The sequence below is a fragment of the Periophthalmus magnuspinnatus genome, chromosome 10 (genome assembly GCF_009829125.3).
Source record: "Periophthalmus magnuspinnatus isolate fPerMag1 chromosome 10, fPerMag1.2.pri, whole genome shotgun sequence".
Lineage (NCBI taxonomy): Eukaryota > Metazoa > Chordata > Actinopteri > Gobiiformes > Gobiidae > Periophthalmus > Periophthalmus magnuspinnatus.
The window spans coordinates 19,008,554-19,080,642 of record NC_047135.1 but is presented as its reverse complement, the minus strand read 5'-3'; the positions used below and the strand labels follow the sequence as shown (position 1 = coordinate 19,080,642).

The 72,089-nt window shown below is 40.5% G+C and overlaps 2 protein-coding genes across 4 annotated transcripts; one reads left to right on the top strand and one right to left on the bottom strand.

Annotated features, from left to right (window-relative positions):
* Positions 1–17,428: 17,428 nt before the first annotated feature.
* Positions 17,429–44,115, bottom strand: LOC117378121 (polycomb group RING finger protein 3). 2 transcript variants are annotated; one of them, XM_033974661.2, is made up of 10 exons: positions 43,987–44,115; positions 37,770–37,902; positions 32,793–32,910; positions 31,454–31,550; positions 29,975–30,030; positions 26,677–26,784; positions 25,486–25,574; positions 22,958–23,095; positions 21,767–21,847; positions 17,429–20,489 (listed from the first exon to the last, which is right to left on the bottom strand). In XM_033974661.2, exons 2-10 carry the CDS (start codon positions 37,782–37,784, stop codon positions 20,442–20,444), a joined length of 750 nt encoding a protein of 249 aa, XP_033830552.1. In that variant the 5' UTR covers positions 37,785–37,902; positions 43,987–44,115; the 3' UTR covers positions 17,429–20,441. The 2 variants fall into 2 exon arrangements, with proteins under 2 accessions (XP_033830552.1, XP_055080633.1); XM_055224658.1 differs by having other exon boundaries at positions 19,708–20,489; positions 37,770–37,897; positions 43,983–44,109.
* Positions 44,116–46,614: 2,499 nt separating this feature from the next.
* Positions 46,615–71,398, top strand: slc49a3 (solute carrier family 49 member 3). 2 transcript variants are annotated; one of them, XM_033974684.2, is made up of 10 exons: positions 46,615–46,969; positions 50,730–50,888; positions 55,639–55,858; positions 59,424–59,497; positions 60,014–60,148; positions 60,686–60,802; positions 61,085–61,237; positions 62,449–62,606; positions 67,036–67,139; positions 68,109–71,398. In XM_033974684.2, exons 1-10 carry the CDS (start codon positions 46,808–46,810, stop codon positions 68,360–68,362), a joined length of 1,536 nt encoding a protein of 511 aa, XP_033830575.1. In that variant the 5' UTR covers positions 46,615–46,807; the 3' UTR covers positions 68,363–71,398. The 2 variants fall into 2 exon arrangements, with proteins under 2 accessions (XP_033830575.1, XP_055080562.1); XM_055224587.1 differs by lacking the exon at positions 67,036–67,139 and having other exon boundaries at positions 46,621–46,969; positions 68,109–71,392.
* The last annotated feature ends 691 nt before the right edge of the window (positions 71,399–72,089 follow it).

Sequence of the window (72,089 nt, the reverse complement as noted above, 5' to 3'; positions counted from 1 at the left end):
AGTTTCAAATGAGAGATGGTGAATGTGAGAATGAAATATCTGACGTTGGTAGGTCCTCTGATAGGCTTATTCCTGCTTTTTTCTCCCATAGTGCCTTAACCTTCCTAATTGAGTTGGACTTATGATTTGTGTCATGATCCCTGTCGGTCCTGCCCTTTTTTGCGCTTTCCCCCCTCCCTCCTGTGTCTGAGCCTGGAGCTGGGCGGAGATTTTGGCTCCTCCTGCACACCTGGGGCTAATCGACAATTAGCTGCAACTGGGGAGGATAAGAGGAGCTAGGACCTGACACCCAGCGCCAGATTGTCCGTGTATCTCTGTGGTACTCCTTGCTTGGTGCCGTTCATGTGTTTTCGCTTTTTGACTTCACTAAACTGGATATTTTGCTCCTCACCAGATTCCGCTCCCTGGATCCGCTCAGCTCTCCCGCCTCCGATCCTGCTCTTCTCTACCGGTACTAGTGATGGTGAGATGAAGCCTCATGAAGCATCGATACTTTCAGTCAACTGTGCCGACACATGTACCAACACTTCATAAGGATTCATTTACTCTATGGTGCCATCAAGAGGCCAATAAAATGTACTGCAATCTAGTTTCCACAGCGCCATCAATTGAACAAATGCACTACAAAACCAGTGATACCACACTGAAACACATTATTAGAAATAGGAATGCACTTGTGTTACTTGTAGTGCTTCTAATTAAATAAAGAGAATTAAACCACAATATTTTTCATTGTAAAAAAGCAGGACTAAGGCGGTTCCGCATTTTTGTGAGGATTTCTCCTGCTTTAGAAGAAATCCTCTCACAGGGCACAGGTGAAGCTGGAGTGCAAAGGTACATGGTGGCCAGTGTGAATAAATGTAGACATTTATTTATTTGCCTTCTCCAGTACTGCAGAGGGTCCTCCTGTCTGTCTATGTTTGGTTCTGCCAGGTATTTCTGTACTTCGATTGTTGCATTTACTGTCGATGATGTAGATGTGGGAGTTTTACTTTGCTGAAAGGACGCATCTACTGGACTCAAAAATATCAGTTTGCATGAATTTGCAGAAAGTCTGTGAATAAAACCGTCAGCAGAATAAATAAGTATGTAAAGCATGTATACTGTAGTGATATACTCTGTGTGTGTGTGTGTGTGTGTGTGTGTGTGTGTGTGTATATATATATATATATATACACACACACACACTGTGTGTATGTGTGCGGAAAACAGCCGCTCACAGGGCACAGATGAGGCAGGTATACACAAGAATGCCACTGCTAACTTATATAAATACACACACATAAATGAGCTCTAGATACACATTTTTCTGTTTCTCCCAGTATTGAAGGGAGTCCTCCAGCCTTGCCGTATTTGGCTCCATCATGTAGCGTTGGACCTCAATATTTGCGTCAGCTTTTTTATGTTTGTGTCATCCAGGCGACGCTACAGGTTGTTACTCGAACCACTGGCTCGAATCCGAACCACTTTCTAAACCAGTCACGTGGTACGGCTGCTTTGCGAGGCTTCGAACGTCACCACACGTGACCAATACAAGAGTCGATACGTGCTTCACCTTTAGTCTTCCTGGATTACTCGACACACACTTCAAAGCCTCGACACGGAGGACACATCACTACATCTCAGACTCTGCTACTCATGTTCTACCCTTGGACCACGGCACACATGCAGCTCCCGACTCACTGTTTGATCTACCGTCATTCTTTGCACTTTTTGTATTTTAAACAGTTAAACCTTCCGAGTTCTGTCTTTTTGGTCCCTCCTGCCTGATGTTACGACAATTTGTCATAAATTTATATAGAAATAAGTTTCTTCATGCTTTGCGTAAAACTTCCTCTTTGGTTGTGAAGCGTGCAAATCTTATTATTGAGCGGGGATTATCTTCGCCGTTCCTATTTGGATTGGGGGGGTCCAGCCCGGTGGGCTCTTTCAATGTCCAGGGTGATGGACTGGGGAATGTCCAAACTGCCCCTTAGTACTTTTTCCACAAAACTCACCATAGATGAACCCTCCGCTCTTTCTGGGATGTTATACACTCTTAGATTCTCTCTTCGGGACCGGCTCTCTTGGTCAGTTTGATTTCTTGCTCACTCATAACTTTTATCATTTTAGCCAGCACTTGCTCTGCATTTTGGACCCGGTCCTCAACGTGGTGAATTCAAGTCTCTGCTTCTGTTATTTTTTGGTTCACACTGGTCAACTCGGATTTGAAGTCTTGAAATTTCTTACAAAAGTCAAGTATTTCTCCTAGCACCATTGCCAAATTGGTGGAACTTAAATCATCATTAGCATGTGTATTAGCTTTGTTGTTACACTCCCAAGATGGCGTGGCGTCCCCAGCATTTTCTTCACTTAACAAGTCTTTGGTCGAAGTTTTATGCCTTGCCTCCTTCTTCCCCATGTTCACCCCATTTTTACCTTGACTGCGATCTAAACTATGTTAAATCCTGATACTTTTATGGAGTGAAATGAACAAAATCCGGGAGAGCTATCGCTCTAAGCTGCCAGTCGGTAGGATGATGTCACCGGAATCTAAGGTATTGATTTCAGTAAATAAATTGTGTTATGTTACTGTATTGTGGAGTTATGTGTTGGTTAGGATGGGCTTACATAAGCACATGGCTTCAGCCCAATCCTTTTTTGGTTGTAATTACTGAAGGAAATGTTTTGTTTTGTCTTTTTTTCAAAAAAGAAAAAATGTAAACAACCAAGATAAAATTGATTCAGTCATTCACATTGTAGATTCTCACTGAAGGCATCAAAACTATGACACATATGGAATGTTGTAAACTAAAAATAACTCAAAGCTTGTTTTAGATTAAAACATTTTAAAAAATAGTCACCTTTTAGTTTGATCCTTGGTTTGCACTTTTGGCATTTCTTGACTTTGACAAGGCACATCTGTTAAGTGAAAACAATTTCAGGAAACTTCATCAAGAAGCTCACCGAGAGAAGGCCAGGGGTTTGCAATGCACAACATGGCTATTTTGAGGATTTATTTATGTTTTTTAATGGTTTTAGTTATTTAACTTTTGTTTCTTTGCTACATAATTCCATATATCTTTTGTGATATATTTGATGTCTTTCATATATATATATATAAATTGTAAAAAGTAGTAAGCATAAAGAAAAAAAAATAGTGCTTTGTGGTTTTAAGATGGAGGTGGATGGCAGAAATAATGCCCCTGAATTTTGCAAAAACAGTGTGTAGAGACTGTTGAAACCTTTTCTTTGAATGACTCCTGGATGAATGAGGGATTACACCATCTCTATCTGTGTGGAGTTTGCTTGTTCCTTCTGTTTTCTTTGTTTATTTGGATCCCCATTAGCCATTACCTTGACAATGACTATTCTTCCTGGGGTCCAGAGCTTGAAAATATACTACATTAAATCTCAATATGACAATTCACAATGTAAAATGCATAAAAGCTTAAATAGATTAAAAAAAAAAATAAAACATCATATAAATTCATAGCAATCTTATATGAGGAAGTAGTGGTTAGTCAGGCCAACAAGATGTTGAGAGACCCATGTCATGTTCTGTTTTCAGAATATAAACTATTGTGCCACTATTGAGTCACCAGTTGTATGTGTAATCGTGCTGTCCTTCATTCCCACTTCAATCTCCTTGCTCAAAAGCAAACAAACCGGTTCAGTCCTGCCCTCGTCTGTGGATCCACTACCCTAGAGGGGGTTTGTGTGCTGTGATTCCCTTGACTGTTCAGCCCCTTCAGACCAACACTCTCCCAATAATATGCTCCATTTCCTGGCTCCGCTCTCACATGTAGACCTAACATCTAGGCTACTAGTGCACATGCCACTTGTTTTTTATTTTTATTCTGTACTGAATGAATTATTATGATGATGATGATGATGATGATATTTTTTAAGTGCACTGATTGTACAAGTGACTGCAATGCATTCATTTATATATTTATTCTGTTATCTGTACTGTATCTGTCTACCTGTATAAAAACCCATTTTATGAGCTTGACCCATGATGTATTTTGATTGATTCATGCAAGTTTGAGTAATGTAACATTGTCCTACATTCAAGACTTTAGTGCTCTGAATTTGCAATTTTTCAAAAAGGTCTAATTCTGTCACACATTAGATTAAATTAGATAATGCTTTATTGTCAGATCATAGATCCAAAAAATGTTGAAATATTGAAATGCATTAGGGAAGTGACAAATTAGTGTGGACCACTACTAACAGAAATCGAATAGTTTTGTCTTGCACTGTTTCAAAAATGCCATAGGAGCCAGCAGAAGGAGCCGAGGACACATACCCCCTAGATGATGCACTGTGATTGCACAGTTCTTAAATTTGCAGGATTACTTTCCATGGAATTAGTATACGCCCACCTGCACCATCTGGATGATAATCCAAAAACCTCTGTGGAGCTAAGTAAACAGTTCACTCCAAATTTTGAGTGAGTGGCACCTGGGCCCAGTGAAGAAGAGACTGCATGACTCAACAGGTCCATCTGTGCCCAACGGTGGCAGCTCAAGTGGAACCTCATAATGAGACTCGGGGGGGCAGAGCAAACTCAATATTAAGGGCAAAGACAGACTGGGCATTCACACATTTGTGTAAAACTAGGGTGTGAAGACAAACACCATGTTTAACACACAAACACAGCATATTTAGGATGATGTCTTCTCGCTAACAGAAAACACCTGCAATGTTGTAATACAGGAACTAGAACTGTGTCTTTAAACTTTATTACCAAATTCACTTAAAACATTTGAATCTTTTCAGCCCTGGAATTGCTAATCTCTTGCGAACAAAAGATACAAGGTAGCTGTTAACTTGAACACTACTATGACATGACAAGGTGGAGCAGAGCATTTTGAGCTTTGGAGATGTATAGCAAAAGACAAAGCTTAAATCTGTCAACTGGACAAATCGTTGTAGAAGTGAAGTTGTTTGCTGCTCATCTAACCTGTTTCTTCAGTTCTGGTCATATTTGGAGATGTAGACAGACTAATAAATGGTTTGTCATAATGACCAAAGAGACAGAACTCGGGGAAAGGTTTAACAGTGTTTATTTACAGATTTTCAAAGTGCAATATGATGGTAGGTCGATCGGTGAGTTGAGAGCGGAGTGTTTGTCATGGTCCAGGGGTAGAACAGGAGTAGCAGAGTCTGAGACGAGATGAACAGTACCACTAAAGAAGAGCAGGGTCGGAGACTGAAGAGCTGAGCGGGTCCAGGGAGTGGGATCTGGTGAGGAGCAAATGTATCCAATTCAACAGGAGTCAAGAAGTGAAGGTCACTGGTATGGACGGGCTTGACTTGGGACATGTGGAATGTAGGATGGATACTGAGAGAAGGAGGAAGCTGAAGCTGTGTTGCAGATGGGTTAATGATTTTTGTGATTTTGAAGGGGTCCAAGAAGCGAGGAGAGAGTTTCCGGGAGTCAGTTTTAAGAGGGATATTTTCGGATGATAGCCAAACGGACTGTTGATATTTAGGAGTGGGGGTGCAGTGCCGGTCTGCAGGTGCCTTGGTCCTTGGTCCTTGGTCCTTGGTCCGAGCGGTTGGAGCAGACCGGAAGGTGGCGGGTGGGAGGCCTTACCCCTTGCACACACCTGGCATGCTGAGGCATAGGCCCTGGTGTCTCTATCGACAGTGTGCCACCAGAAATGACAACTCAAGAGGGAAAGTGTGCAGTTGACCCCTGGATGGCAGGCAAACCGAGAGCAGTGGACCCATTCCAGAACCTTGGAGCAGACAGAATCTGAAACAAAGAGTATCATGTAGGCCATTACCTGGATCAGGGTGGGTGCATTGGGCCTCCCCTGCCAGGTCTTCAATTTCCCAGTAGATAGCCGCGACCATACAGGTAGGGGGTATGATGGTGTTAGGAAAAATAACTGTCCTTAGCTATTCTGCATAACCACTGCCATAGTTTATTATTGTATTGCTATAGTTCATTATTGTACCAGTGCTCATGTGAAGATAATGACTTGATTACAGCTGTGTGATGCAGATATATGTTAAAGACATGTACACCATATTCTACATCTATCTATAAATCTAATCAAATCACTAAGCAGTGCCATGACATATTGATGGACATGTACTGACTCATGACACCCCGGTCAAGCCAGCAATACATGTAACAGCAATCGGAGCAAGAGACAACAAGGATGCTCGTCACAGTCTAGTAAGACTGTGCAACATGCCAAGACGCCTGCCTGGCCTGCACACCAACATAGAGGCACTAAGTCTAAACCATGGTTGCCTCCCACTATAGTATGCGTATAAAAACGCATTATATAGGCGTAAACATTTAGTCTCTGCCTGGGAATGTCAGTTGCACAGACTCCGTGTACAAGTATTGCTCTTTACTAGCTGATTGAGTAAATTATTTTCTGAACTTTATCTCTGTTCCAAGGTTATTCTTTGTCTTATCAGAAACTAACAAACACAAGAGGAAAAGGTTAAATTCCTTAACACTGGGCTCTGGAGAGGTAGTGGTGTCCTCCTGAGAGAACTGGCATGAGAGAGCATCTGGTTTGACAATACAGGACCTCGGGCGATAGAGTATAAAGTTGAATCTGCTAAAGAATAATGACCAATGGGCTTGACGGGAATTAAGGCGTTTGGCAGATTGAATGTAGGATAGGTTTTTGTGGTCTATCCCAGGGGTCGGCAACCTGTAACACACAAAGAGCCATTTGGACCCACTTTCCACGTAAAATAAAACACTGGGAGCCGCAAATACTTTTTGACATCTAAAATGAAGATAACACTGTGTATAATAATAATAATAATGTTTTAGGTTTTATTTTCATGGACAAGCCTTCTACACGTGGCAGATAAATATGGCAAAAAACAACTTAAGTGCATAAAAAATTCAACTCACCAAACCGCTGCATCAGTGTGAGCTCTGCGCTGATTATGTGATTATGTCTACTCTGCTCCGCAGTTTCTTTCAAACAAAAACTCCAAAGGCGTATCGTTTAATCCCAGGTGCTTATTCTCCATGTGCCAAAGCAGTTTTGAAGGTTTCATTGCCTCATTTGCTTTTCCCGCATGTTATGCAGAGCGGACTCTGCGCGTGAGAGTCACCTGTAGCGACAAACCCAGATTTTAAGTAGGTATTGTCTGTTAAATTTATCTTTCTTTTTCTTGGAGGTCGTAGTCTCCTCTTCTGGCTCCTCAGTTGTCCTTTTCCCCTTTGTTAAAAAGCTCTCCAAAGACTTTTGTTTTGGCTCATTTTCACTCGCTTGTGGCTCTACTTTTGTGCGTCGTGTCTGATGTGTTATACGTGATACGTCATCGCGGAGACAAGAGCAGATAATATACTTGCTACTACATCAAATAGATTTCTGTGGCGATTTCCAACAGGATTTTCATGATACATCTACGGACGAGCTTATTAGTGTGTCATTAGGGACGGGCGAAAGTTGCTCCTGACCCCTGTGCGCACAGCGTCTAAAAATCAGGGCTCTTTACGAAGGACTGTGAGCTGTGTCAGTGTATGTGTCTGTGTCTGTGTCTGTGTCTGTGAGACGTGAGACGTGAGCGGTGTTTGTTTTTAACATTGTTCCGCGAGTGTGACGCTTATTTTGAGCAACGAAAAATAAGAAAATATTATTTTATTTTAAGATCATAATAATCTTCCAATTTAAACTACAATAAAAAAGAGCTAACACAAATAAAATACACTTCAATTAAATACTTAAAATGTATTTTCCCAAGCCACGCAGAGCCGCAGTATAAGGCTGAAAGAGCCGCATGCGGCTCCGGAGCCGCGGGTTGCCGACCCCTGACTTAGTCCTTTCGTGAAGACGGCTTTTAGCGCGCTGTCAGTCCAGTCTACCTCCACAGCCAATGTCCACAACTCAATGGTATAATGCACCATGGACCTGAATCCCTGGACAAGGCTTAACAGGCGGAAAGCGGCGTCAGCCTGATAGTGCGGGTGATCAAATACCATTCTGATCCCTCCCACAAAATTATCAAAAGTCATCAGGTCTAAAACAGTGTTCGCAAATTTTGCCTCTGCTCATTGCTCTCCCCCTCAACAATCCACAAACATAACGTATTTTAGCCAGATCAGATGTAAAGCTGGCAGGTCAGCCTAGCCTAACAGAGCCCGGTGGACCTGGAGACGGCAGCGGCGGCAGGAGCTGAGGGCGGGAGAGTGAGCAGAGCACAGACCTGGTTGGAGAGCTGGGGAACTTTCTGGGTCAGATTGTGGTTACAGTTGAGCAGGGTCCGGATGGTTTGTTCATGTTGTCCAATAATTATCCGGTGATGCAAAAACGCCCGGTGTAGCGTTCAGTCTGACCTCGAGTCTGATTGGTCCATTGTGGACAGATCGTTCTGTTGTAACGACTGACAGGAGGGACCAAAGAGACAGAACTCGAAAGGTTTAACCGTGTTTATTTAAAGATTTTCAAAGTGCAATATGATGGTAGGTCAGTTGGTGAGTTGAGAGCAGAGTGTTTGCCGTGGTCCAGGGGTAGAACGGGAGTGGCGGAGTCTGAGACGAGATACCAGTAGAGAAGAGCAGGGTCGGAGACTGAAGAGCTGAATGGATCCAGAGAGCGAGATCGGAGGAGGTGAGCAGGATCAGAAGAGACTGAAAAGCTGAGTGGGTCCAGGGAGCGGGATCTGGTGAGGACCAAATGTATCCAATTCAACAGGAGTCAGAAAGTGAAAAAAACATGAACTTAGCCAAGCAAAGTGTACCACACAGATCCCCGGATGATCCGGCGTTAAGTGTCAGGTCCTGGCTCCTCTTATCCTCTGAGAGCGGATTAGGTCCGGAGGACCCCAAATCTCTGCCCAGCTCCAGGCTCAGACACAGAAGGAAGGGGAGAAAAAAATGGCAGGACTGACAGGGATCATGACAGGGTTACACAAATATGTGTGAATGAAACAAAACACAACTCCAGGCATGTTTAAATGAGGTAACAATGTTCTAATGTGGCTAAAAGCTCACAATATTTACCTATAGAACCTATAAAGACATTCAAAAAATCCAATTACGTCATAAATGTTCCTTCACTTCTGCATATATTTAAAGTATCCTCAAATATTGGCTCTACAGGAGCCAGGTCTGTGATCACTAATGTGTTTTTAACCATAATGGTGACATTTGTATAGGCCTATTGTTAGTTTGTTATTGAGTATTATTGTGTTCAGTATTATGTTGTTTCTAGTCCTGATGGATTTCCTAATGGGCAGTTTCAGTGTTGCCAGAAATGGGCAGCTTTTTGAGACCTGTTGTACATGAAAAATATTGTCCGAGGGTCTGAATCCTGGCAACCCTGGATAGTTTTCCCTTTTGTACACTCATAACAAATATCTGAAAGGTAAACTCACAAATGTTAAACCTGATTTCAAGTAGATTCTATTAATTCCATTGAAATACTGTGATGTTGGTCTATATAATTTTGTGATGTCATCTGAAACCCAGGATACATAAATGCCACTGTATAGAATTTACAGTATTCATGTATTGACCAAATAAATATATACTTTTTTGTTTTGGTGAACTAGCTTCAACTTTTCCATTCCGGTTTGTGCGGTGCTCTCAACCTGATGGCACATGGTTGATCAGTGGTATGCTATAGTATACAGCTTACATATTTGTCACAAACCCATTTGATTTCTATCTCTGTTTCAGTGTCTTTCTATGGGCCTGCCATGTACTACATGGGTTAAATCAGAGCTATTTTGCAAAATCGACTTTTCAGGGTTTTTAACCATGTTTTAGTTGTTTCCCCTTCTTATTTACTTTCTGAAGTTGTATTTGGAGTGACTCGTGCATGTTTGAGCAACCCCTGTTTCAGTACCACTGACATAGGCCCACTGCTCTGTACTTACTTTTTTCTCCAATTTTATTTTCTTAATTAGTGATATGCATAGGATTTCACAGTATCGCATTGTAATTTTGGTAAAAATGAAAAATAAAACTATTACTTGCTAGTGCAACTATCCATTGGTAGCTGCACGGCTCTTTGTTGTGATGACATTTACAGCAGTACGGTATAATTCTGTGGACTTTGTTTCTTTTATTAAGCTGTTTTACATGAATATTGCCATTTAAAATGTCCAAATTATAACAATGATCCACAGGGGTTGTAGATTATTACTATACAACAGACATAAGCACAATATGTCATCAATATGTCTTCTTTAAGTTAACTTGTGGAGACACACAGCTGAAAGGGCATTGCCTTTACACAGACAGAGTTAAAAGCCTTTGCTGTGCTGGACTGATCCTGGTGCTGGCGTAGACTCACAGGCCCTCTCCGCCCACAGACCCACATAAATAGCTCCATTTCAGGGGGAGACAAACAAACAGCCCTGCTTCATATGAGAGAAACTGGAACGCTTCACATTTAAAAATTAGGAGACAATGACAATATACCATCAGTGGTGAAGGAAAGAAACAAATTACACACATCAAGTCCAACTCCAATGTTAATTTCCCCCCCCAAAAAGTGATTTAAGGCGAAACACTGCATGCTTGGTTTTTTGGTGGGTTTGCTTTTTTTTTAATTTAATTTCAACATGTTTTCTCTAAACGCATTTTTCTTCCATAGGGACATAAGGGTCAGCCATTAAAGTAGCACGTACAGACCTATCCACAAAATGTGGCTTTTTTACACAAATATTCAGTAAGATCTAATTTCTTTCCATCTCACATTGTATCTCTAAATTATTTATTTTCTACCAAGTTATAATGTTCCCTCATTAAAAACATGACAGATTTTAGATGTCATCCATGCATGTTTGAGTAATCTTGTGATTTCTTTTGGACCCTAGTCAAACCCTCAGTGCAAGCCTATACAATACACCTGAAAAGCTTACATCACTCATGCTCCTGTGATAGAAATTTAAGTATATTCATGTTGTGTCTTTAAAAGCATTTGATCTGTGTCAGTCTGTCAGACCCAGACCAGACATTAACATGTTCCTATGAAATAATCACACACTAACAACTAACCAATAACCAATTCACAAAATGTTTCTTTCAGAACAGCAATGTAAGTGTTCTCTTGCAGCAGAAGACAACTAAGCCAAAACTGACACATGTATATACACATATATAAATGTGTCAAAGGGGGGATATAACAAATTTTGTTTATTTTTCAAAACTGAATTGTGTGAAACACATGTTATCATTTACAGACTGTTTTCCATTAACTACAAGACCTGCAACCTGACAACATCTGAAGCCAGAGATAAGTTTCCACCTGAACCTGAACCAAAAACACCTCCTGAACAGGAGGACACATGGTCTTCTCTTGAGCAGAACCAGGCCTGCATCATTAAGTCCATCTTTCTGAAACTCTTTGTTGTTCTACCTGTGTAAGAGTAAAAAGTTCATTATCTTATGGGTGTGAAACAAAAGTCACTCTTCTTTGAAATGTATGTAGCTTTGTCACTCTGGCATAAATAGTCAGAGCTCAGATGCTCGGGGATGCAGATGCCGAAAGGCTGCCAGTCTGTGGCCAGGGCAGGTCTGGGCCCTGTCCTGTCTGTATCTGTTGTAACAAAGAATAAATCTTTTTTCTGTATTTCAAAACTCACCAAGCTTCGCAAATGGAGTTTGATATACAGTATTACTGTATATTACTCTTACATCATTCAACAAAACCAACACTGACACATGTACATGAATTTGATTTTATTTTATTACATAGACATCAATACAATGAATACAGTACATAAAATACAAATTCATAATTTAAGTCATTTTCAATAGAAATTGTCCAGAATTTCTATGGGAGATTCAGTTACCAGAGGAATACTGCGCATGTGTCCTGAAGAAAGTAGAGTGGGTGGAGGCAGCACTCTTTCAAATGGCTCTGTAGAATGCCTCCCTCCCCCCTCTTTGTATCCTATACCCTCCACCCAATCTCCCCAGTCCCATATGACACCCAATCTGTCCGATCTCCCTTTGGTCTGTCAGCACCGGTTCTGCTCAAAAAGCTCCAGCCTCTCGCAACTTATTTGTCACTGTTGGTGTCCTGCCCTCTAGGGGTGGTAGTTAGCGTTCACCTCACAGCAAGGGTCCTTTAGCTATGACATGCATGTATAATTTTGACATTTCCAAAGTAGTTGTAAAATAAAATGATACATTTTATGTTTATGAGTTAACTTAACCTAGGTGATTAGCCTCACATATATTTGTAAGTCTACTGAAAAGCTTAAAGGCCTGTACCCATTTTTTCCATATATTAGAACAAAATGTGTCTTGCCCCAGTACAGACATATTATATAATCAGCTCTTGTGGTCAAAATAAGTTTGTTGTGTGCTGTCTGCATCTAATTAGAACACATTTTAGGCCTATTGTGCGTTAATCAGGAAGTATATGTTAGCATGCTGGTTGTTGTTAACTTTCCTGTGAGGGCACTGGCCTCTGAGAGTTGTAAAAAGTGCTTGTAAACTCATGGCGGTGAATAATTAGGATGCTCGGAATGCATAAGGTATAGCACCTTTAATGGAGCTCTACAACTTGTATTCCTTTTAGCTCCAAAGCTGTAAAACCAACAATATGTAAATAAAATAAACGTCAACTGTGTGCTGTCTTCATTGTATTACTAACCAGAAACTCTCCCCGTGGTTTGTAATACTCACCACATTACAACATTACTATATAATGTGGTAGATCAGATAGAATGACTTGGAAGTGGAAATGTGAACATGGCTTCAGGACTGGCTAGCTAACATAGCAAAAGCAGCAGCAGTGAGTAGGTTACAGAGTACCGGTAAATCCCTCATATTTTTCCATAAACATAAAATAAATAAATAAATAAACATATAGTCTCATTGTTGTCAAGAATGATTGAAGCCAATCAGCTATAGGGTAACTAAAGACCATTATTATTAAATTATTAAATAATAATAATAATAATAATAATAATAATAATAATAATTACCAGAATGTTGTTCCATGTATCTGATCAAATGTATCTTACATTGAATAAGCAATTTTTGAGGTCAAAATAAGTCTGCATCGAATCCTAAAGTGTTTAGCCCTATTGTCTGAGAATCAAGAAATGCAAGTTAGCATGCTAGTTGTTGTTGACTTTCCCATGATTGTTGACTTTCTCAGTGAATCATGAGACTGCTCTGATTTCTGAGAGTTGTGAAAAGCGCTCATAAACTCATGGTGGTGAATAATTAGGATACTTGGAATACATAAGGTAAATGAGGAATAACTTTGGACCAATGCAAACTGTTTAAAATGAATTATATCTGTTTTGTTTTTTTTCACATTTTCAGACAGTAAAAATCAGGTACAGCGCCTTTAAACAATTTTACTCCTGGGATCACCATATGATATTTCACAGCGAACACTTGGGTTAGGTGTCTGGAACACTCTGCTGAAAACAATGGGAGGACAAAAAGAATTTTGAAATGACGAACCAAATGCATGGTTTCTTACACAAAATTTGGGGAAATTTTGTATATTAGCAGGACAGTCTGTCACACTTTACATTACAGCACAGTAACAGCATGTGTGAGGATAGAAATAGTCTAATAACTGGAATAATGCATTTTTCAGCCTTGTTTACATATTAAAGGTCCTATATTACACAATCTTTGATTCTTATGAGCTTTAAGCCATATTATCATGCTGTTACCTCATCAAAAACATACCTGGAGTGTTGTTTCATTTGAGTAACCCTTAATTATTAGATTGTCTACATCACCATAGCTCAGAATGCTCTGTTCCACCTTATGATGTCATGTAGTGTTAGTTTTCAAGTTAACTGCTACCTTTTAACTTTTGCTCAGTAGAGACTGGAAATTTCAGGGCTGAAATCATCCAAATGATTCTAGTGAAGGTACATGGAGTTTAAAAACACAGTAGAGCACTTCCTGTATTACCACATCACATCACAAAGTAGTGTTTTCTGTTTGAAAGAAGAACTCAGCCTAAATATGCAAGGTTTGTGTGTTAAACATGTGAGAAAGAAAACTCAGTTCCAGGTATGTTTTTGATGAGGAAACAACATTATAACAGAGATCAGAATATAACGTAATATGGTCCCTTTAATAGGAGCCAAATGCCATGTTTCCTGGTCAGTTCTTCATATTGGGTTAGCATTTAGAACATTATTATGAAATAAAGGATTGATGCATCCTGTAATTACCATAGTCATCCTTTGTTACCATGCAACATCCATCCTCTGACCGTTCCATTACTGTGCTGTTAAAGGGTCAACATTGTGCAAAATTGATTTTGAGTTTTTAACCATGTTATAATGTTGCAAGGTGAGAATCAGCGTAGGAAATGCACCTATAGCACGGTTTGATGTAGCAAATTTCAGATAGCATAAGCAGGTTTAGCACCAACTGCTAGCGCCATTTATAACGACATTTAATTATTAAAGCGACACCATGTCCCCACCCTTACCCATCCCTGTTCAGGCTCACGTGCATTCTCTGGTCTTCTGTCAGGACAAAGCTGGCACACTTTCAGAAAGCAGTAACATAGACAGCATGTACTGGTGACATGTGAGAATACAACAGGGCCTGGTTGGCTAATCCAATTACAGATGGTAGCTTTAAATAAAAAGCATTTTCTCTCTCTTTCACTTTTAATGAAAATGCCATGCTGTTTTTTCACTGAATGTAGGCTTTTGAAAACATCATGGTTAGAATCTTTAAAAAGTCCATTTTGTAGAATATGAGATGTTTAAATGTAACCAGAGTTGTACAGGATCCAACATCTACCCGAAGCATTACAGTCATCATAAACAGTTAGTCTATTACATTTCTTGACCAATAATAATTATTTGTTGTTCACACTATTACTTTAGTTTCCCCAAACTACCAGCATACTCCTTGGAACTCCAGGGAAAGCCATGACATAACTGCAGAGAAGACCATTCAAATGTCCAATACCCACCAAAATATTGATTCATTTAGCTGAAAATGAATTAAAATAAAACTAAAACAATTACCAAATGTCTCTGTCTCCATGGGCTCTTATTGTTTCTAAAATTGTTAACCCTGTAGTTTAGACCTCTACAAACATGTTCTGAAATGCATGTGATACCTGTATTAGTTTATCTGTTCACATTCCAGTCTTGGGAAACACAATGGCAATACTAATGCTGGGCATGTGTGAATTGTGCACCATGAACTCTATCTTAAAGGAACAGTATGTAGCCTGCAGAGTTTTAAAACAATGAAACTACAACCACTACTGAACCTGGGTTGCCAGTGCCTTAATCTCCAGATAGAATTTTTGCAGAGGCTGCATTAGCACTGATTAATGATTGGCTGCAGGTGCTGGGGTTTCAGTAGTGATGATTCAGATTTGAGAGCGTCCTTTTAGGTTTAAACCAAGTGGATCACAGCACTGAAACTGGCAACCCAAATGTGAGGCTGCTTTTTAATTTAATAACTGTGAAGCAAAACATCAAATTACAACATAAACAACTTGGCCATTATGTCCAATGTTTTTGTAATTAAGAATAAATCCACATTACAATTGTGATCATTAATGGCTCTATCTTGGGACACAGTTAGGTCACGTTTATGTAATTTAATTTTTAAAGATATTTTTCAAAGCCTCGAACAATAATTTTCACCACCCACCCAAATAGTTCAGCTTTAGAGACCATTGGGTGAAAGAGGACACACAAAGGACACGACGTGAGAAAGAACAGTGTCTCCTGAGATCGTCCTCAGAAGACATCGAAGCACCAATGAGCAGTCGTCAGTGTAGTCCAAAGGTTATGAGTGTTAAGTGCGGATACCTGAATGTTCTGATGGAGGAGTTCCCAAAGCACCAGACAGTAGCTTGTGTTTGAAATGCAGTGTTAGCTAGCACCTCTTGTTCTGTGGCACTGTCACCTGGCTAGCCATACCACATTCTCACTGAACTGCATTTTTCACAGTTGCTAAAAACAGATTGAGATCACATCACAAAACATTATGGGATACTACCTAAGACAAACAAACACTAAAGCAAAGCTGGTACGCCTCTGTGAGAACAACCTCCTCATTTGCAGTTCTAACATTCTGTAACATTAGCTTCTTTTAGCTACACAATTTCTAGTTTTACAGTGTCTGTGCAATGCCTTTTGTCCACTTGGCAGAACTGCTTTTTTCTGTTTTAACAGAGTGTTAAAATGTAGAATGCGTGCCATGTGCCAATTTGTTTGTCTAAGCTTGTGATATCAATTGTAAAGTGTGCTATTGTACAGAAAGAATCATCTCGCACAGTGTAGTTTAAGTAGTACTATGTAACATTTCTGGGAGAGCATTAGCAACCACTGTCTCAAATGTGGCTCTTTGCACTTTGATTGAGATAAATCTATGTTGCCACCATTTGTCTGTTTAGGCTGAGCATGATATGTACCTGTCTCTAACTGGAAAATGCATGAAATACTGGTGGAGTATTACCGGACAGACTCTATATAAAATGAGAAGGACATTATGGCTAGCCAGGGTCAGCTCAATTTATGGGTGACAGTCACATATTTCCTGTTATGGACGCCATTTTGAGGACATTCAAAAGGTAGATTATTTTCTTTTAAATTGTTAATTGCCATGGCAGCAGTTACAATTTTTTTGATTTCTATAAAACCTATGGATATCGGAGCCACTCGTCCTGATGGTGACTGGACCGAACCATTTTGGAGCTTAATACTATGGCCCAATGGCTATTGGCACATTTAACAAATACTGCAAAAAGTCATTAAAAATATTTTTGTTTTATAACATTTGATGAAACAAAGTTCTGTATTTGTTCTGTATTTGACACAAATATTGGATCCATCCTTTTATTCTTAAATGACAATATACACCACCAGTTAAAAGTTTGGACACACTTGTTCATTCCTTGCTTTGTTTGTTTACTACTTTTTACATTTTAGATACAAACTGAAGACATCAAATGTATCAAGCAAGATATATGGAATTATGTAGTGAAGGGAAAGCAAAAAGTGGGCTAAATATTCTTTTTTTAATATATATTTTACAATCCTAATAGCATAGGCGGAGATCACACAGTTCTTCATAATAACATTAGTTATTGTATTTCTGATTAGGTATTGTTACAACCACCTTCAAAGGATGGTTCTAATTTCCATTGATTTATTGTCCCCCTCCAACACTAAACTAAGGGTTTCACCTCTGCCTCATAGTATCCACCCTCTGTTGACAGCACTGCAAACCCTTGGCCTTCTCTCAATAAGCTTCAAGATGAAATCCCTCAAATGGTTTTCACAGGTGAACTTCGTCAGGGTCAAGAAATGCCAAGTGTCCAAACCAGTTATCAGAGCAAAGGGTGGCTATTTTTAGTAATCTAAAATGTTATTTATATTTTGTTTACTACATTCCATACGTGTCATAGATTTGATGTCTTTAGTGACCATCTACAATGTAAATAATCATGGAAATAAAGAAGAAACAAATGAAAAAGCATGTTCAAACTTTTTACTGGTAGAGTACGTTCCTTATCATTGCCGTTGTTTTTTTTTTTCTTTCTACTTTAAACAATAAATAAAAATAGCAGAAGGGAATAGTTTCAACTCCATTTGTTCTGAATGAGCCTGGAATAGAAATGGACAAGTCTGCAACAAGAATCCCAAGGGACCTGGTTTATATCTTAATCTGAGCAACCATGCTGAAAATTTGGGTCTTGGTTTCATAAATTCTCCAAGACGACAACACAAAGTGGCAATCATCAAGGATATTATGGTTGATGGAGGCCACTGTAACTAAATGCATAAAAATTTGAGTTTTAAAGCAAAATATACTGCAATCAGTCAGTCTGATGAGCCCAATCACTGTCTCGTCTTCAGCTATTCGAACACACACGGTAGTAGCCTACTATGGACTATCATCTGGTTTTCGTGGCAGCACTGGGCATGGGAGGCCTTAGATGCATTTGAATATGTCTAAGAATATGACGTGCTGTTCCTGATGCGCTTAGATCAGCTGAATGCATGAGACATTCCAGGACAGGAGACAGGACAAGACACCACACGTCTGATGACAGATGGCCAACCCTCATGAAACTGATTTCATGTGTTTGTCCTCTGTGAATCAAGTGTGTCAAAAACTGGTTGAAATCAAACTTTCTAAATTTAAATGAAAGTAAAACAAGTTGCTGTGGTTAAAACGACCAAATCATTCAGGCTCTCTTTGCTTTTCATCTTTCAGTCCCTATGTAAAAAAAAATAAACATTGACAGCTCTTTTCATTAGACAGGCAAATCAGCACTGTGGTAAAGACCAGCTTTGTCAGCTTAGACTCATAGCTACAGTGAAGTCAAACCTGCCGTCATACCAGTTGTAGAGGGTCACCCATAGGATCACCACCCAATTAGACTATTGTAATGCTTTGTATTATGGACTTGATGCCTCTGCCATGTGACACCTACAGCTCATACAAAACGCTGCTGCGACCCTCCTGACAGGCAAAAGATATCTTTTGTCTGTATATGCTCCTGTCCGAACTCTGAGGTTGTTTGACTGGTTGCTTTTAAATTGTCCCTGCTCAAGACTCAAGACTGCTTTTAAATTGTCTCCGCACGGGAATAGCTTCCCCTTGAAAGCTTTAAGTCTCTATTAAAAACTGCACTGTTACCTTTTTCTATTTTGTTGTTTCATAACACTGTAATTATTTGTACAGCAATTTGGGCAGTGATGGCTGTATTTTAAACTTGCTTTATAAATAAACCTTGACCTTAAGTAGATGTACAGTCATCATCTGGACACTGTTTTTGCAATCAAAATAACGAGAACTAAGTCCAGCCGCCAAAAGGGAGGAGTTTAAGAGTGAAACTGCCCAGTCTTTACTTAACTACCTAACATCTATTAGGGGTCATTATGCCCAGTTTGTGTATTGACTGTGTATTGGCTGTACAAAGGTAATGTATAACTGCTAAATCATTTCAATATTATCATTTATAGTCTATATTTTTTCAGCCACATATCACTTGGTGATATGTACACAATTTGTTTTTGTGACAGGCCTACAGCACAGCTCTAGAGATCACCTGGGTGCATGGTTTGTAAAGGGCCTAACTCGGGCAGTGACTCCTCCAGAGGCCTGTGTCCTGTTCTCTCCTGACAGTGTAAGGGCTAGAGACATGCCCTATACCAGGCGGATTCAGAACACATCCAGATCCTGAAAACATCCTCATTATAGTCCTGTTAAGAATTTCTCCATATCCTGGACAAAAGTTTAAATAAATTAAATCATTTGTATACAGCTACCTGTCAAAGTTTAGCCACACCATCTCATTCAAAGTTTATACCTTGAAAAAATATTGAGCAAGATCTATGGAATTATGTAATGAAAAGTTAAATAAATCTGTGTTTCACATTTTATATACAAATCATCATAGTAGCCACCCTTTGCTTTGTTGACAGTGTTGCAAACCCTTGGCCTTCACTCAGTGAGCTGCATGATGAAGTCTCCTGAAATGGTTTTCACTTAACAGATGTGCTTTGTCAGGGTCAAAAAATGAAATGCCAAGAGTGTGCAAAGCAGTGATCAAACCAAAGGGTAAAGGCTGTTTTGAAGAAACAAAAGTCTAAAAAATAATTTGAGTTATTTCACGCTTTTGTTGGCTACATTCCATATGTGCCCATTCATAGTTTAGCTTGTGTTGACGTGTTTGAGAATATACAGTGTAAATAATCATGGAAAGAAAAATAAACATTACCTGAAAAAGTGTGTCCAAACTTTTGACTGGTAGTGTAGATTTTGTGAATTTCAAAGGGCTCCAATATTTGTGGAACACTTCTTTAATTTTATTTTTGATGATGGCTTAGTTTATAAACATTTATTAGCAACATTGTTTTGTTTGTTTTCACAGTAAGATTTGTTTTTATGTACTGTCTTTGCTCGTATTTGCCAAATGTGCCAGCAAGGTCACTGTTAAACATGTACTTTAAATAAAATACTAGACCCCCTCTCTCCAACAGATAGCACTTCTGGCTCCAACAGTCATAAGTCTCTTTTCGATCTTTCCCATAATGACAGATTTATGTACAATATTGATATAGAACATAACTTAGTACACAAAAAGCCTTTTCACAACTGACAACGAAGCCAAAAGCAAATCAGGCAAATCAACAAAATTAAATAGACATTTGTTGATAAATATTATGCCAAATATAGTTCTGTTCTTTCTCCCTTCCCGTGTTTCCGACACACTTCGAGCGTATCGGGAAAAGCGTAAAAAACATTTGAGAAAAAGTGGATTCTCCGGCCACCGTCGCTGAGTTAGGCTGAGCACCAGTGGTAGTGTCTTGGTTCGTACAAAAGTAGAAATGTGGTCTCTCCTGGAGGTTTGCTGGGCAGGTGGCGCAGGGACCTCCGGTGGTCGGGTACCTCCAGGGCCCGCTTGCTGCTGGATGTGGTTTTTGCATAAAGAGGTTTGGGGCACAGTCGGTGGCCGCTGTGTGTGTGGGTGGGTGGGGGGGGGCTACAGCAGGTCCATCTTGGGTCTGTAGTGGAGCAGGAGGGGTGACTTCTGGACAACACAAATAGCACAAATCAAACAGGGCAAACATAGGTAGGTAGTATTTCTAACTTCAGTGCATGACACTGATTATATGATATTTAAATGTATGCTTATACGAGCCTAGTTGATTTGTTTCATAATTCTAAATAGTTGCTTGCAATGCTTCATAGTTGCGAAAGCTTGGTAGAATCCACTGAACCAAAGGTTGGCAGTTCAGATGATGAGTGGGATGTAAAGCAATTCGAGTGTCTTGATGGTGGAAAAGTGCCAAATGTGACCATTTACCAAAACAGCTGAGAATCAAACACCAGTGACTAAGATTTACAGGGGCACTATATATATATATTTTAAGGTCAGGGGTCCAAAACAGGGATGGGTGTATCAGTAGCGAAATACAAATATATAAATACTGTGTACAAATGTGGGTATTGATATGGTTATGGAAATACATTTGTACATTTTAAGGCTCGGGTTTAGACATTCTTTGACAAAACGATGAACAAATGGCCCTAACACCTCCAGCAGCAGCATAATGAACAGACCTGTCTGTGTCAGGCTTTACCCCCAACATACTTGTTACCGTATAGATATCAAAAAATTGTGATATTGCCCATCCCTAGTCCAAAACCTTTTTTCCCATGAAGATGTTTTGCCTGGAATAACAAAAAATATCTATAGAGAAGCAAGTGACTCCACCAAATCAAGTATTTTTGGCAAGAGAAATGCCTGTAATTAATTAAATGAAGGACCCATAAATTTATTGCATACCGTATCATACTGTGTCAGGGTCCAGGTGAAGAAATGATATGTGAAAGTTCAGAACCTTCAGAGGCTGCACTAGCAATGACTGCAAGTACTGGGGTTTAGGTAGTGACAGTTCAGATCAGAGAGTCCTTAGGTTTAAACCAACTGGATTTCAGCACTGAAACTGGCAACACAAATGAGAGACTCATGTGAGGCTCATTCTGCTTTCTGACTGAATAACTGTCTTGAGAACCAAAAGACCAAATGATTACAAACTCGGCCATCATGTCCAATATTTTTGTATTTAAGAATAAATGAGCATTAGAATAGTTATCAGTAAAAGTTATATTTGATTTAAATACAGATAGGTAATGCAAAAATCTGACATATCCCATCTTTACTACTTAACTACTATACTAATAAGCTCTACTACTGAATCTCGATATTTTTTACTTGCAGGGCACAATAGAATTTCCAAGTCTTTTGAAATGAAGGAGGAGTTTTCACACCACACTTTACACAAAAACAATGAGTTAGAGGACCTTAAATCTCCATCGGGTCACAACGACAAACTTGAGTGTGTGGTCCTTCCCCAGGATTTCCTCGTTGCATAAAATATCCAGCTGCAGAAGACAAAGAGCATTCAAACATCACTACAAGACTGCCATCTGGTGGGTCACTTTTCATTTTATATTCACTGTTAAATTTTCTTAAATCTTGATGATATTTTAATAACAGTGAGGATAGAACCACTGAATGTCAAGTGTATTTTTCATTTGCTTTAAATGTTTTTTTTGCAACCTATTCATTACAATTACACTGTCATGTCCAGATGCTTAAAGGTCCTGTGCCCAAACATTTGAGCAAAAGTGTCTTCTCCCAGTACAGATATTTTGACCTCAAGAGCTACTTTTACAGTGTAAATCTGCTGTGTCCAACATTCAGAAAGTGTGCATTTGCATGCCAGTTGTTGTTAGCATTACCGTGATGGCAAACTCTGGTTGGACTACCTTACATTAGCACTATGCAACTTTTTTTGGTGGATGGTCCGCCGCCTGTCTTTATGGGTTATAAGGGGTTATTGCAATTCTTATGGAATGGAGTATGGAATTAAACTCTCTGTGGAGATAGGCTGGATAAGCTGGCCATCCGACGATGTTACAGGTCAGTTTTGGGGAGAGGAGACCCTACTCACAGTAAGAATGTATGTTGTACCAAGATATTTTGGAGGAATTGAAATCCCTGTAATGGAATAAATGCAAGTTTAACGTCATTCTGTCTAACAGTCCAAGCAAAGCTACATAGTGCACCTTAAAGAACCCATCTGTTCAGCTTTCATTATTATTGGTTAAATCCGCCCCGTCACTAACTCAGAGCATGACATGAGATGACCAATAGAAGTGGGAGGACAAAAATGTACTGGGGCACAGAGGTGTGTTCAACTGAATTCTGTGAATCAGAAAATTACATAAAAACAGTCATAATAATTGTCACAGGAAACAGACTACAATTGACCTGCTATTGCTCGTTTCCGTGCTATGAATCATACTGTAACATGATAATTACGTCTAACCCCATTGCCTGCCACAAATGATCAGAATTTACTTGTGAATCAGAGAAGTTGGTGTTAACAGTACAGTTCCAAGAAAAGATTTAGTACTATTAGTACCAAAAACGTGAACAGTATTCTTATCTGTTATTCTAGATGAATAGGTGTGCAAAATGGGGTGTACCTCGTTGAAGGAGGTGAGGTTGAGCTTTTTGGCAATGAACTTCTTGAGGTGGAGCACAGTGGCCTGGGCCGAGCAGCGGATCCACTTCCTTTTGAGTCCTCTCAGTTTGCTGCTGTTACACTCCAGACATATGCTCACCTGAAACACCCGCACATACACAATGCTTTACAACAATACACACATATGTTCACCTGAAACACACACCAAATCTTATAAAACACACACTCTAGACGCTAAACTGGAACGCACACACACAATGGTTACACATTGTGTGTATAACATTGTGCGTAAGTTTTTAAGCAGATAACAGCATTCTAATATAGCTTAACATACACACACACACATGTGTTAAGCTATATTAGAATGTATATGTATATGTATATATTGTTGAAGCAGCTGTTAAAGTGGAAGTGAGACCAGTGCCTGCATGTAATTATAAATTGATTTATTGTGTGAGAATCTGGAAGTGTGCTGATAGTATGCAAGTTGTTAGGGTTACGTGGGAAAAAAAAGCCTTTAAACCCCTCTTGGTGAATAATTAGGATGCTTAGAATGCATAAGGTAAGTGAGGAATTATTTAGGACATTTTGGCATTTCTAAGACAGTAAAAACTTATACTATCAACTCCACACACTGCAGCAGGAGACATTTGCCTGGCTGGTACTGCTCTGCTTCTTTTAGATGGTTTTCTGCATGCATGTGGTGCCCCCATGTGTTCTCCTGCCACAAGTACATTCAGCTCCAACTAACTGTCACAGAAATGTTACAGAAACGTTTTTGTGTTTGGTGGGGATCATAAACATATTCATTAGACGTTTGAGAAAATAAGAAATCTGAGGGTGGCACAGTTCACCTTTAAAGAAGACATATTATGTTTGTGTCTGTTATAGTTATAATCTATGACACCTGTGGATAATTATGTCATAATTTTATAATCACGATACTTATCTAGATCAACTTTAAAACAAGTAATCTGATTTCCAGGTTGAAAAATTACAGAGCCCAATGGGAGCAGAGTCCCATCATTGTAAATGTTATCACAACAAAGTGCCACGTGCTGTTGGCCCGGTGTTGCCGTAATCCTATGTGTGTCAAAGTATTAATAAAATAAAATAAAATTGGAGAAACAAAGTACAGATCAGTGAGCATGTACTGGTGGTGGTGAAAACCAGCGTAGAACAAAGATTACTCAAACACGCATGAATCACTTTAAATGCAAGTTTGAGAAAATAAATGAAGAACAATTATACAACATGGTTAGTGAAATCACTCTAAAGCTGCCCAAAAATGACTAAAGAGACCAAACTAGGACAAGGAAAGGCATTCCCCTAAACCAGGGTCTAAACTAGGATTAAACCTGGTCAAATTAAGAATTAACGAGGATTTTGAAACATATCAGGCCTTATTTGACTACAGACTGTGCAAAGGCAGTGGTATTTAATAACCTGCCATACAACATGGTCCCAGGCAGTGGGACCAAAATTTTTTATAAAATGGGCATCACGACAATGCACGATGCGTACTAATTTAACAGCATGACCACAAATTGGACCCCACTGGGAGTGGGAACAGGCAAATTTTGGAGTAGGCTCTTGATTTTCAGAACACTGATAGAGCTCCATAAGACAAGCCTAAAGTTCAATTAGAGCACTGTCGTATGATAAACAGTTAGTGGGCCATATTGGTTTGAAATTACCATGAGGTCTTTCGGCTATTGCGATGCAGGGGCTGTCGCAACTCCCTGGCAATCACATGGGAGGGGAGTGCGTATGGGGGCGAGGGCTATCATTGCTGCTTGCAGCTTTAATTGTAAATTGTTTGTGGTGGCCCAAAGTTAATCCTCATTTAATTATTCACCCTGATGAGGTCATAAGCATTTTTCAGACTGGAATGTACAAGGCGCAGGGCTAAATACAGCCAATGGTTGCATCTATCAGAGCCACAATATGATGGAATACATTGCCAGAGCACATCAGAAACAGTGACCATTTTTTCTGGGACACTTTTAAACGAACAGTATGCAGCCTGCAGCCTACTGTTTTGAAAAGTGGCAACAATCACTGAACCTTGGTTGTCAGTGCGTTAACCTGCAGATTGAGGATACATGAAACTGGCAACCCAACTCATGTGAGGCTCATTCTGCTTTCAGATTTGATAATCAACTTGAAACAAAACAGCAAATTATAACAAACAACTTGGCCATCATGTCCAGGGCTTTTGTAATTAATAATACATCAGCATTACAATTGTTATCAATAAAAGTAAATTGTAACATGCTTACCTATCTGGGGACAAACATTTAACATGTTTTAACATGTTCTCTCTGTTATGTCTCAGGTGTGTTGTCAATGTGTCTAGTTATCCAGTTTTTATCTTTCTTATGACAATGGATGAAAAATGGCTACTGTGCCAACTCCAGCATATATATGTATGTATTGAAGCTGCTGCTAACACGTGTCTTAATAAGTCCTAATTAAAATATATTTTTAAAGTCTGTGTTGAACCCCCTTATATGAAGCAGTCCTGACCTGCTCATCGCTGCGGTGGTAGTCATTGTCCTCCTCAGCCTTCTCCTCTCCGGCCTCTTTGTGTCCGGGCTCCTCACACTTGGCCTCCCCTGTGGACACCAGAACATCACTCACTGCTCTCACATGCAAAGCACTAGCAGAGATATGAAACAGGCAAAACAGACAGAACCAAACAAGAAGGAACACAGGAAAGTACTGGAGATATAACAAGCCCTGCTTACTAAATTGTTAGTAACTCAGTATCTGTAGTAGTAACTTAATTACATGAGGCCATCTACGTGTGTTTTTGCCATTTATTGTGAAAGGAATGGGGGAGAGATTAAATAAGACAAGGTCTTCATCCTACCCTGTTCTTCATGTGAATGTATTGTATGTGTACATTCTCATATAGAAGAACAAATAAACTTTCTAGAGCCAATCCTCTGTCAGTAAAAGCATGTGGTTATTAGAGGAATACATTTTACCATTTCGGTGTTAAATGGCACTGATTGAAAGTGTTAAGTCTAATTGTTTTAAATAAGGAAAAGTTCAATAACATTTTTTTGATGGAAATCACAATTTTTCACAGAGGTGCTCATTGAGCAGATTGACAGAAGTGAGGCTAAAATCTGCCCCAGGATAGCTGTGGTTACAATTGTAGTTGTGGAATGAAATCTTGGTTAAAATGAGTTTTAGTTTAATGATATAGTCTGTGACAATTGCAGAGACCATTTAAGTGCAAGGAAGAATTTTTTCTGACAGTTTAAACTTTCATTTAACAAAATAAAGGTGATGTCATTTAATTGTATTAGTCTCATCAGAAATATTATGCAAGTTTTAGCCCTTGTTTAGATTATCGTTGCTAGGTAACAGCTATGGAATTACCTCTGCGCATGTCAAATCTGCTGCCCATGTCCAACCAGGAAGTAAATATTGAACTTCATCAAAACATTGAACATAATTATATTTAAGATTTTTCTAAAAATCTTGCTGTAGTTTTTCTCTGTGTATTTAGAAAAATTAGTAGTCTAATCTGTCATATGCACTACTTTTCTTTTTTTTTTTAAATCTATGTGTGCAATGATTCACTTTGACACATTTGGAATGGCATTCTAAAACTAAAGCCCACTTAATATGTTTGCACATGCTTTGATCTGTTCCAGGACACATGACAGAGGCATAGTTCACAAGTTATGCAAAGGTGTGTGGTACCATTGCGCTGGTCCAGGTGGGTCTTCATGTTGCACAGCTCTCCTTTAATGTCTCCAGGGACCTCCATGCCCAGCTTCTGATAGAACTCCCTCTGTTTCTTCAACTCCGCTGCACAACACAACACACCTCAGGGAATCAATAGGAGAGCAGAAGAGAAACACAGGAATAATGCAGAGAAGAGTATGTACTAGGGATGCATCGATATGTCAGGCCTGTATTAGCTCATATTTCACATCATAAAGTAAAATTGGCAATAACTAGATGCACCGTTAACAGTCCGCTGATACTGCGGACAAATTAATTTTGTTCTTATAAAGAAATTCTAAAAAGAACTTTACTTTAATATTTCTAAATATATAAAAGTGCAGATTCAAATAACTTAACAATATGCAGAAAATATTGCCTAATATCCAAAATCTGCTTTTCAGTATCAGAATCTGCTTTTCAGTATCTGTTTAAAATTTCCAATGTTGTTGTATCACTACAACAGCAAAAGAAAAATGTTTTTCTGTCAACTGGACAAAAGTTTTAGAGTGAAGACATTTTGCTGCTCATCCAAGCGGTTTCTTCAGTTCTGGTCAGATTACTGGTGGACACTGCCTTATAGCTATCTGTAGGGAGGTGCTAATTACACTGAAACTAACACACCTATTTGTCTACATTTTCTGTTTGTTAGCTAGGTCTATTGAAGTACACAAAGTGTGAACTGTTATATTTTGCATAAATATTCAGGCCTCTAATGAGTGCTCTCACACCTATTAGCATACTGGCTATCACTCTTGTTTTCCTTCTTTTGATTTAAGTTTGAGGATAGAGTTATAAATAGGAGATAAATTATGTCTAAACACCCTATTCCTGTTCAAAGATGGACAGTCTTTCCTAACAAAAATTGCTTCCTTAACCAAAGAAAAGAAATGGTTTGAGAGGGGTGTTAAGTTCTGTACCTCACTATCTTCAAAGGAGTGCTTAGTGGCTTTGAGATGGAGATGTACAGCGGACTGAGGTCTAGAGGAGCTCTCGCAATGGTGTTGGTACATTCTTTTATTAAGTGGCTGCTTAGTTTCTCCAATGTAATCTTCACTGCACTCTTCACTTAATTGAATGGAGTAGACTGCATTATTTTTTAAGACAGAAACTGGTTCACACAAAGGGCAAAACTCTGAGCCATAAAGTGGTTATGGGTTTGAAATAAACCAGGATTTCATGTCTGAAAATTCTTTTGAGACACACCAGCTGTGTAAGGAATGCTGATGCTGTGCTTTCTAGGGCAGTGATGGCCTTCCTTTCCTCTGATGTTACACTGGAGGGAAGAGGGTTTGGTGTTGCTCAGTGCAGCCATTACCTTAAATCTAAGGCAGTGGTTCTTAACCTGGGTTCGATCGAACCCTAGGGGTTCGGTGAGTCAGTCTCAGGGGTTCGGTGGAGGTCAAGACACGCACCCGACTCATATGATTTGCAAACTGCGAGCGTCTCCAGAAGCCCGTGTCCCAATTTTACAAATGAATTGAGACACAGCATGAGAAACACGGCCAGAGTGATGCCCCAGCGTTGACTGGGAAGATCCCAGCGACAGTTGCGCTCTGATTGGACATCTTCAAAGGCAACGTAAGCACATTACCGTAATGATGAAGTAACATATTTAAAGAGCTCCATGCCTCTGCACTGAGACGCCGATTGAATTTACATGAGAGCACAATTGGTTGCAGAGTTAAGGTGTGTGTTAAAATGTTAAAAATAATAAATAGCACAAATACAATAAGTTCATTATTATAATACATAAGGTTAAAAATTAAAATAATTTCAGTGTGGTAGTATTAAAAAAAATCATGTCTTTGTGAAAAGGTATTTATGTAATTTGTTGTGAGTTCATGCATTGTATTGGTTTTATTCTTTGAACACAGTGATGTTAATGCACGGTTCATTTTGTGCACCTGTAAAACATACATGTGTCTTGAATTTGAAAAAAAAAAATCATATTTTTCAATAAAGAAGGGTTCGGTGAATGTGCATATGAAACTGGTGGGGTTCAGTACCTCCAACAAGGTTAAGAACCACTGATCTAAGGTCTCTAGCTTCTGTCTCTGTAAATTTACAGTTTCTAATGGCAGTTTTTGCTTCTGTAATGTACTTCACTGTGGGAGTCTGGTTAAATTTTACATAGAAGTTCAGTCCTTTGGGAAGTATCTCTTTGGATGAGCTCACAGTCTGCAAGATTTTTCACCCAGCATTCCTTGTCTACAGATGGGTTGAGTTCATCCCCATTCTCGTTATCTCTCCAATCCCTGGGATTAGGTTGTTTTGGGGGTTGATCATTCTTGTTTTTTTTATTCTGGGACTAAAGTAGCTACCCTGTTTTGTGAACTTTGCATTTTAAATTTAAAATTTAGACGGCCAATTTTAAGGCAGAGCATCTTCCCAAACCAACACTGAGTTAAACTGGTTGCCCTGTGTCCTGGTTTCAGTGCCTTCCTCTGCAATACCTACAGTTTATCTCTAAGATTAAAGTGATTCCTATTCTCTGCTAATTTCTTGGGATTCTGGTTCCCTACACAGCTGGTGTGTTAGAAAAGCTTCAGAGAGCATGACATTTCGGTCTATTTAGAACCTACAAAGTCACCAAAAGCCACAAAAAAGCGATGTGGCCTACTCCATGCAGTGTAGTGAAGACTGCAGTGAATGTTATATTGGAGAAACAAAACAGTCACTCCATAAAAGAATGTACCAAGAGCAGCTCGGGACCCCAATCAATCCGTACATCTCCATCTCAAAGCCACTGAGCCACTCCTTTGAAGATAGTTGGGCACAAAGAAAATAAATGTTTTGAGAGAAATAAAGCAATTTCTGTTAGGAAAGTCTGAACGGGAATGGAGGGCTTAGACACAATTCATCTCCCATTTATAACTTCATCCTCAAACCTAAATCAAAACAAGGAAAACAACAGTGATAACCAGCATGCTAATAGTTGTAAATGCAAAAAATGGCAAGTACTCACTTGGGTACTCAGCTGGGTCTATTAAACTGCACTAATGAACAGAAACTATAAACAAATAGATGTGTTAGTTTCAGTGTAGTTAGCTTCCCCTTCAAATATATAGATAAAGAACTGAAGAACCCTCTTGGATAAGTGGCGAAATGTCTTCACATTAACAGAATCAATTTTTTTTTTGCTATGGATTGTATCTGGACAACTGGGGGATTTCACATACATCCCTACCTGTCTGCTCTGCTGTAAACTTGCAAGTAGGATTTTCTCAATAGTAAAAAACAGCAACAAAAAAGACATGAAATGTTGTCTCACCCTCCTGCAGTCCTGGGACCAGCTTATAGACGATGTCCTGCATTGTTCTGTCATGGCTGCACACATACAGCAATAGAAACTCACTGTTACATCTATATATCCACTTATGCGTCAATACATAATAGATGCAAATTTTTCTGTAGTAAATTAAAGGGACACCATGTAAGATTTAGATTTTAAGTAAAAGCTATATTTGTATGCGTTTACCTCATAACAATTGTTATGCAGATAAGATATGCAGACAACTAACACTCATGACCATTTACACATCATATCTACTGAAGTTTTTTTTTTTTTTTTCACATGTTTTTTCTAACTGACAACCTAGCATTAAACCTTCAGATTTCTCAAAATCTCAATTAAAATACAGTTATAAGTATTTCATTGGAGGGTATTTTATTTGTGTTAGTCCTTTTTTTAAAATTGTAGTTTAAATTGGAAGATTATTGTGATCTTGAAATGTTGTTTTGTCGCACATAATAACACACGTCACACTCACGGAACTATGTTAAAAACAAACACCGCTCTGTAGTCTCTGTAGCACTTCATGGATTTCATAAGCAACACACTATAGTTATTTATACCAAAAAAAAAAAAAAAAAACAATATATAAAGTATTATCTTCCTTTTAGATGTCGAAAACTATTTGCAGTCCCCAGTGTTTTTTTTTTCCCCATGGAAACCGGATTCAAATGGCTTTTTGGGTGTTAAAGGTTGCCAACCCCTGTCCTAAACAGTTTCAAGTCTTGCTGTTTTGAAGTAACACTACTCTTGTTGGCCTAAATGTTTCATGCTGGCATATGAAATAATTTAAGTGTATGGACTACTGGTACACATTTTCACCTTTATTCATGATTACAATCAAATGGATACAGGACAGTGCTTCTAATTCCACAAACACAGTTCAAACACCAGCAGCACTAATCTGATCCCCAAACATTTAATTTAGATCAGAAATACACCTTTTGTCGGACAGATTACATTAATCTGTTCTATGAACAGATTTGAATTCTATATTCTCATTTAAATACGGTGTTTAAAATTATACGACAGACAGTTATACCTTCATGGAACACATTTTGTTCTACTTTGTTCCAAGCAAATGATTCAAGTCTCTTGGTATACAGGCCTGCTTTGTGGATAATATCCCTAATTCCTTGGCCACCAACCATTTAACTTAAACTGCTTGGGATCATTCCATGTGAAATCATTAGAAGGTTTTCACATCTTGTTGCAAACAACATTTTGTTTAAAATGTGACAACTGAGAGGAAAGTAGCAAACTGAAGTAATTTTCTGTTTTGCACAGCCAATTATTTAGTTCAGACTGTGTGTGTGTGAGAGCAAGAAAGTAGCAGTCTTCTACTGCACAGTGTGTTACTGTATCTGCCTCAGACAGTAAGTGAGGAACGTGAATGTGCCGCAATCAGATTACTACCTGAAGCCCAAGTACTTGGTGTATTACAATGTGTCTACTCACCCGATGTACTGCAGAGGGTGGCTCTGGTGGATGACGATGCGACACGTGGGACATGTGTTGTTCTCCTCCAGATACTTGACCAGGCAGCTGCGGCAGACTGCATGCACACACACGCACACATACACAATATTCATATTTGTGTCAGACACATTTTGGATCATGTGGGTTTATTTAGGTCAAAACAAAAGTTCCTTTTTTATTTAAATCCACACTCTTTACTCATTCACAACATGTACACTACCAGTCAACAGTTGAGACTAGGGATGGGACGATATACGATAATATAATTAATCGCGATAAAAAAAAGGTCCACAATTAATCGTTCGTGGCATTTTTTAATAATCGCGATCAGCGTGCATGATTATAATCGCCTTTACGGCACCACACTGCCTCATGTTTCCAGTTCAAATAGGTCGTATAGATGTTTGACAGAACCAGCGCGCTCAAAGGTAAGTGATGTCCAGATTCACACTTTGTGACTTTTCTGTAAAAACATCTTTCCTGTCAGCACTGTGGTGATTGCAGGTGAAAATCGTTTGCATATCCAGAAAGACAAGCGCCGCAGCTTTCATTTGATGTATAGATTGTTTGTGTGGGTGACGCAGAAGTGTATGTACATTGCTGTAAATTTGTAAAGTAGGCCCGGGTCGTCGGAATGTTAACAGGTTAATAATTATCACGATAATATCGTTAATCGCGATTATTTTGGCCACAATAATCGTGAGCCTAAAATTTAATATCGTCCCATCCCTAGTTGAGACACACTTTAGTTCCATGATTATTTACATTGTAGATTCTCATTGGAGGCATCAAAACTATGAATGACACATGTGGAATGTAGCAAACAACAACTAAACTCAAAATAACTCAAAATTTGTTTTTGATCACGTCTTTTGCTTTGATCATTTCTTTGCACTCTTGGCATGTCTTGACCCTAACAGACTACAGCTGTGAAGTAAAAGCCATTTCAGAAGACTTCATCATGAAGCTCACTGAAAGGAAGCCATGGGTTTGCAACACTATCGATTGAGTGTGGCTACTTGAGGAATTTGAAACAATTTTTAAGAGCTATTTAACTTTTTTCCTTTACTACATAATTCCATATATCTTGCTTCATATATTTGATGCAGTTTGTATATAAAATGTAGAAAGTAGTACATCTCCTCTCTCAAACACAACATCATAACTGTGAAAACTACTAAACAAGGAACAGGTTTCAGGCTATGCTCCTATATCAGTATCCATTGTCTCCTGAGAGAATGGACCATGTGGGGTTCATTGAAATGGATGCAGCGGAAAAAGTGTTATGTAGGTGTGTGTGTGTGCCTGGGGTACGTACAGGTGTGTAAGCACTCGGTGACCGTGGTGGCGTCGATCAGGTAGCCCTCACACAGGCGGCAGGTAATGTGGGCATTGATGTGACACAGTTTGATCTTCCTGGTCAGCATGTCGGGGTTCTGCAGAGATAGACAGGGACACGGGTCACATTTGAAGAAATGCTCTAATCACATTTTTTGCTTTGCCTGAAATGTTCCACAGTATGGCATATCATCATCATTTATTAACTACTAGTGATTTTATTGTTGCCTTGTTTGCCTCTCCACAGATCTGGCCTATAACTTGATCTGGCCAACTGCCTGCCTCCACTGAAATGAGCCATGCTGTGGAACAATCCAGGAAAAACAATGACATCCGAGTGGTGACAAGTAGATGACAGACCCTATATCAGAAGAATTTTCATGTTTAAAGGTGCACTAGGTAACCTTTCTGGTAGAGGATCCGCCACCAGGAGATGTTATTGCTTTGTTTTGAATTGTCCACGGAATGGCATTAAAACCATTTACCTCCGTGGAGACAAGCAGGTGATGTCACCAGGACAAGTTACAAGTCAGATTTGTGGACAGATCAATCCTCTTACAGTAAGAAGGCATGTTTTTCAAGGTGTTTTGGAGCAAGAAACAACAAACTGCAACTGTATAGCTGCAAGATAAATCAATTTAATGCCACACTTAGAACCATCACCTTTTTGTTTGCATGGAATGTTTCAACCAAAATAGTTACATAGTGGATCCTTCAAAGTATTGATTATTATGTGGACCCCAGGAAGAATCGTTATTGCTGTGCGTGTATACTCTCAGTCGTCCAGATCCATAGTAAAAGCCAAAAGATAAATCTGTCAACTGGACAAAAAGTTGCAGGAGTGATGAAGTGTAGAGTGAAGTGAAAGTGTGGAGTGAAGCGGCTTGGATGAGAAATGAAATGTCTTCACTCCTACAACTTTTTGTCCAAATGACAGATTTTACTATTGGCTTTTTACTGTTATTACTGTGGTGATACCTAATGGGGATTTAAGCTAAAGAATAAAAAACTGATACATACTTGCTCATGTTTTAGATACAGTAATAGTAAAGATTAGTTTCTGGGTGTCATTTCTGTGCGTAACAGAGCTCCAAGAGTTTTTTTTTTTTTTCAAAACAAATCAATAAGATGTATTTCTCCAGTAGATTTTACCATCATGACTTTTAAATATAATAAAAAAAGTCTTACCACTTTTGAGACAGGGCTATGGATGAAAATAGATTTTTTTTTTTAGTATTAATTTCATGAACATATAAAGACTTAACCTGTGTCATTTAATACAAAAAATAAACATTTCTTCATCCAAAGTCTTCTGTCTGCTCCAAACTACATTCTTTGGTGGAGCACTGGCTGTAGACCTCTCTATTGAAAAGCCCCAGGGCCGGGTCACAGGGGCAGCAGTCTAAGCATGGACTCCCAGACTTCCCTCACCCCGGACACGTCCTCCAGCTCCTCCGGTGGGACCCCAAGGCATTCCCAGGCCAGCCGAGAGACATAGTCCCTCCAGCGTGTCCTGGGTCTTCCCTGGGGCCTCCTCCCAGTGGGACATTCCCGGGGAGGCATCTTGATCAGATGCCTGAGCCACCTCAACTGGTTCCTCTCGACGTGTAGGAGCAGTGGCTCTACTCCAAGCTCCTCCCGTGTGACGGACCCTATCCCTCAGGGTGCTCCCGGCCACCCTACAGAGGAAACCCATTTCGGCTGCTTGTATCCGGAATCTTGTCCTTTCGGTCATTACCCAGAGCTCATGACCATAGGTGAGGGTAGGAACATAGATTGACCGGTAAAATTGAGAGCTTTGCCTTCCATCTCAGCTCCTTCTTTACCACAACGGACCAATAAAGCGACCGCATCACTGCTGCACCGATCTGCCTGCCAATCTCAAGTTTCATCCTTCCCTCACTTGTGAACAAGACCCCGAGATACTTGAACTCCTCCCCTTGAGACACCCACCCAGAGAGGGCAAGCCGCCCTTTTCCGGTCGAGAACCTCGGATTTGGAGGACCTGATTCTCATCCCAGTCAGTTCACACTCAGCTGCAAACTGCACCAGTGCCGGCTGCAGGTCCTGGCTCGATGAAGCCATCGGGACATCATCTGCAAACAGCAGAGATGAGATCCTGTGGTTCCCAAACCAGACTCCCTCCAGCCCCTGGCTGTGGCTAGAAATTCTGTCCATAAATATAATGAACAGAGCCAGTGACAAAGGGCAGCCCTGGAGGAGTCCAACAGGCACCAGGAACAGGTCTGACTTACTGCCGACAATGCGAACACAGCTCCAGCACTTAGCAAAGAGCCCTGGACCCCATACTCCTGAAGCACCCTCCAAAGGACACCACGAGGGACATGGTCGAATGCCTTCTTCAGATCCACAAAACACATGTGGACTGGTTTGGCAAACTCCCATGAACCCTCGAGGACCCGATGGAGAGTATAGAGCTGGTCCAGTGTTCTGCGACCGGAACGAAAACCACACTGCTCCTTCTGAATCCGAGGTTCAACTATCGGTCAGATTCTCCTCTCCAGTACCCTGGAATAGACCTTACCGGGAAGGCTGAGGAGTGTGATTCCCCTGTAATTGGAACACACCCTCTGGTCCCCCTTCTTATACAGAGGGACCACCTCCCCGGTCTGCCAATCCAGTGGTACTGGACCACTACGCGATGTTGCAGAGACATGTCAGCCAAGACAGCCCCACAACATCCAGAGACTTGAGGTACTCAGCATGGATCTCGTTCACCCCCAGAGCCTTGCCACCAAGTAGCTTGCCAACCACATGACTTCAGCCAGGGTGATGGACGAGTCCGCCTCCGGGTCCCCAGTCTCTGCTTCCTCCTCGGAAGACGTGACGGATTGAGAAGATCCTCAAAGTATTCCTTCCACCGCCCGACAACATCCCCAGTCTAGGTCAGCAGCTCTCCAGCAGCTCTCGCACGGTAAGCAGAGCACTGCTCTCCCCTCCTGAGGCATTGGATGGTTTGCCAGAATCTCTTTGAGGCCGTCCGATAGTCCTCTTCCATGGCCTCCCCGAACTCCTCCCAACCCCAAGTTTTTGCCTCCGTGAACGCACAAGCCGTGGTACGCATGGCCCGCCGGTACTTGTCAGCTGCCTCAGGAGTCCCACGAGCCAACAAGGCTCGATAGGACTCCCTCAGCCTTTCGACATCCTTTACTTCTGGTGTCCACAACCGGGTTTGGGGATTGCCGCTGCGACAAGCACCACAGACCTTACAACCACAGCTACAAGCAGCTGCATCAACAATAGAGGTGGAGAACATGGCCCACTCTGAGTCCATGTCCCCAGCCTCCCCCGGGATCAGGAAGAAGCTCTCCCGGAGGTGTGAGTTGAAGACCCCTCTGACAGAGGGTCAGTAATTCACAGCAGTCCCTCACGATGCATTTAGGCCTGCCAGGTCTGTCTGGCTTCCTTCTCCACTGGCGAATCCAACTCACGACCAGGTGGTGATCGGTTGACAGTTCAGCCCCTCACTTCACACGAGACACGCGGCCGGAGATCAGATGACACGACAACAAAGCCAATCATCGACCTCCAGCCTAGGGTGTCCTGGTGCTACGTGCACTGATGGACACCCTTGTGCTCGAACATGGTGTTTGTTATTGACAAACTGTGGCTAGCACAGAAGTTCAATAACAAAACACCGCTCAGGTTCAGATCGGGGAGGCCATTCCTCCCAATCACGCCCCTCAAAGTGTCACTGACATTACCCACATGGGCACTGAAGTCCCCCAGGAGAACAACGGAGTCCCCGGTTGGTGCACTGTCTAGTACCCCTCCCAGGGACTCCAAGAAGGCCGGGTACTCCGCACTGCTGTTTGGCCCAAAGGCCGACACAACAGTGAGAGACCTGTCCCTGACCTGGAGGCGCAGGGATGCGATCCTCTCGTTCACCGGGGTGAACTCCAACACGAGGCGGCTGAGCTGTGGAGCAATGAGCAAGCCCACACCAGCTCGCCGCTGCTCCCCGCGGGCAACACCAGAGAAATAGAGTCCAGCCCCTCTCAAGGAGTTGAGCTCCAGAGCCCAAGGTGTGCATGGAGGTGAGGCCGACTATATCTAGCCCGTAACGCTCAACCTCCCGCACAAGCAAAAAAAAAATATGTATGAAACATTTGTAAAATGAAATAAATAAGTCATAAATGTAGTTTGCAGAGCTGTAGGTCTTTAGTTGTTTAGTCAATTCAATTCATTTTATTTTTGTAACGCCCAAAATCACAACAACAGTTGTCTCGAAGGGCGTTCATGTTTTGGTTGATGGGGGAAACCGGAGTACCCAGAGGAAACCCATCCAGACACGGGGAGAAACATGCAAAACTCCACACAGAAAGGCCTGGGCGACCCATCAGCTGCCTAGTCGATCGATTTGTTAATGGAGTCTTCATTTTATTTAGACCATAAGGATTTATATGGACAACAGCAGAAATAAGTGACTGAGTGAGTTTTCTGAAGATTTGGTATTTTTATTTATGAATCATGATTAAACTCATGATTCACCAGTGAAATCTTTTTAATATAAATACATTGTTTCCTAACATATTTTTCAACATAGATTAGAGTTTTAGCATAAACTCCCATGCAGGTGTAGTTTCGTGAGTACAGTTCGGGTCAGATCCACGGAGATACGTAATCATTTTGAGAGCTTTTGCCACGCCCCCTTTTTAGTCGACTAATCAATCGGCAGGACATGTCAACTAAAGAAATTCTTGGTTGACTAAAGACAACAGACCTGGTAGGGAAAAAGATTCCTGGCAAAGCAAGAACAAACAGGTAGTGGACTTCCCTTCAAAAAAGTTATATAGTGCACCTTTAAAGAATGCTCCAAGAGAAAACAAAGCTCTAATAATAAACTACCCATGTGTGGCTGGTGTCACTGAAACATTTGCAGTCCAGATTAAAATATCCTCTAAAACCTGTGTTTATGTGTCAGTGTGGCGCTTACCCCTAGCACCGCCATGCGTGAGCTGTGGGGGGCAGCAGAGGTCCAGCCTGGTTCAGCTCCACATCCTCAGGAGCCTCTCATTGGGCCCGCACACACAGGTCTCTGCTGAGTCCTGCTCTGTCCTGCCACTGTCCTGTAAAATACAAAGGAGTTACACATTTGACACAAGATAATACACACAATGTACAAATAGACCTGTCACAATTAGTCATGTGACAATAATAAAATTTCAAACTTGATTTGGACATTAAGGAATAGTCGAAACAACAGTGTAACATAGATCAGAAAATTACGTAATATGAGCTCTTTAATTTATTTCACTCGAGATCCAGATCCAATTGTGTTATGCAAATGTTATTTATACTTCAAGTCACTACCGAAAAGTTTCCTAGTTCAAACATTATGAGACGTTCTGTTAAAAATCAGCCTGTTAATGGTCTCATAACATTCAGGGCCAAAACTAAATATCGGCTTAACCAATATCATGGAACCGATACAGTTTCCATGCCGTTTCCAAATCGCAAAGGCAGCAATTATTTACATAACAATTATTTAGATAATAGAATGTGCTCTGCCAAGAACAAAATCTCGTCAAATCATGTTATACCCGTTTAGACCTCTACAAACATGTTCTGAAATACATGGGATTCTTGGATTAGTTCATCAGTTCATATTTCAGTCTTCTCTGAAATATGCACCTGTAACTGTTTACAATGTGCAATCTGACATCTTTTGACAAATTGCAAATCTAACCTCAATACTTGAGAAAAGTAATAAAAGTATCAATGGTGCAGCCCTGTCTCAAACTAAATGAAATGGGCAGAAGCTAAAAAAAAAAAAACTTTGAAAAAATACTATGGCAAACTACTAAAATATGTTTTTTGGGCTTATAAATGGAGTGTTTCAAAACCGTATACAGCAGTGTCCAATTAATTTTATGTCAGAGAAAAATGGGGGACCTTCTGCAGTCTAAGTTAAGCTTGAAAATTTGAAAATCAAAAATGCTATGTACATCATATACATTGTAGGGCTGTTGTCAACTACATAAATTGTTGGTGAATAATAATAATAATGGCTTATACTTGTAATGCGCTTTACAGGCTTGTCAAAGCTGGTGAAGTAAAGGCATGTCCTGCCATTTGATTAATCGACTAAAAACAGAACACAACACAAAAAAAAATACTAGGAATAAACACATAAACATTACATAGACGTAAACATAGACATTACATAAAAATACCCAAAAAATAAACTCACCAAAACTCACTTCCCCTTTCTGCTATTATTCCATATAAATCCTTACCATCCAAATAAAATGACTGGTTGACTAAGACTCTATCAACCAATTAACCAAAAGGATTAAAAGCACCACAGCCCTAATAAATTGCTTCTGCCAAAATCAATGATGACATCAGGTCTCCTAATTTTGTCCAGATAGAGGACCTAAAAACATAGCTTTAAAGGGACAGTATGTAATTTTGTAAAGGTGGCACATGAATCTAGGGGGAAAAAAAAAACAAAAAAAAAACAAACAACAAAACTTAGTAACATTTTTCAAATTTCGACATTCCACAAGTTTTATGGAAGATTATAGCCAAAGGAACAACATTTACATATAAACAAGCAGGTTACTCCAAGCCAAAGAGTCAGATTTCTGGAAATGCAAGCCCAAAACAAACACATGCTTTCATCTATGAGACCTGTGGATCATTATCTTATAATTTAATCACAACAAAGAACCGTGTAGCTATTGGCGCCTCCTATGGATAGCTGCAGATTACACTAATGAGCAGTAGATTTTTTTTTTCATTTGGGCCAAAACAACTACATGATACTGCCCAACATTACGTGTATCACCAGTTAAGAATATAAAATCGGACAATTACATACAGAGCAATGGCCATGTGCCGGTGGTGGTGAAAACTGCAGTATATCAGAGCAATGATATCTTGAGAATAAAGATTACTCAAACATGCATGGATCACAATTTCAGGTGAGCAAATGAGGAGGGGAAAATTTTAAAAAAAGCTCTGAATAGGCCCACTTTAAGTCAAACTGTTTAAAGTTTTGGACCTGACTGGATTTATTTTCTCCAACACAAAAAATATAAAATATGATAAAGTTTTACAAACATCCCTCTTTGTCTTATTCTTTACATAAACTAGTAGCTACATGGTGATACATGAAAAGATATCATAAAGACAAAGAATGATTAAACAAACCATTTCCCCCAAACTGCAAAAATAAAAAGATGTTGCTCAGAACAATTGAAATCAAATATCAGAATGGCTGTTTTATTAAAGGCGGGGTTTTCTACAAAAACAATGTTTTTGTTAGCCTTCTACCATGTTATAACGTTCCCTCAACAAAAACATACCTGATGTCATTCATGCATGTTTGAGTAATCTAGCAATCTCTCCCATGCCCTATTCAAACCTTCCTTCCGGCTAGCAGTAAGATTCTGTGCTCAGCCCAGTAGCCACGTCGTCCATGCTTACACAACAATTCATAAACATACAACAGCAGTGTACAAAACAATACACAACAACTTGCAACAATGTGCACTAGTTTCATTAACGAGGTGCACACTGATTGTGTAGTGATAGCGCTCTGAAGAGGGAGTGACTTTGTTCGGGGAGCAAAAGGAGCGGGGGACTCAGTGTCAAAAACAAAAGTCAAACTTACCAAACATGTTAATAGGTTGTTTTCGGCAAATGTAATATTTTATTTTCAAAACTTAACACAATGATCTAAATGTTATGTGCTAGCAGTCATAACATCCTCAGCTGACTGCCTCTATCTTGCTATGTTTTTATTGCAAAAATAGGCAAACACTGAGCAGGATCACCTCTCCAGAGATGTGACCCGTAACTTGGCCTAGTGGCATCACCTGTTCTAGATTTGGGATTTATATTTTAATAATAATGATTCAGTTCAAAGTAGGGAAGCACCATTACAGCTTTGTCAATTCCAGTACCAATATTGGTATCAACAGGTAGCAATCAATACCAGTGCCAAGACTGATCATTTTTATTTAAAGAAAATAAATGCTGTTAAATAAGACAAAACTGATCCAAACGTGTTATGTAGCTGTGACTTATCCTCAAGTAACTACAGAACAACTTTGTATAAATAAAAGTTTATGAGAATGGGCTAACATTATGAGAATTTCTGGGATGACTATGGCCAGTAAATACTCTTACCTTAGTTTATATGTCCAATCAGGATATTGTCTGAACTAATACTTGGAAGCCCAATATCCGATCCAGCAAATTTTTCAGTATGAGCAGATACTGAAGAATTAACCATATCGGATCGAGCTTTCATAGTTTTAAGTTCACTTTTTAAACATTTCTTAAACATTTAAGCACATAAATAATCACATTTCAGAACATGTTTGTACAGATCTAAACTACAGGGTTAGCAGTTTTTTGTGAAGAATAAGACAGTTGTTTGGAGGGAATTACAGTTGCAGCTTTTGAGATTTACCAGTTGTGTCCATTCAAATACAACTTTTGATTTGCAGTTCATCTTGGTATACAGTCAATATCAGACCAACAAGGTCATAGGATCAAACCTTGCTTGAGGCACATTACTGCCATTGTGTCGCTGGGCAGGACACTTAACCCTATATATATATATATATATATATATATATATACATACTTTTTTTCTATAGCTAATGCTGACTGATCACACATTTCAATGCTATATTTTCTTTTAAAACAATTAAATGGCTTTTAAAAAGGTTCATGACCAAATAAATCTCATCTTAAAGAGGGGGTATTTTACTTCTATGGGGTATTTACAGCTAACACATAACATATTTAGATCAATGTTACCTTTTATTGTAACGTATTAACATGTTTACAAATTTCACTTTCTTTATTGACATTCTGAGTCCCTCCTCCTTTTGCTCTCTGTGTTAAGTACCATAACTGCCCCTTCAGAGCACCATCACCACTCAATCAGCATGCATTCCACTAATTAAAATACTGCACATCTCATCTAGTTTGTCAAGTTGTAGTGCACAGTTTTGTATCATGTTTTTTGTGTATTTATGGAGAATTGTTGTGTGAACCCTTCTTATGGTTAGCTGTAAGATTCTGTACAATGCTCAGCCAACAAGCCTACACCATTCATGCTCCCACATGACAATTTTGCACAAATATAAAAAAGCACAATACAAAATGGACAACTTCACAAACCTGATGTGAAGTACAGTAGTTTAATTAGTGGAATGGACAGTAAAAGAAAACTGAAACTTAATTAACATGTTAATATGTTATTTTCAGTAAATAAGAATATTTTCACAATGGTAAGGTTTTGAAAATATATAAGGTTTTCAAAAGGTAACATGATGATCTAGATGTGTGTAGCAGTTAAGCTGCACATCTGTAGTGACACCCTGCTCTCTGATGATGTCACATATTTGACACCCTGCTCTCTGATGATGTCACATATTTGACACCCTGCTCTCTGATGATGTCACATATTTGACACCCTGCTCACTGATGATGTCACGCGTCTGTAGTGACACCCTGCTCACTGATGATGTCACGCGTCTGTAGTGACACCCTGCTCACTGATGATGTCACGCGTCTGTAGTGACACCCTGCTCACTGATGATGTCACGCGTCTGTAGTGACACCCTGCTCACTGATGATGTCACATACTTGACACCCTGCTCTCTGATGATGTCACATACTTGACACCCTGCTCTCTGATGATGTCACATATTTGACACCCTGCTCTCTGATGATGTCACGCATCTGTAGTGACACCCTGCTCTCTGATGATGTCACATATTTGACACCCTGCTCTCTGATGATGTCATATATTTGACACCCTGCTCTCTGATGATGTCACATATTTGACACCCTGCTCTCTGATGATGTCACATACTTGACACCCTGCTCTCTGATGATGTCACATATTTGACACCCTGCTCTCTGATGATGTCACGCATCTGTAGTGACACCCTGCTCTCTGATGATGTCACATATCTGACACCCTGCTCTCTGATTATGTCACATATCTGACACCCTGCTCTCTGATGATGTCACATATTTGACACCCTGCTCTCTGATGATGTCACATACTTGACACCCTGCTCTCTGATGATGTCACATATTTGACACCCTGCTCTCTGATGATGTCACGCATCTGTAGTGACACCCTGCTCTCTGATGATGTCACATATTTGACGCCCTGCTCTCTGATGATGTCACACATCTGTAGTGACACCCTGCTCTACGATTATGTCACACATCTGTAGAGACACCCTGCTCTCTGATGATAGCACACATCTGTAGTGACATCCTGCTCACATATTGAGGGGACACCCTTTGCTCAGGTACACTTGTTGCTATATCCTGCTGTCTGATATTATGCTGAATGATCCTCACTTGTACACAAGAAGATGGAGGACAGGAAGTTGTCTGAGTTCATCCCAGAGCACTGACAGCTCTTGAACCTGACAGTGATGAGATTTTACTTCAATCCAAAATCCCAACAATCATCCATTTAATGCATTTGCATGTTATACTCATCACGGGTCACCAATTTACTGTTTACACACCAACTCAGAAATATGCCGCGTGTTGTGAGTTTTAGAGCAGCAGACTCCTGGGGACAGAAAAGTGCAGTCAAACTCTCGCTGCTCAGAGTAAGAGGACCATAACATGTTTGGGCTGTGCAGAGTGCCGCTGCAGCCGTGAGAGCCACATTCTGAGCTGCTGATGCGAGCGGAGCATGTCCTCAAACTGCCCGGACTTGTTGGCTCCAATGTCACGCCGGGTTGGCCGCAGTGTCTCCGGGAACATCCATAGTAGAACTGCTGCAGCCGCACAACGGTCCACCTGGACGGGGGTTCAGACTAGACCGAACTTTACACCGACTTGGAGCGTTTACGGTGTTTGCAAGAACCCGGCTACCCTCTAAGACGCACAGGCGTGTGCCCAAGAGGCGAGACGTCCACGGACGTGCAGACAGGAGATGGGCTGCAGAAGCGGTGGTCGGACCACAGCAGCACACCGTGTGCAGTACCGTCCTGTCCCCGTGTGGACTGCAGGGCCCGGCGCCGCCATACCCACAGCCCCACGGACACAACACCGAGAGCGTGCTCGAGCAGCGGTGGAAAGCCAGGCCGAATCACACCAATCTACACGCACCGAGAGCCGGTCACAGCCCCCCGGGACTGTCCTAGAGTACTGACCTGTGAAGAGCCGCGCGGTCCGCTCGGTACCGGGTCGGAGTCCAGTTAAATCCACCGTCCGTAAAACAAAGAGGCGAAGATAGCCGAGCCGTGCCGGAACAGGCCGAAAAAGCACTCTTTGGGTAGCGCGCATGCGCAGAGATGCACAGGGGTGCGGGGGGAGAGCGGGGGAGGGGAGCAGTAGGGGCGGGGTCAGTGAGGGCACCCGTTTGTCCCACTTCACCTGAAGTGTCCCCGGAATGCAACCGGACAAGACAAGCCCAGCTGTTCATAAAGGCTCATATCGTGTTCATCTAAACGTGACAAAAGCCCCTACAGACAAGCACTTAGACACTGAAGAGCTGCATCACAGAAAGATTATTTCACCACAGAACATGTGAGAGACAGGGCAGTGGCTCTGTACCCACTCACCTGAAGTTGGTGGAACAGGTGAGGTTAGACTTACTACCACTGTGTCATTGGGAAAGACACTATGACTGAATGGGTGGATATTTATCACAAATCTACATTCATGTGGACCTGCCTCATTTATGCAAACACTGTGGTGTACATCTGTTTTTTTTCTTTTCTATAATTTCTGTCTGACCCAGCACACAGTCATAACTTTTATCAGATGTGCATGTCTATGTCTAGCAGTACTGGCAAAGATCAGGTCCCCATGATGTTGGCCTCAATTCTTTAAAGGTTATCTATCTATCTATCTATCTATCTATCTATCTATCTATCTATCTATCTATCTATCTATCTATCTATCTATCTATCTATCTATCTATCTATCTATATATATATATATATATATATATATATATATATATATATATATATATATATATATATATATATATATATATATATATATATATATATATATATATATGGTTGTTATAATCAAAATACCTGCACATACCTGGAGTTGTGTTTTGTTTTATTTACACATGTTTGAGTTACTGTTTATTATTAGTCTGTCATCCTCAAAGCTCAAAATCCTCTGTTCCACCTTATGATGTCACATAGTGGTAGTTTTAAGGTTAACAGACCTACTTTTACCTTTGGTTTAGTAGATATTGGGAATTCCAGGACTGAAATCCAAATCCAAATGATTCTAGTGAAGGTGTATAGAGTTTAAAAAGACAGTAGATCACTTCCTGTATTACCACACGACATCACAAGGTGGGACAGAGTATTTTCTGCTTGAGAATACTTTCCATACACACTATACTCCTTTAACGATGGTGGTGTGAGGGAGTGTAGGACCTTATAAATTAGTGTTGTGGGGCAGGCAAGAGACCAAGTAGTTAAACAATAGTCTATGTGAGAGATAATCATAGAGTAGAAATGAGTTTTAGCAGCACTCATGTTTAAGTTATTCCAGACGTGACGGAAATTTTGATTATTGAATTGAATTACCTGGGACACTTTTTTACATGACTTTTGAAGGACAATGTTGGGTCTAGGACAGATGTGTCAGACCCAGGCCCGTGGGCCAAATACACTTATATCAAGGGCCAAATTTGGCCTGCGGGCCTGGGTCTGACATCACGTCAAATATGTATTTGAGCTATTTTAGATATAACAGCTATTTTAGATGGAAAGTAGCATTATGCTAAATCTGGTGCAGCCATCTTTTAATGTAACTGCACATTGTCCTTTAAATAAAATAAAGTAAAGTAAAGTAAACAGGAAGTATGCTCATTGGCCAGTAATTAGCCATATCTGTTTTAGCATCTGATTTAAAAACTGGTTTTACCATGGTTAATTTCCAATAAGTTGGGACAACCAAATGTTGGAAGGACATATAGAGCAGATGGGTGATTGGTCGTACAAGAGAATCCTTAAATAATTTTTTTTTTTTTTTAATTAAGACCAATTGCATCAAATTATTGAGTTTTTTAAGCCTGTAATTACTTTGGCAACTTCATGGTCTGAAATATCATTGATCCTGAACATAGCCTGTTCAAGGTCACTGATATTATCAGTGCAAGCAGGTGGAGTGAAGTGTTGGGCGATTTCCTTTACAGAGGTTATGAAATAATTGTTTAAATGAGTAGCAAAGAAAATAGGTTATTTACGGTAGCTCCATTGTGTTATAAACTACCGCTTCTTGACAACACAAGATGGAACAAAGCAATTTGAGCTTTGGAGATATAGACAGCCTAATCATGCAGAATCGCAGGCACAGGTATGTTTTTGTTGAGGTAACAATTTTGTATAATGTAAGACACATGACATCTTATTTGTTGTTGTTGTTGTTTGTTTGTTTATTTTTTGCTTACTAGTATAACTATTATGGTATTGTATAGCCTATTGCTTGTTGTTGTTCAATACTTTAAGTTAAATGTGCTCTACACATTTTGATTGATCGACTGATTTGTTGATAATCACGTTTAAACCTCGAACCACAAGAATCTGCGTCTCAGCTGATGACACGCACCAGAGAAATGTCTTTCTGGCATGTGACTGTTTTTGGGTGAACTTTTCTGCTCCTAAACTGCGCACAGCAGACCTCATACTCTGTCGTCTATCACCTGTGTCAGCCTGTGCGGGCTAATGTATAGCGCTAAATACTTAGCCCGAACAGCTCATCGGCTCAACACACGATCTTTGGTAGGCCGAAGAATTGTACAGTGAGGAGCGGCTAGTGGCTCAGCGCACTCAGAGGCGGCTTATGGATCTACGGTCGCACTGGAGATAACACGAGCGGGACTTCGTACTTTGGAACAGGGCTGTTCTACCAGTGCATTCCCTCTGTTCCGCACAGACTCTCAGCTCTGTCAATGAATGAGTCTCCGGTTGTTCCTGGACTGGAGTAAAGCCGCGGCTAATGGAGGATGGCGGCGCAGAGAGCGAAACTCACGCCCAGTTCAAGAGTTCTCTCCCGCGGGAAGAGAAGGACAAGTTGAAGAAGCTGCTCGTGCTCAAGGTGTACAAGCGGAGATGGTTTGTCCTGTTGGTGCTGTGCCTGCTCAACCTCTCCAACGCCACGGTCAGACCCTCTCCTCTCTCCTCTCTCCTCCCTCTCCTCTCTCTCCCCCTGAAGTCCCATATGGACATCGAGGCAGACCTCGCCCACGGCCGTGCGTATATACGCACCGTTCCATTGTTAAACATTGAGCCCATAGGCTGTGTCGGTCCGAGGGATCTGCTAAATCAGTGGCATTAGCCTGTTGCAGATTTCATGATAACTAAGTTAGCCCCCACCCCCACCCCCACCGATCTCATGGGTTTCTTAAACTTTTGAGGCTGTAAATTTTCACTTCCTCATATTTGTGGCAGGAGCACATGACCTGTACTCTTACAAAGAGGTCACAGTACAAGACTTGTGCACAGTAGGTCAAAACCATTAGAACAATAACCTGTTCTAGCTCTCATCATGTGGACAGTATTATTATTTCATGTTGGTTTGCTTGTTTAGTCCCCATAGCTCTTCTCTTTGGTGTCTCTCTACGGTTGTCACAATGTTAAAATTTCAATTCAGATCTATACTAAGTAATAGACCCGATACTCAACACTGATTCAGATGCCACAATGATAGTAAAAAAAAACAAACTTTATATTTAGACAATACAATGTGATTTTTAACATTAAATCTTAGTACTTTCTTTTATATTCCCATGTGGCCTTAATTCTGTGTAATCCCTCAGTCATCCAGGTAGATTCCATAGTGGTCCATGGTAGGGATGGGACGATGTACGATAATATCGCTAATCGCGTTTAAAAAAAGGTCCGCAATTAATTGTTCGTGGCATTTTTTTATAATCGTGATCATCGCGCACGATTATAATCGCCTTTACAGCACCAGACTGCCTCATGTTTGCAGTTTCAATACAATGTTTAGATATTAGTTCTGGTGTTTGCCCACAAGGGGGCCTCTGTCATAACAATGACACTTGTTAGCTTCTGTGCTTATCTCTGTCTGAACAATATTCTGCCAGATATCAACAATAAACAAAGTCAGTAACTCTCCACAGGAATGTGCCACAGCGCGCCTCACCAATGCACACAGATGAGATGCTAATGTGTGCACATCTTATATTTTTACCTACAATAACGCAAACTGCAGAATAAAACAACACCTTTCAAACGATAGACAAATGAAGTCTAATTCATTCAGCTAAAGCACAACACATGTGCCAGAGTGTATGGTCCGAATGTGCCCTATGTGCACAGAAGTGATGCTAAGGATTACACACTATATAGACCTACAATTAAGCCAATAGCAGAAGAAACCACACTTACCGATCGAGAGCAGCATCCAATCCATCAAAAAAAATAAGGTCCTCTACTCCTGAGTCCACTGTGGAATCTTCATTCTTTGCCACGAACTGCTCCGGGTCCGAGATGCCTCTAGTTTGACTTTTACAAACATGCTCACTGTCCTTGATCGTGTACGTCCTTTGTTTTGTCCGTTTCGTCATGTTTAAAACGCAAAACAACAGTACGTAGATTGCGCCATTATGCACAGATTTCTGCATCCACTCGGGTCGGCTGTGTCCCAATTCGCCACAGTACCTTAAGTGCATCGTTCTAAGTGTTCGTCGACGGGCACTTGTGCCACTTCCGGCGTGACAAGAGCTGTCCCATTTTGACAATATGGCAGCTACATTGAGGAGTACACATTTTCTTCCGGGTACATCTGTTTACGGAAAAGCAAGGCATGTGATACATCATCGTGTTCGGCTGCTCATTGGCTGTAAGGGGAAAATGTCACTAAACATGTGTACTGTAACTGGTTGATTCTACAAAGGGGAGAGTGGGGCGTAAGCTTTCAGTCATCTGTAGCACCGATTCGCTGTCTGCGGCTCCAGTAACCCATAACCCCCACCTTATTGGCCGACATTGGTGTCAATCTGAAGCTAACGCGTGTGTTTCGCACTGAGGAACAAAGTTGGCGCTGTCAGAAGTTTATTATGCTTGAAAGCGACAAAAGAAATGCAAAAAAGTGACGGAGCAGATTTCACATTTGGAATACTTTCCTGCAGCAGATTGGACGTGGAGGAGCTTATTTTGTTCTTCACTGGAGTATATTCTCTGGAACTGTACCGAACAAATGAGGCCAACCTTGTGGGAATATGTTGATGTTTGACAGAACCATAGCCGTCATAGATAAGTGAAGTCCAAATCCACATTTGTGACTTTTCTGTAAAAACGTCTTTCCTGTCAGCACTGTACATATTCAGAAAGACGGGGCACAGTAGCTTTCATTTGATGTGTAGATTGTTTGTGTGGGTGACGCAGATGTATATGTACATTGCTGTAAAGTTGTAAAGTAGGCCCGGGCCGTCGGAACGTTAACAGGTTAGTAATTGTCGTGATAATATTGTTAATCGCAGTTATTTTGGCCACAATAATCGTGAGTCTAAATTTTAATATTGTCCCATCCCTAGTCTATGGGTGTATACTAGCCTATGTGTCTTATACTTGTTCTGATACAACTCAAGATCATTTTAAAGCTATTCAGGAAAGATTCATTTCTGTCCTGTGAATGTGACGATAATTGTTTAAATGAGTACCTAGTTTTGATACTAATGTTAGTATCGATTAGCATCTGATTTTCAATACTTTTGACAACCCTAATGTCCATAGTAAACATTCACTACACAGGGTTTAATCAAATAACAATCTAAAATGCATTTTGCAAGATTTCTACACAAATTGGAGAAAGTATAGAGTTGTAAATGTATCTTCGGCAAGACTTAGTAAACTAATTACCTAAGTGTAATTATGTTAAGTGCTTATTCAGCTGTTAGCCAGTATTTATAAACACTTATTAAAGAGGGGTATTTTTAGTTGGGGATATGGGGTATTAACTGTTAAGACATATCACATTTAGATCACCATGTTTCCTTTTATTGATAAATTTATCCTTAATAAATGTATCCCCTCCCTTTGCTCTCCACACTGTCACTACCCCTTCAGAGCGCTATCACAACACAATCAGCGTGTATCCCCCTAATGAAACTACAGCATAAAGTATCAGGTTTGTCAAGTTGTTGTGTACAGTTTTATATCATGCTTTTGTATATTTATGAAGAATAGTCATGTGGGAGCATGGGTGGCATAGGCTTGTGGGCGGAGCGTTCGACAGAATCTTACTGCTAACTGTAGGGAGAGTTTGAATAGGGCCCAGGAGAGATTCCAAGACTACTGTAACATGCATGGGTGATCTAAAACCTCTTTAGGCATTTTTTTTTTAATGAGAAAATAGTTTTATAACATGGTAGAAAGCCCCCCAAAATTAATATACTCCCTCTTTAAGATAATTGTTCATGTACATTTGTTCAGGACAAATCTGTGTAGGCCTATTTTCAGGATTTTTTATTATGGAAGATCATACAAGATTTGACGCCACAGAACGTATCATGGCCACCGGCACACGCCCACTGCTCTGTATTTACTTTGTTCTTCAATTTTATTTTCTTAATCTGGGATATGTGTAGACTTCAGCAGCGTCTCATAGTCATTTTGGTGCAATTTGTTTTAAATCCAGATCTTGCAGTATGATGTGCAGCTAGCCACAGGAGGGACTGACATCTACACAGCTCATTGTTGTTATGACTTTTACCCAGATGTCAGCTCCCATTGGGCACCGCAGTTTTCTATTGCAGAGGCATCTGACTTGTTGCCTTTATTAAGTCATTTTAGATCATCTTTCGCCATATGTTCAATGTTCACAGTCGTTCTTTGGCATGTCCTCAGATGTCACTCTCTCTCTAATACATGTCCGTGTTCTGCTTGCATTACAGTTATGGCTGAGCTTCGCCCCAGTATCATCCCAGACTGCGTCCTACCTGGGTGTGTCCCTGGCACAGGTTAACTGGCTGTCCCTGGTATACATGCTGCTGTCTGTGCCCCTCAGCCTGGGAACCACATGGATGCTTGACACCCTGGGACTACGTCTCACGGTACCTCCACAAATGTGTTGTCATTTACTGGTATTATTTTAATTGAATAGACAAGTTTTGCCTTGTCCAATCTTAAAAATAATTAAAACTGCAAGCAGTTATAAAGGCCCTCGCCACCCCTTGCAACCGTGGGGTACATGCCACCGCGGAGATCCTGCCTTTCGTTCCCGCTTACATCGCCCCTCCCCCCAAAATCAGCGTCTCAGTAATACTTCTCCATTCATTCCAATTAGACCATTTTTCACATTGTCACGCCTGCATGGTTGAAAATAAAGGTATGTCTTCATTGGCTTTTTTGTTCAGTATGATGAGAGGAATATGTGTACCAAATTTGAATGGTCTATGACAAAGTAAAAATTTTTCATCCTAGTTAACCAAAACCCATGTATTTCAATGAGAAATGTCAGACGTTGCCATGGCAACACATTTGAAAAAAGAGGTATGTTCTCATTGGCTTTTTTGTTCAGTATGTCAATAGGGATGTCCATGCCAAATTTAAAATGTTTGTGACAAAGTAATTTTTTGCATACCATTAAAAGGTTCAAGGGGGCGCTATGGAGCAATATAATGTCTGACCTGTGTAAATTCAGATCAACATTTTGAAAAAAAAAAGTATATTCATGCCGGGAAATAGGACACTAAATGTGTGAGTTACACGCAATCAAAACACTTTTAAAAATGGCTTTTTTATTTGCAGGCTGGCCACACCCATATTTTATAACTTAGAAAATTCCAAAATAGTTCCATATAGTCCCACATGGGTATAGTTCATTTTGACCAATTTGCAAGTTTCTTGAATGAAAATGCGAGGCACAAAAAATTCAAATGTGAGAGGTAAAATTTAGAAGAAAATGGGGTTCCGCCCACAATGGCCAACTTCCTGTAGGCTTTAGGGTGGGGTCATAATATAATTTTTTACTTGTCTTGACATGTTCTATGTTTGTACCAAATTTCATTTGTCTACAATGAAAAAGGTCTCTCATTGCCATAATGTATTTTGCTTTTTGAGGTGGCGCTATTGAGTCATTTTTAAACATTAATTTTTTTGCACATGAAAATACAACATTTTTTGCCAATCTTGAATTTTAGGCCATAGTTGGATTAGTGTAGAGCATCTATTTAGTCAACAACAAAGTCCAGTACTCTGAACCCCATTCATTTCAATGACACATTTATTATGTTACCACGGTAACATAGTTGCAGATAGAGGTATGTTCTCATTGGCTTTTTTGTTCAGTTTGCCAAGCCAAATGTCCATGCGGAATTTCAAATGTTTATGTCAAAGTCATTTTTTTGGTCCAATTCAAAAGTTCAAGGGGGCGCTGTGGAACAAAAAAAATCTGACATATGCAAATTGTATATCATTTCGTGCAGAACAAGATTTTAAACAAAATGTATATTAATGCCGGGAAATAGGACACTGCATGTGTGAGTTATGGGCACTTTAACACTTCAAAATGTTGTTTTTTTCTTTGAAGGCTGGCCACACCCACATTTTATGATGTAGAAAAATCCAAGACAGTTCCTTATAATCCCACATGGGTCTAGATCATTTTGACCAATTTGCAAGTTTCTTGAATGAAATTCCACGGCGCAAAAAATCCAAATGTGAGGCAAAATTTTGAAAAAATGGGGTTCCGCCCACAATGGCTGACTTCCTGTAGGGTTTAGGGTGGGGTCATAATATAATTTTTTACTTGTCTTGATGTGTTCTATGTTTGTACCACATTTCATTTGTCTACGATAAAAAAGGTCTCTCATTGCCGTAATGTTTTTCAAATTTTGAGATGGCGCTATTGAGTAATTTTGAAACATTAATTTTTTTGAACATCAAAATAATAAATTTTTCGCCAACCTTGAATGTTGGGTCCAATAAAATTGACTTTTCGTTAACGTTCAGGGCGCCAAAAGTGGCTTCAAAGCGGCACGTATAATAATAATAATAATGGAATTTCTTTTTCCCACCGATTATTTTTCTCCCAAACCATAACAGCTACAGTCATGTGACTTTCTCACATTGTGCCTCATCACAAATAAGGCCCCTGTGAATTTTTTCAAAAGACCACGACAAATCGATTGTCTTCTATGAATTTTTGAAAATGAAAATTGAAGAGGGCGCTAGAGAGCCATTTTGTAAGAGAGTGCCTTGATTTGCATATCATTGCGTTCAGCTCACAAATGTGCATAAACGCTGTATTAGCGTTTTCCCAACAAAAAATGTGTGAAAGAGAAATATTTTTTTTTATTATTCAAAAATTTGTGATTTTGTTGAAAATTCACCCTGACCACACCCAAAGTCATAATCAAAATGTAATTGATAATCTTTAATCACACATGGGTTTAGTGGGATTTGACCAAATTTGAAGTGTTTGTGATGAAAACTGTGCGAGAAAATGTCCTGAATGCGAGGGTGTGCACAAAAGTGCACACCCTCGGGGGTCCCTCAGGGTCATGTCCTGACATGTTCTATTTTTTGATGAGAGTTTCGGATTTTTATGTTGACTTTTTTCCGAGTCGGGCTCCCAATGGCCCCATGAAAATCAAAGTTTGAGGTGGCGCTACCGAGTCGTCTGTCGTTATTTTTTCTCTGGATCTTTTGTGACAATTAGAGCTAATTTTTGACACCACTCACTGCCATGTCAGGGCGTGTTTACTACTTGATTTTTGCCATTTTCCATGCTCCGGACGCGGTTTTAATGAGTCCCTCGCTGGGACGTTGTCCTCATCAACAACACTGGCTATGGATACCAACTCAGGAATGGGGCCACCATCCGTCACCTCCTCTACATAGATGGCATCAAACTGTATGCTAAGAATGAGCGAGACATTGACTCACTGATCCACACCACCAGGATCTACCGCACAGACATTAAAATGTCATTCGGGCTTGAGAAGTGTAGCTGGATGGTGACAAAGAGAGGAAAGGTAGTCCACACAAAAGGGGTCTCTCTCCCAGAAGGAACAATAGCAGACAGGTACAAGTACCTTGGTATCCCACAAGCAAATGGCAACCTTGAAGAGAGAACAAGGAAAAGCAGCCATGGCCAAATAACTCAGACGAGTAAGGCAAGTCCATAGGAGACAGCTCAATGGCAAGAACAAGACAGTTACGCCCTGCCAGTAATCTGATACCCAACAAGAATCTTAAGCTGGCCAAAGGAGGAGATACAGACCACAGAAAGCTGACCATGCATGGCGGGTTCCATCCCAAATCCAGCACCCTGAGACTGTACGCAAGCTGTAAGGAAGGAGGTCGAGGACTAGTGAGTGTGAGAGCCACAGTCCAGGATGAAACATCCAAGATCCATAAGTACATCAAGGACAAGGCTCCAACAGATGATGTACTCAGCGAATGTCTCAGACAGGAACCATCATGGAAGGACAAGCCCGTGCATGGGATGTACCACCTGAACATAACTGAAGTGGCTAATATCAAGAAATCCTACCAGTGAGAAAGCTGGACTGAAAGACAGCACAGAGGCACTCGTCCTGGCTGTACAGGAGTAGGCCTTGAGCACCAGAGCAATAGAGGCCCAGATCTACCATACCAGGCAAAACCCAAGGTGTAGGCTGTGCAAAGAGGTCCCTGAGACAATCCAGCACATAACTGCAGGGTGTAAGATGCTGGCAGGGAAAGGATACATGAAGTGGCATAACCAAGTGGTGGGCATAGTGTACAGACACATCTGTGCAGAGTATGGACTGGAAACCCCAAGGTCAAGGTGGGAAACACCTGCAAAGGTAGTGGAGAATGATCGAGCCAAGATCCTGTGGGACTTCCAGATACAGACTGACAGAATGGTGGTGGCGAACCAACCGGACATTGTGGTGGTGGATAAACAACAGAGCAAAGCCGTTGTGGTGGACAACAGGAAAAAGGAACATGAGAAACTAGAGAAATACCAGGGGCTCAAAGACGAGCAGGAGAAGGCCTGGAGGGTGAAGCCATCAGTGGTGCCCGTGGTCATCGGAGCACTCGGGGCAGTGACCCCCAAACTGGAGGAGTACAGCAGATTCCAGGAAAAACATCAGACATCTGAGTCCAGAAATGTGCAGTACTAGGAACGGCAAAGATACTGCGCAGAACCCTCAAGCTCCCAGGCCTTTGGTAGAGGTCCTGAGCGTAGAAAAGAGGGGATGAGACCACCTGCGGGGGTGAGGAGGACATTTTATATATATATATATATATATATATATATATATATATATATATATATATATATATATATATATATATATATATATATATAACATTAGAGATTTTTCCTGTAACAAGCAAAGCATGATATGCAAAGCTCATTGTACACATTGTTTTCCAAATGCATTCATTAAATTAATAATTAATTTATTAAATATCAGTTAAATAATAAAAAAAAAAAATTCTGTTTTATCAAGTGCCAAAAGATCAACAACTTTGTTGAAAAGGTACACTGAACATGGTGTACCCTTATCTATTTTAAGATAATTTGGTCACATTTGGCGGGCCAGATAAATAAGCCCAAAGGGGCCATGTGTGGCCCCCGGCCATAGTTTGCCCATGTCTGGTCTTGTGAGTGCTGTGTGGGTCGGATACATAGAGATACGTCATAGTTTGAAAGCTTTGTCAAACCCCCTTAATCGGTTGGGAGGACATGTCTTTAGTCCATCAAGAATTTCTTTAGTCAAATGAAGCCCTATTGTGAATAACCTGATTACTGTAATATAACTGTGAATGTCATGATGATCCCTGACCTCTGACCTGTGTGTGCAGCTGATTGTAGGCTCATGGCTGAACATGACAGGTGCAGTGATCCGGTTTCTGGGTGCGGCTCTGCCAGAGTACGACGCCTCCAGCAGGTACCCTGTGGTGCTCTTGGGGCAGGCGATCAGTGCCCTGGCCCAACCCCTCATTATCTTCACCCCTACCAAACTCGCAGCACTGTGGTTCCCCGTGCACCAGCGCACCACCGCCAACATGCTGGCCTCCATGTGTGAGTACCCCATCTCACCTGACATGTGTGAGAACCTGATATGATCCCAACATTTTTTTATTATTATTATTTACCTTTATTTAACCAGGATAAAAAACTCATTGAGATTAAAAATCTCTTTTTCAAGATTGTCCTGGCCAAGAAGCAAAACACGCACAGGACACAGAAATACTCATACTCAACATATACACAGCACACACAGTCACAAGATAAAACAACAGACCTAATTGAAACATTTGCAAATTGAAAGCTTGCTTTCATAGTCAATTAAAAGTCTCTTAAATGAGTTCAATGAGATCATATCCTTTAAGTTCAAGTCTCTCTGCAAATCATTCCAAGATTGCGCTGCAGAGTGTCTTTTTTCCCAGCTCAGTGCGAACTCTGGGCACAGAGAGCAGGAACAAGTCCTGAGAGTGCAGACTGTAAGCAGTACCACGCTTTACTTCTATGAGCTGCTGAATGTAAGGAGGAACCAATCCCAGAATAGATTTATAGATGAAAAGATACCAATGTTTTAATCTATGAGTAGTTAACGAGGGCCATCCCACCCGGGCATACAAAACACAGTGGTGGGTCAATGACTTCATGTTTGTTATAAAACATAACGCACCGTGATAAACAGTATCCAAAGCATGTAAAGCATCTGCAGAGGCATTCATGTAAATCATATTGTCAAAATCAAGAACAGACAAAAATGTTGCCATCACAAGTTTTTTCTTAGCCTCAAATGATACAGGATTTAATCCGGAAGTAAAAGCGCAATTTTAATTTTAATTTATGAACAAGTTTCTCAATATGAGGTTTAAATGTTAAGTTGTCATCCACTAGAATCCCAAGGTATTTTTTATTTTTTTTAAACTATTTATTTACATGATATTTCACGATAACAAACTGAATACATACCTACTAATAATAACACAAATATAAAAAGGAAAAGAAATACATATACATACATACACGCACATATACATATCTATATACACATACATATACATATACATACATACACACATACATGTAAAAATAAAAAGTATATATACATACATATACATATATTATATTACATATGCGCAAACCCATATATAGCCAGGAACACACACACACCCCCCCCCCCCCACACACACATATATATATATATATATCTCTCATACATACATACATACATACATACATACATACATACATACATACATACATACATACATACATACATACATACATACACACACATGTAAATGCACATACACATATGTTAAGGGGGAAAAAAAAACAAAACAAACACACACAAGGGGGACAATATCATACCAGTAGGAGCCTTTATAACATAATATCAGTAATCTGGTCCACTTCACATTCACTTCACAAACCACAGAAAATCTATTGCCCATTTACTTTTTAGTTCATACCTATATGTGTTATTGTCTGCCATTATGGGCCTAAAAAGTCACTCAGAGGCGACCAGTCCTTAACAAAAGAGTCTAGCTTTCCGTCAAGGGCATTGTAAAGCCTTTCATAGGGCAAAATTGATAAGAGTTTTTCACGCCAGAGAGTGAGGGAGGGAGGTTGTTCTTGGATCCATACCTGGAGTATAGAAAGACATGCAGCATACATGATAATGTTAAGCATTTTTGTTTCTCGAGTATAGTTGTTTATATCTAATATACAAGCCTTAGGGTCCATAGGTAGTTTTAGTCCAAGATATTTTTCAGTTTCCTGAAGAACTGAAGACCAGAATGAAAGAATAATTGGACATGACCATATTAAATGAAAGTAGGTTCCTGGTTCCTTTTTGCATTTTAGACAGAGTTTAGTGCATGGTGTCATATTTACTTCGAGTTACAGGGGTCACATGCATTTTATTAATAATTTTATACTGTACTTCATGAGATTTATTTGATTTAGTGATTCGTTTTGCATGGGTTTGATCCACTGCCGGTCATCCAGTTTGACACCAAGGTCATATTCCCAACTTTGTCTAATATTAATAACAACACCTGTATTCATATTAATATGGTCATATATATTTGTTATAATTTTATCTTTTAATGCAACAGCTTTTATGAGAATATTATCTAAGATACTATTTTTTATACAATTTTTGTAGTATATAATAGAATTGACATAACTTCTAATTTGCAAATATTGAAAGAAGTGGGCTTGTGAGAGATTAAATTCATTTTTTAATTGCTGAAATGACTTTATAGAATCATCTACATAGAGATCTAATATTTTTGTGATGCCTGCTTCCCTCCATTCTCTAAAGCCAGAATTAGTACAGGTGAGTTGGAAATCTAGATTGTTAGCAAGGTATTTATACCTAGTTACCATTTCAATCAAATGACCATCACTTGTTGTAATTGGAATTAAATTTTTATCTTTAGATTTACGTTTGGAAAAAAGCATACACTTTGTTTTATTCAAATTCTGAACCAATTTTAATTAATTTTTTTAATAAAAAAGTTGTTTGCAAATGGTTAAACGCCGTTTGAAGTTTGGTCAGCGTGAGCTCTACTGTAAGTGCTGAGATGTACAAGACTGTGTCATGGACGTACATATGTAGATTAGCATCAATTATGTTTTTATCTAAATCATTTATGTAGATTATAAAGAGGAGTGGCCCTAGGATGGAGCCCTGCGGTACTCCTGAGGATACTTTAAGAAAGCTTGACTCACACATGTTGGGGTCATATGGGGTACTCACACATGTCGGAGTACCCCATATCTCCCCGACATGTATGACTACCCCATATGATCCCAACATGTGTGAGAACCCACCCCACCAACAAGTGTGGGTACTCTATATGACCTCGACATGTGTGAGTACCCCATATGACCCCGACATGTGTGAGCACTCACCCCACCAACATGTATGTGAGTACCCAACATGACCCCGACATGTGCAAGTACCCACCTCACCAACATGTGTGAGTACCCCATATCACCCTGACATGTGTGAGTACCCCATATGATCCCAATGTATGTGAATACCCCATATGATCCCAACATGTGTTAGTACCCGCCCCACCAACATGTGTGGGTACTCTATATGACCTCAACATGTGTGAGTACTCTATATGACCTCAACATGTGTGAGTACCCCATATCACCCCAACATGTGTGAGTACCCAATATGATCCCAACATGTATGAGTACCCACCCCACCAACATGTGTGAGTACCCTATATGACCTCGACATGTGTGAGTGCCTCCTCACTTTTATTAGTACAGTACAACGTTGCAGTCCCTCTGAAGGCCAGTGGTGCTATTAAAGTGAGCAAGATGCTGAATGCTGAAATCCAGTTGGTTTTAATCTAAAAAGAGTCTTTACCTAAGCCCGAGCACCTGCAGCCAGTGTAAGCGCTACTGCAGCCTTTGCAGTTCAGTTAATGAATTCTGGAGTTTCTGAGCTTTCACATGAGGCCTGTCTATATACTGAGAATGAGAAAAACTTGGAAGTGTCTTCTATCTGCAGAATAAGGCTCTGGCAACCCAGGATCAGTTGTGATTGTAGAACCTTTTCTAAACAGTAAAAGTAGTACAAATCCTGTTTCTCTGTGTCCCTCAGCCAACCCTTTGGGGCTGCTCCTGGCCAACATCCTGTCCCCTCTGCTGGAGGACTACGGCGGGGTGCCCACCATCGTGAGTGATTCTCTGTCTCATGTCTCTCTCATTTTCTCTCCCGGCCCAGTCCCCCTGTTCTTGCTCTTCCTTTCTCTCCCTTTCTCCCACTTCTGTTTCCCTCTATCTGCTCCCCTCTCTTTTTCTATCTTCTCCTCCCTTTCCTGTCTCCCTCCTTCTCCTCTCTTCCTCCTCTTCTCTTGTCATTCCTCTTCTCCCCCCTTCTCTTGTCATTCCTGTTCTCTCCCATTCTCTTCTCTCTTCCCTTTACTCTTCTTCAACTGTCAACACTCCCTCTCCCTCCCTCTCTCATTCAACTCTCATCTCTCCCTCCCTCTCTTCTCTCTCTGTCTTTCCCCTGCTTTCTCTCTTTCTCTCTCATTACTCTCTGCCACTTGTTTCCCTCCATTCCCTCCTATCTCTTTATCTCTCTCCTCCTCCTCTCTCCTGTCATTCTCCCTCACTCTCCTCTATCATTCACCTGTTGTATCATTGCGCTAACCTTCTCTCCCGTGTTGCCCCCCTCCTCCTCCTCAGACCTTGGCGTACATGGTGCCTCCTTGTGTGAGCTGTTTGCTGGCCACGGTGGGAGTCCGCAGCAGTGTCCCCCCCACGTCCCCGTCCCCCAGTGCACAGTCCGGCCCCGAGCCCTTCCTCCAGGGGCTCAAACTGGTGAGCAGCACTGACATTATGGTTACATACAGGTCAGGAGAAACATTCAACTGCATGGGGTAAGAAACAGTGAGGAAAATATTATATGGAGAACAAATAACTTGGGAGTAACATAGCTCCTCATCCAAATAAAAAGCTCAATGTAAATGAGATGTTCGTTATCTATTTCTGTCAAATGTGTGGTTATATGTATGATAGTCATTTTTATTAGTAATTATAGCTGCAAAGTTTTAGAGCTGATACTAAATTTCACCCCTGAATGCCTATTGGGTTCTACTTGTAAGGGAAGTAACTAAATATATAGTAAATAATTTAGAATACAAACTTTGAGGACCATATTTTCCAGAGTATAAGTTGCGCCAGCCAGAAAAAAACATATATTTCATATATAAATTGCATCTGAGTATAAGTCGCACCCCTGGCTTCAAATTGCACAATGTCAGTGCAAAAAATGCTCTTGCAGTGCATGTGCAATTTAATTGCATGCAGAACAGTGTTCAGCACATAGTTCAAGTACACTTGAATGTGTCTGTGCAGCTGGTGAAGAACAGAGCCTACCTGGTCCTGATGCTGTGTCTGGGATCAGGAATTGCCTCCTTCACCTGCTTCTCCTCCCTGCTCGACCAAATACTCTGTGTGCAGGGATACTCCAATGTATGTACTACTATTGTGTAAAGGTACTCCTATATAAGTACTCCTACTATGTAAATGCACTCCTATTTAAGTCCAGGTTCTCCTGTGTAAGTACTACTACTATGTATAAGTACTCCTATGTAAGTACTACTACTATGTTTAAGCACCCCTATGTAAGTACTACTATGTACATGTACTCCATTGTAAGTGCTCTTTTTCTGTGTGAGTATATAGAGTCATCTTACACGTGTATGAGTATATAAGTTGGGCCGGGCAGTTGTGTTCATGTAAGTGTGCTTGTAGGAATTTGCCGGCCTATGTGGGGCACTCTTCATCATTTGGGGGATTGTGGGGGCGGGGCTTCTCGGGGTCTACGTGGACCGGACCAAGAAGTTCATTGAAGTGACCAAGATCAACCTCAGCCTGAGCTCTGTGGCCTGTGCAGCCTTCTCTGTGGTCAGCATCACACACACTCACACTCTCACAATGCTGGGTTTCCATGTTGTTTGGGGACATGAACCCAACCTTAACCTACACCCAAACCTAAACCCTAACCTTAATTTATTTTAACCCATATTTCAACTATACACCATGTTATTGATCTAATATTAAAGTATTGAAGCCTCTGTTATGGACTTGCTGTGCAATCATTAGATCTAGTCATGTCTACTGGTCAGCTTGATACTTATTAATTGAAAGGTCTACAGCTAAACGACAGACTTCAAAGGGGGAAAAGTGAATCATTTTGAAGAATGTTTTTTGGGAAAAAATTGCTATAAATCTGTTTTCTGTCTGTATTAAAACCAATGTTCAGAAATGTAACGCTTTAAGCATTTTAGCAGAAAATTGTAACGTTTCAATAAGTGGAAAATAATACAATCTATTTTGTTTTGTCCTCTCATCTCTCTATCCTCCTGCCCTCCTCTTATCTCTGTATCCTTCTGCCCTCCACTCATCTCTGCCCTCCTGCTCTCCTCTCATCTCTCTATCATCTTGCCCTCCTCTCTGTCTATCCTGCCCTCCTCTGATATCTCTATCCTCCTCCCCTCCCCTTATCTCTCTATCCTACTGCTCTCCTCTCATCTCCATCTTCCTGCCCTCCTCTCATCTATCTATCCTGCTTTCCTCTCATCTTTTTATCCTCCTGCCCTCCTCTAATCTCTGTATCCTCCTGCCCTCCTCTCATCTTTCTATCCTCCTGCCTTCCTCTCATCCCTCTATCCTCCTGCCCTCCTCTCATCTCTATATCCTCTTACCTGCCCCTCATCTCTCTCTTTCCTGCCCTCCTCTCATCCCTCTATCCTCCTTCCCTCTTCTCATTTCTATCCTCCTGCCCTCCTTGCATCTCTCTACATCCTCCTGTCCTTCTCTCATCTCTCTCTATCCTCTTAACCTCCTCTCATCTCCATCTTTCTGCCCTCCTCTCATCTCTCTATCCTCCTGCCCTCCTCTCATCTATCTATCCTGCTTTCCTCTCATCTGTCTATCCTCCTGCCCTCCTCTTATCTCTGTATCCTCCTGCCCTCCTCTCATCTTTCTATCCTCCTGCCCTTCTCTCATCTCTGTATCCTCCTGCCCTCCTCTCATCTCTGTATCCTCCTGCCTTCCTCTCATCCCTCTATTCTCTTGCCCTCCTCTCATCTCTTTATCCTCCTGCCCTCCTGTAGGTGGCGCTGATGCCCGGGCAGCAGGCCGCCGTGGCTGTGGTCTGCTCTCTGTTCGGGTTCTTTGGCTTCTCTGTTTACCCCGTTGCCATGGAGCTGTCGGTGGAGTGCTCGTACCCTGTGGGAGAAGCCACCTCCGCAGGGCTCATCTTCGCCTCAGGGTGGGTGCCTCACACACAGCACCCACACTGCACAAGGCAGCAGCTTAGAGAGCAGCTAATAGAGCAGGGACGCGCCCAGAGAGAGCCCAGGGGGTGCCTTTTAAGTGCCCTGTGTCAACTGTAGTCACCATTTCTCAGTTTTAAACAGCCACACTGAGGTAGTGGTATGAAAGTTTTCTTACACGGAAGAAGGAGGAGAAGTAATCTGTTTTTATTGAAGAGATCCACATCAGGAGGTAGAAAATCTCTGAACTCCCACACCTGGAGTAACTCAGTGAAATCCATGAGGATATCACATGTAATTACCAGGTTATCTGTAGCATATACAGATCCTTTTAACAATACATTTGACCCGTTTTTAAATGCAAATTATGAATTTCACTTTTTTATTTCATCTTAATACATTTTAGTCTTTTATCTTGAATTAAATTATTTATGGTTTTAACCATAATCACATGAAATTAAATCCTTGACTTGCTTTTAGGCATATGGCTCTCACATCAGCACTCTTTAAAGCCTACAGAGACCTGCTCTCTTTTTTGCTCTCTCTCTTTCTCTTTCTCTCTGTCTTAGTCCCTGTGTCTCTTGGGCTCTCCCAGTCTCTCACTCTTTCTTTCTCTCTGTCTGTCTTTCTAACTCTTTTTCTCACTCGCTTTCTTTATTGCTCTCTGTGCCTCCCTATCTTGCTGTCTGTCTCTCTCTCTCTTTCTCTCTCTCTGTGTCTCTCGCTATCTCTCTCTCGGTCTCTTTCTCTCTCCAATCTATCTAATCTATCTCTTGCTCTTGTGCACTAGCCTGGCTGTGCAGCTGTCCCAGCCGCTGTCCCTTTGTCCCACGTCATCATTTAAAGCACATAGCGCCAAAGTCCATAAAGATGTTCTACACCACCTGAGCTTTTGTCCAGTTTTTATTATTTTGAACAATCTGCATCTTATTCACTGTGTTATGAGCAGAACAGCTGTGCTCTACACAGAACCACAGGGTGTTTGAAAATGGTCATAAACACTGTTCCCTCTAAGCTGCGTGCATGCGCAACTGCGCACTGCTGACACTGTCTCCGTGCACAGAAAATCTGTGCTGCGCACAAAAAAATCAAACCGAAATTGAAAATAAAATAAACACACAACAATTCATTCTGCGCTATTTTTCAATGTGAGTCAGTGAGTGTGATCGGGGACGAGCTGCTCCAGCCAATTATGTGATTCACATACGTATTTGCGCAGCTTATCAACGTCATTGACAGGCGTCCTCATGTGCCGCTACCAGAGTTTTAGCTGATGTGGCTGACGTGGGCCGTGTCTCAATTCGCCAAACTGGCCTTAGAATCACCATTCGAAGTGTGCGTCGAAGGGCAGTTACGTAATTTCCGGCGCGACAAGGGCTGTCCCATTTCAATGCACCTTACTGAATGCGCCCGACAAACTTGCCCTTCCCTTTCCACCGTTTCCATGGAGATCGGACGTAACTGAAGCATGCATCCGTGCACACTTCACGCACTTCTATATCCCATCATACACCGTGACTATGCAAGAAACAGAAGAAAATGGAGTCCGCTGCGCAATATACATTCAAATGTTCGTACTGGTTAACCTCACCTACAACAGTGCGACATGAAACTGTTAAATCTGAATGAAGATCTGTACTGTGTGTTTGATGATTTAAAAGGAGGGGAGTTACATGGAATAAAGGAATGTGCAGTTATTGCTACACAATAAGAGAAATTATTATCATTAGAAATTATTACTGCAATAAGAATAATGTAAGAATGTCCGTTTCTATTGTAAGCATCAAAGACCAAGAGACTGAAACATAAAATGAGAAGAGTTTAATGAGTTCCACACAGGTAATGTGAACAATGAAGCAACGGACTCTCAGGAAAGGACAGAACAGACAGAACAGACAGAACAGAGTCCTGAGACGTGCACAAAATCTTCATGAGTTCCGGTACATTCCATACGTCTGCGCCCCTCGAGGGCATGTGTCATTTACCTTCGTGTTAGTAAATGAAGATACTAGTTTGATGTAGCACTGCACTGCTAGAAAATACCTCACAATAATAAGATGGAAAGAACTGGCACGGCATAGAAGGTAAACATCGCCCTCTACTGTTATTAAAGTGGTGTAGCCACTGGCCAAAATACCGAATCGTTAAACTGCAATATCCCACTTTATTTACCACTAGTAAGTGTTCTCTGGTTTATAGACTATGAATGTAAAAATGATATTGTTACCTCTGTCTCTGTTATTACATTTTCACAAGGTATATTTTGTTAAAGTTATCAAGTAGCTACAAATGAGAAAAAAATCACTTTGAACGTTATATTTGCCTATTGATATTCAATCAAAAAAAAAAAAAAAGAAACGGCTGTGACAACGACATCTTGGCTTTTCTTTTATTAAATAATAAATAATTAAAAATAACGTACGAAATGTACGTATCGTACGCTCAAAGACAGCGGTGGAAGTGCGGTCCATGGTGTAGGCCTGTCCCACTTCAGCAAGATGGCGGCTACACTGAGGAGGGCATATTCTCGTCCGGAACCTTCAAACTACACTTTGAAGAGTACTTCGAAGGGCGCCTTCAAAAGGTGCATTTGGAGAATTGAGACACGGCCGTGGAGTGAAAACTCGCTAATGATGCTAAGTGCTGTTTAACCCCTTAATGTTCTGAGGGCCTGCCCTTGGGCGCACTTTTACGCACTGTTTTGTAGCAGTTTTGCGTTTTAAACATGACGAAACGGAAAAAACAAAGGAAGTACACAACCGAGGACACTGTGGATGTTTGTACATGTTAAACTAGAGGCATCTCAGACCTGGAGCGGTTCGTGGAACCAAGTGAAGATCTCATGGTGGACTCAGGAGCAGAGGACCTTATGATTTGATGGACTGGATGCTGTTCCTGATCGGTAAGCGTGGTTTATTCTGCTATTGACTTAATTGTGGGTCAAATATATCATGCGTAATCATTAGCATTAGCTAATGCCATTCTACCACCACCAATACCAATGATTCACGCACTCACCACTTGGGCGAAGTGTCTTGCCTAAGGACACAATGACTGAAGTTGGTCCGAGCGGGACTCGATCCTCCAACCTCTAACCACTGAGCCACTGTCACAGAATGACTGTCACACTGTACAATCATGTACAGTGTGTGTTTGTTTACATTTTGAAGTGTGTGTGTGTGTGCGTGTTTATTCACTGTTTGCAGTGTGTGCTTTGTAAATATATATTTATTGTGACCCATACCACTTGTTTTGACTATATTTTATATGCAAATACACATTATATATTGTGTTTTGATATGATATATTAAATGTACAGTAATAGAGCAGCTGGGTGTGCAGATACAGATTCCTCTCAGTGTGTATTGGTCACTGAATACTGTCACTAGTTTATGAGTTGTAAAACTCAAATGATCGTGTCATATACTGAAAAAGAGTTACCAGACTGTCTCCAAGACCACAGTAGGACAATCTCACTCAGTGAACAGCAAAAGCTTCACACAATGGCTTATACTCATAATACAAGTCAGAGCTTTATAATAAATAAATGTTAAGTGTGTTTTCAACATTGGAGTTTACAGTTGGCTTGGTTTGGGTGGAAGCTCATGTTTTGCCATAGTTAAAATGAAATACCGCCCGCCTCCCTCTCCTCCTCGCCCGGCTCTCCTTCTCCTCGCCCGGCTCTCCTCCTCCTCGCCTGGTCTTCCTCCTCCTCGCCTGGCCAATTTTTCTTGTTTTGTCTGACTTTTCCTGTTGTTTGATTTTCCTGTTTGTTTTTGTGTGTAGGCAGCACAGTGGCTGAGTGGCAACATTCATGCCTCACAGCAAGAAGGTTTGGTTCGATCCCCGGGTCGCCCAGGCCTTTCTGTGTGGAGTTTTGCATGTTTCTCCCCGTGTGTGGATGGGGTTCCTTCGGGTACTCCGGTTTCCCCCATCAACCAAAACATGAACGCCCTTCGAGACAACTGTTGTTGTGATTTTGGGCGTTACAAAAATAAAATGAATTGAATTGAAATATTTATACTTCCAATAACATTAACATACAACACAGGTCATGAGCAAGATTTTGTCATTTTCATTGTATAAGTGGGCTAAAGCACTTAATTAAAAGTCTTATAGTTTGCTCAGACTCGTGAAAAATAAGAGGGAACATTGGTCATAACGATCTCTAACAAAATTGAAAAGGCCCATATTACATTATTTTCTTTTAAACATACCTGGAGAAAACACTCTTGCGCGTTGTGATGTCATGTGGCAATACAGGAAGTGCTCCACTGTGTTTTAAACTCCATACACTTTCACTAGAATCATAGCATACTTTCAGTTCTGGATTTGCTGTATCGTACAGCTGCTAAAATGGCATTACTTGACCTAAAATACTTCAGATTACAGGAAATGGTCTGTTTCTCTTTGTTTCTGTGACAGGCAGGTGCAGTCTGTGCTCTATATGTTCCTGCTGCAGAGCTTGACCACGCCTCTGGCCCCGACCCCTGGCTCCATGTGCGGAGAGGGGCCCCAAAGCTGGAGAGGTCTGCCCCCTTTTCCCCCCTTGCACACCATCCTCTCATGACTCTTTTGAAAGAGTCTATTTTTTGATCTATGTTATCATGTTGTTTCCTCATCAAAAACATACCCGGAGTGGTGGTCTGTTTAATTCACACACGTTTAACACACAAATCCTGCAGACTGAGGTCTTCTCTCAAATAGAAAATACTCTGTTCCAGTTTGTGATGTCATGTGGTAATACAGGAAGTGCAAAATTGTTAATTTGAAAACTCCCTCTATATCACAAGGTGGAACAGTGCATTTTGAACTTTGGAGATATAGACAAACTTATAATTAAGGGTTACTCAAACATGTGTGAATGAAACAGAACAACTCCAGATATGTTTTTGATGAGGTAACAACATCATAACATGACTTAAAGCTCAGAAGAATCCATTTTGTGTAATATAGGACCTTTAAGTCATGATATTTTGTAGCTAATTGAAAGAATAAAAGAAAAACATAACATAATTGGATACATTTTGAACAAAGTTAAAGCCACACTATGTAACTTTTTTTTGCCAAAAGATAGACTAAAATAAAGTTTGTTAATTGTACTGAAAAACTAAGAAAATCCTGCATCCTTACTGTAAGCCGGCTTGCATTGCCACAAACCTGACTCTTGTCTCCATGGAGAATGTTTCGAAGTATGGTTTTAAATTTCTATTTCAATGGAATCATGCAGGTGAATTTCCACATCCAGAGTTGCATACTCTAAGGAAATAAATGCTATTTTTAGTCAATGGACTTGTATTGGTTTATATCAGGTATTGGCAAATACCAGCGTATCAATATCAGAACTGAAAAAGCTGGATCAGTGCATCTTTCATAATTGTATTTAAAAACGTACTCAAATAAATGTACTAAATGTGTATTGTGTAGTGAGTATGACCTACTTTTCAACATTAAAATAAGTTAAATCTCTGTCTCTCTCCTTCGCTCCTCTTCCTCAGTGCCTCTGATGCTACTGGCAGGACTGTGTGCCTTTTTCACCTCAGTCTTCGTTCTGTTCTTCCGCTCGCGCTACAGACGCCTGGAGGCCGAGGAACAGGCATGCTATGGGAGCAAAGAGGGCCCTGTCACCTCCAACCAGGAGCCCCCCACCGGATACGACCAGGAGCCCCCCAATGGGTACGACCAGGGCTGTAGCACCATCGGGCCAGACCAGGACCACCTCGCTGGGTATTCAGAAGCAGTAGTGGTGTGAAAGCAGACATTGAGGACTTGCTGTTTACTAAAGCTGCACTTTTGTTTTTTTTCAGTGTGTAGTTTACCTCCGGGAGTCAAAACTAAACCATAATGTTTTTATTCACACTTGGCCTCCAGTGTCCGATCACTCAAAATTATAACAATAGGTTGAGTTCACGCGACATCACAACATTGTAGAATCCCTATAGTTTAAAATGATCATATCACTAAAACATACATACAGTGGCTTGTAAAAATATTCATTCCCCTGGAACTTTTTCACATATTGTCAAGTCACAACCACAAATTTAAATACATTTTCTTAGCATTTTATTTGAATGAGCAACACAAAATGGCACACAAGTGTGAAGTGGAGGGAAATATTTTACAAGATTTCCAAATGTTTAAAAAATAAAAAACTTAAAAGAGCAGCATGCAAAAGTATGCAGCCCCCTTTTTCTTGAATGCAACCAATTGCTTTTAGAAGTTGTCTGATGATTTTGGAAAGATTGAATGTTGGCCTAATGACTAAAAAGAGTCCACCTGTGTGTAATCTTGTCTCAGTATAAATGAAACTGTGCTGTGAAGGCCATAGAAGTTTGTTAAGAGAGTGTTGGGGAGCAAACCACAAAATGAAGTCAAACGAGCAAACCAAACAGGTCAGAGAAACAGTTGTGGGTGAAGTCTAAAACGGGGCGTGGATATAAAAAGATTTCCCAAGCTGAACACTTCAAGGAGCACTGTTCAATCCATCATCCAGAAATGGAAAGAGTACAGCACAAGTACAAACCTACCCAGACATGGCCGTCCACCAAAACTTACAGAAAGAACAAGAAGAGCACTCATCAGAGATGCAGCCAGGAGGCCCATGGTGGCTCTGGAAGAGCTGCAGAGATCCACAGCTCAGGTGGGGGAATCTGTTCATAGGACAACTATTAGTTGTGCACTACACAAATCTGGTCTTTATGGAAGAGTGGCAAGAAGAAAGCCATTGTTGAAAACCATTCATAAGAAGCCTTGTTTACAGTTTGCTAGAAGTCATTTGGAGGACACAGAAAACATGTGGCAGAAGGTGCTCTGCTTTGATGAGACCAAAATTAAACTTTTTGGCCTGAAAGCAAAATGCTACGTAAGGAGGAAAACTAACACTGCACATCACTCTGAACACACCATCCCCACAGTCAAACATGGTGGTGGCAGCATCATGCTTTGGAGGTGCTTTTCTTCAGCTGGAACAGGGAAGCTAGTCAAAGTTGATGGGAAGATGGATGGAGATAAATACAGGGTAGTCTTGGAAGAAAACCTGTTGGAGTCTGCAAAAAACTTGAGACTGGGGCGGAGGTTCACCTTCCAGCAGGACAACGATCCTAAATATAAAGCCAAAGTGACAATGGAATGGTTTAAAGCAAAAAAATAATAATCCAAAATCCAATTCAGAATCTGTGGCAAGATCTGAAAACTGCAGTTCACCAACAGTCTCTATCTGATCTGGCAGAACTTGAACTGTTTTGCCAGGAAGAATGAGCAAAAACTTCAGTTTGTAGGTGTGCAAAGCTGATGGAGACATATCCCAAAAGACTTGCAGCTATAATTGCAGCAAAAGGGGGTTCCACAAAGTATTGACTTAGAGGGGCTGAATACTTTTGCACGCTGCACTTTTCAGTTTGTTTGTTTTTTTATCTTGAAATTACCGGTATGTATAATTCTCTTTCTACTTCACACTTATGTACCATTTTGTGTTACCTATTTATGCAAATAAAAAAAATGTAAATTTGTGGTTGTGACTTCCAGGGAGATGAATACTTTTGCAAGCTACTGTAAGATAATTATATTTAAAGGGATTTTACATCTATGAGGTATTTTTTAATGTAACTGCAATCTCTTGTGTTTGGAGCACACAAAATTCATATTTGAAATATTTTGAAGCTGCAGACCAGGATATCGGTTCAAAAATATGCCAAGGACCCCCTATGGTCCACAATGACATCACAGTACAATTTTGAAGGTCAAACATGTATAAAATCTCATTTAAAGACAGGTAAGAGTGCCTTTTCACTAAGACATAGTTAACAGGTTAACATTATATTTAAGATTTTACAAACAGTCTTGACTACTTTAGTTTTTTGTTTTTTTTTATTCTGGTAAAGTTTATGGACACGGACAGCAGATGTGATGTACTTGGAGGTAATTCCAGTTCTGTTACCTAGCAACCATAATGTAAACAAGGGCCAAAGTTTGTGTAATTTACACAAGAGATATGATTAGACTAATACAAATAAATGACAACAGCTTTATTTTGTTAAATGAAGGTTTAAACTGTCAGAAAAATTCCTTCTTTGTGCCTAAGTTGCCTTTGCATTTGCATGGAGTTTTCTGAGTTGATGACATAGGTAGAGAGATTCTGTTTTTTAACCCACTGCTACTTCTCAACTTTTATTCCACAAACTGACACTTAACTGATGTAAAACTATGATAAATATTGTAATAGCTCTGTATTGGGACGTGTTCTTGTTTATCCCTGTTGCATCAGGAGGGGGCGCTGTGGGGTGTTTTATGAATGTGTTCGGTGTTAAAAAGCCAGATTTAGTTGTCGTGTTCAATAAGCCTGCTCTAATATTTCATTTATTTAACACCATGACAATATTTTAAATATCAACAATCTTTCATTTTTATTTCATTTATTTTCACTCATGAGGCAATTCTGTCTGGCAGCAATAAGGGGCGCAGACACTGTGGTACTGTCCGGACCAGAGGTAATGCAATATTAGAGATACTAACCAAATAACCTGTGCAGTTCATTTTCATCTGACTCATGTATGATACATTTATTTTATGGCAATGTTACATTTTTAAACCTGTGGATAAAAAACTGAACTGCTGTTGTATTTTAATATCTGTACATCCCTTTTGTATCTCAACTCTATTTAAAGAAATCCTGATAGTTTTTAATCTGTCTATTTAACTAGAATATTTTTATTCATCCTAACTTTTGGATGCGTTTTTTTCTCCAGATATTGTTGGCCATAGTGGCATAAATAAATGTTGTTTTAAATGCAGTTTGTGTCTTTTCCAATGTTATAATTATTAAATGAAAATGCTTCATAATAGAATATAAAGATCATTCACAATCTAAAGGTGCTTCTGCGACACAATACAATGAGCAATAGCAAAATATGCATAGTAGTCTGTGTATATTCTGTTTTATAGCATTCTCTACTGTTCTAGGCCTGTCACGATAACACATTTGGAAGTGCTATATATTGCTGAAGTAAATATAGATGATAAATGACAATCTTGAGACTAAATCTACAAAGAAAAACAACTATGAACTGCAAGAAATAAGTAACAGAATGAAACACTTTAGTTCTTAATTTGCATCTGTAATGAGTCACAAGTTATTAATTCAACCTACAGTTCAAATTGTCTCATAGCCACAAAATAACCAACAATTTCCCACACAAAAAGTAAACACGTTAAAGGACAGACCCGAAAATTGATTGTCCCATCTAAAATACTTGAATGATAAGTTGATATATCCCCCCCTGAACCGCCACTTTAATGTGGTGGAGACCCGAATTATCTTGGGAGCCATGTTGTCGGGGGCTTCATGCCCCTGGAAGCGTCACCTATGACAAACAGGTCCAGGGGGACGGATCAGACTGAGAGCAGTTCAGAAGCCCCTTATGACAAGTGAAACAACAAGGTCAGCTTCATCGCCTGGACCGGTGTCACTGGGGCCCCGCCCT

Bases quoted from the DNA above. Each gene is read 5' to 3' on its own strand.
- LOC117378121 (XM_033974661.2), bottom strand. The intron at 26,785-29,974 runs GTGAGACAACAT...TGTGTTGTGCAG, and splicing joins GGTCCCAGGACTGCAGGAGG to CGGAGTTGAAGAAACAGAGG. The intron at 21,848-22,957 runs GTACACCCCATT...TGTCTTCTGCAG, and splicing joins ACCTCACCTCCTTCAACGAG to CTGGATATTTTATGCAACGA.
- slc49a3 (XM_033974684.2), top strand. From the start codon at position 46,808: ATGGAGGATGGCGGCGCAGAGAGCGAAACTCACGCCCAGTTCAAGAGT. The intron at 59,498-60,013 runs GTGAGTGATTCT...CCTCCTCCTCAG, and splicing joins ACGGCGGGGTGCCCACCATC to ACCTTGGCGTACATGGTGCC. The intron at 60,149-60,685 runs GTGAGCAGCACT...GTGTCTGTGCAG, and splicing joins TCCTCCAGGGGCTCAAACTG to CTGGTGAAGAACAGAGCCTA.